At 45.2% G+C, this 51,738-nt stretch overlaps 2 protein-coding genes across 3 annotated transcripts in view; one reads left to right on the plus strand and one right to left on the minus strand.

The window, feature by feature from the left end:
* LOC122447290 (phosphatidylinositol 3,4,5-trisphosphate 3-phosphatase TPTE2-like) overlaps positions 1 to 10,687 on the plus strand; it is a 60,332-nt gene extending 49,645 nt beyond the window's left edge. The window contains exons 18-19 of the mRNA XM_043477799.1: positions 8,456 to 8,526; positions 10,552 to 10,687. Of these exons, the coding sequence (XP_043333734.1) occupies positions 8,456 to 8,526; positions 10,552 to 10,654 (174 nt within the window). The 3' untranslated portion in view covers positions 10,655 to 10,687. The remainder of the gene's footprint in view (positions 1 to 8,455; positions 8,527 to 10,551) is intronic.
* A 4,411-nt stretch (positions 10,688 to 15,098) lies between these two features.
* On the minus strand, positions 15,099 to 44,274 carry SLC25A15 (solute carrier family 25 member 15). 2 transcript variants are annotated; one of them, XM_043477842.1, is made up of 7 exons: positions 44,139 to 44,274; positions 41,244 to 41,368; positions 33,586 to 33,844; positions 21,232 to 21,369; positions 18,428 to 18,597; positions 17,089 to 17,247; positions 15,099 to 15,747 (listed from the first exon to the last, which is right to left on the minus strand). In XM_043477842.1, exons 2-7 carry the CDS (start codon positions 41,296 to 41,298, stop codon positions 15,623 to 15,625), a joined length of 906 nt encoding a protein of 301 aa, XP_043333777.1. In that variant the 5' UTR covers positions 41,299 to 41,368; positions 44,139 to 44,274; the 3' UTR covers positions 15,099 to 15,622. The 2 variants fall into 2 exon arrangements, with proteins under 2 accessions (XP_043333777.1, XP_043333778.1); XM_043477843.1 differs by having other exon boundaries at positions 44,125 to 44,240.
* Positions 44,275 to 51,738: the final 7,464 nt, after the last annotated feature.

Below are 51,738 nucleotides of genomic sequence, written 5' to 3' on the forward strand. Positions count from 1 at the left end.
ACAGAGTCAGACACGACTGAAGCGACTTAGCAGCAGCAGCAGCAGGTCTGAAAGCCAGTGGGGCTGAGGGGAGGCTGTGAAACACCGAGACCCCCGTTCTTAAAGAGCAAAGTGGTGGCTAATATGCCATCCCAACCGAGGCAGCAGCCTGAAAACTGTGACCGGGGGAGAAGGCAACCTTGGCCGGTACTCTGTTGCTGCCCACATTTAGGAGGAGCAAAGCTACTCCAGGACAGTGACTGACATTGCTGGTGAGAGAGAAGCCAGCCCAGAAGTGAGGCACCAACCTCTCTAGCCCAACCCAGCCTTTCACCAGGGAAAAAAGGTAAAACCAGCATGGAATTGTGGCCCCAAGCCCTTGGGGCACTAGTGGTAAAGAACTAGCAGTAAGGAACTCCTCCAGTGTAGGAGGCATAAGAGACGTGGCTTCGATCCCTGGGTTGGGAAGATCCCCTGGAGAAGGGAAGCAACTCACTCCAGTATTCTGGCCTGGAGAATCCCATGGACAGAGGAGCCTGGCCGATTACAGTCCATGGAGTCACAAGGAGTCAGACACGACTGAAGCGACTTAGTATGAATGCACACAAGCCCTTGAGCCCCTGATGTGTCCCGAACCAAGGCGAAGACTGCCATCTCACTCATTCACACACATACAGGGTCACGCCTGGCTCTGGCTGTAGCCCCTCCATCTCCAGCCCCACCTCCCACCAAGGTGGTGACAGCCAGAGCAACTCAGGGGGAGATGGGACCCACGCTCGCTTCAGGTCCAGCTGTCCCACCAAAGCCACTGGGCACACCTAGACTGGGTAGGGATGCTTCCACACAAGGACACGCCTTCAAGACCAGGATAGGTAACTGATTCACCTGATTTCATAGAGACAGAGCAAGTTAAACACAATGAGGAGGTAGAGGAGTATCAAATGAAAGAACAAGGGGAAAAAAATCCTGTAAAAACTCTAAAGAATAATCTTCCTTTGAGATTATGATCAAAACAGAGAGAGAGTGGGGAGACTGTCAGGAAAAAGTGACAGATGGTATCTTCTCCAGGTTTGTATCTTCTCCAGGGCTTTTAAGCTATTTTACAACTCTAAGTACATAATGAGAAATGCTGGGCTGGAGGAAGCACAAGCTGGAATCAATATTGCCAGAAGAAATATCAATAACCTCAGATATGCAGATGGCACACCACCCTTGTGGCAGAAAGTGAAGAAGAACTAAAGAGCCTCTTGATGAAAGTGAAAGAGAAGAGTGGAAAAGTTGGCTTAAATCTCAACATTCAGAAAACTAAGATCATGGCATCTGGTCCCATCACTTCATGGCAAATAGATGGGGAAACAGTGGCTGACTTTATTTTTCTGGCCTCCAAAATCACTGCAGATGGTGACTGAAGCCATGAAATTAAAAGACGCTTACTCCTTGGAAGGAAAGTTATGACCAACCTAGACAGCATATTGAAAAGCAGAGACATTACTTTGTCAACAAAGGTCCGTCTAGTCAAGGCTATGGTTTTTCCAGTGGTCATGTATGGATATGAGAGTTGGACTATAAAGAAAGCTGAGCGCCAAAGAATTGATGCTTTTGAACTGTGGAGTTGGAAAAGACTCTTGAGAGTCCCTTGGACTGCAAGGAGATCCAACCAGTCCATCGTAAAGGAGATCAGTCCTGGGTGTTCATTGGAAGGACTGATGTTGAAGCTGAAACTCCAATACTTTGGCCACCTGATGCGAAGAGCTGACTCATTGGAAAAGACCCTGATGCTGGGAAAGGTTGAGGGCAGGAGGAGAAGGGGGACGGCAGAGGATGAGATGGTTGGATGGCATCACCGACTCAATGGACATGGGTTTGGGTGGACTCCGGGAGTTGGTGATGGACAGGGAGGCCTGGCGTGCTGTGGTTCACGGGGTCGCAGAGTCGGACATGACTGAGCAACTGAACTGAACTGAAGTCATAGAAAACTGATGATAATGCAAATTATTTGGGGCATAGAAATGCAAATTAGATGTGTCTAGTAGAATGCAATTGCTTGTTGACCTGTTTTGTATCTATTTGTAAATTAATTTCATCATTCCTTATCTGCCCATGAATGCAGTACTTTGAACCAGCTACAACATTTGACTTTTTTTTTTTTAATAAGTTAAATAAGATTTTTGACGTGTTAAAAAAGTGCAAGTACAGGACAGTGCTATGGTATGCAACAATTTCTGTACAACTATATATATATATATTTATGTTTGTATGTATGATGCTTAGTTGCTCAGTCATGTCCAACTCATTGTGATACTCTGGACTGTAGCCCACCAGGCTCCTCTAAGGGATTTTTCAGGCAAGAATCCTTGAGTGGGTTGTCCTTTTCCTCCTCTCGGGGATCTTCCCAACACAGGGATCAAATCCACATCTCCTGCATCTCCTGCATTGGATTCTTTAACGCGTTGAGCCATCAGGGAAGCCCTGTTTGTATGTATATACACATATAAAACATATAAAACTTGGAGAAAATATATTTGATTATACATACATAAAAATAGAAACTAAAAAAAAAAGAAACTAAATAATAGGGGTTATCTATTGGGGCTGGCAAAATAAACAGGTGGGGGATAGGTGAAATGGAGACTTTTCATCTTCTTTATATTTTATTTTTAAATCATGTGATATACTTACAGTATTTTAAAACTTTTTAATGTGTGGGAATTCAAGCTCATAAAACAATGCCCTTGTCGCTTGATAAATATCTTAACGTTTAGCTCTGCATTTCCTGAATTCTAATTAATATTAGTCGAAACAAGTTCTGCAACTGGATATGACAGAGAGAATTGAGGCAAAGCCATGACTCCTAATGACAAATGAATAATTCAGTGTTAGTGAGAACAAAATTAAATGAACATAAAACAATATGTAATCAAAAATGATAAATGACTTTGTTAGAATATTTGTTTTAGTTCTATACCTTTGGTTATGTGCATATTTAAGTGAAATATGCAGGGTTGAAACAAAAGCAAGAAAAATTAATTGGAGGCTTGAGAAACAAACTCTGAGGAAATACTAAAATAAGTGGGTCAATTAAATTGGAAAAAAAATAGTGGGGCAAAAAACCATTTGTCTGTAAATATATACTGAACACAGCAGGAATGTTTGGATATAGCTATCCTGTGTTTTGCATAAACTGGAGTTAAATTAAGGCAAGAGGAATTTTAGTTTATTATTAAGAAACATGATGATTGGAAGTCTGAAGAAAGCTATACATCAATAAGAAAGGTTTCAAGTCCCCTTCCCTAATTTTTTTTTTTTTTTTGCTAGATAGGTGAGCAGTAAGATTCTAAGTCTTAGAAGCTGAACTGTGTCCTTTTTGTTTTTTGGGTTTTTTTCCCTTTAGCCTTTTAAGCTCTGCCTTAGGGGACAGAATTGCATTGAAGCTTTGTCTTTCAGAGACAAAATCCAGGCAAGATCCAAATGATTCAATATTAATGCATTGTTAGCTGGATTCATTTTTTTCTCTTTCTAATCCATATTGTTGATTTTTAGACATTCTGATCTTTGCTCTAACCGGTCTAAATTTTTAATTTCATTCAGGTGTTGGAAAAGGCAATGGACATGATCTAAAAGTACAAATAATAATGCAACGAAAGACTGTCTTTTTCTGTTCTACTTCCAAAAACTGTAGGGTAAGAGAAAGCACGTGAACTGAAAAGTCTGGTGTTTGTTTTAAATCTCAAATCAGCACATTGACCTCCCCAAACCATTTATCACCACAGGGAAAGGCCATGTTGCTTTCTGGCTACCATTCTACTTGCTGTCCTTGGGTTTGGATGTGAGTCAAGAGTTAAACTGATTGTTCAAAATTGTTTTCAGGGTGTTTTCCAGAATATACTTTTGGTTCAGAGTGGTGCTTTGCCCTTCACTTTTCCAGATGCTAAGCATGTTCTCAGAAACCTATCAGAGTTTTAAATTCATGCCTCTTGTCACTTTTAGCCATGTCCTGTTCTTCTTGGTAGTTGTATTATATGGCACTGATTCTGAAATTTCAACGCCCATGAAAATCACCTGCTTCCATGTCTTGGCAATTGTCAATAAGGCTGCTATGAACATTGGGGTGCATGTATCTTTTTTAATTAATGGTTTTTCTCCAGGTATATACCAAGAAGTGGATTGCTGCATCATAGTTTTATATTTTTGGTTTTTTGAGAACCTTCCATACTGTTTGCACAGTGGCTGCATCAATTTACTTTTCCACCAACAGTGTTTGAAGTTTCACTTTTCTCCACGTCCTCACCAACATTTGTTATTTGTCTTCTTTTTTTTAAAATTTTTTTTGTTATTTGTCTTCTTGATGATAGACATTCTGATGGGTTTGAGATGATAGCTCATTGTGGTTTTAGTTTGCATTTATCTGGTGGTTAACAATGTTGAGCATCTTTTCATGTGCCTGTTGGCCATCTAGATGTCTGCTGGAAAAATGTCTATTCAGGTCTTCTGCTCACTTTTTAATTAGGTTGCTTATTTTGTTTTTGTTTAATGTTGCAGGAACTGTTTATATATTTTGGATATTAACCCTTTATCAGTCAAATCCTTTGCAAATATTTTCTCCGTTTTGGCTGTCTCCATATTGTCGATAGTGTGCTTTGCTGTGCAAGAGCATGTATGTTTAATTAGGTCCCATTCATTTCTTTTTGCTTGTTTCCTTTCATTTAAGAGGCAGATCCAAGGAATCCAAAGAATTATTGCCACAATTTACATCAAAGAGTGTTCAGCCTGTGTTTTCCTCTAGGAGTTTTATAGTATCAGGTCTTACATTTAGATTTTAATCCATTTTGAGTTTATTTTTGTACAGGGTGTTAGAAAATGTTCTTTTACATATAGCTGCTCTACTGTCTTTGTTTTAAAGTCTATTTTGTCTGATGTAAGTATTGCTACTTTCAGTGATTATATTTAGCTCTGATCGGCTCTTTTTGATATCTCTCTGTTGAAGTTCTTCCTGTGTTCATTCTTCTTCCAAGTCTGAGTTTCTTTATGGGCATGGCTTTGATACTTTATCAGGTTGATTGCTCATGTCCATTTTGTTGGTTCTTTTTCTGAGGTCTTGTCTTTTTCTCTCATTTGGGACATATTCCCATCTCCTCATTTTCCCTGACTCTGGGTTTGTTTCTCTGTATTAGTTGGATCACCGACATCTGGTTTTGAAGAAGTGGCCTTAGGTAGAAGGTTTCCTAGGGGACCCAGAAGAGCAATCCCGGCTCGTCACCGGAGCGAGGGATGTTTTTCGTGTGGGCTGCATGTGCCCACCTGTCGCGTGGCACCACTGTTGCTGCAGACTCACGAGCGGATGGCGCTGGTCCCCACGCCAGCTGCCTCTGAGGCCTGCCCACGCCTGCTGCAGGCTCACTGGTGGGCAGGGCGGGCTTCAGTGCGGCTGGCTTGGCGCCCTGCCACAACAGTTGCAGATGTAGTTGTGATGAGCTTGGTCCCCTAGGGTGGGAGATGCTTTGGAGGACTGCCAGCTGGGGTGAGCACATGGGGCGGGGCAGGTCTGCAAGAGAACACCGGGGCAGGGCGCATGCTGCCAGCCAGGTAGATGGCAGACGTTTGAAATGGCACCCACCATGCTGGGCCAGCTAGGCGGAGGGGGAATATTTTACACGATGCCTGGCAGCACTTTGTTCTCCAGAGGAAGCTTCTGCGCCTGTGGCACTCACCCTGAAGTTCATACATGTACTCACATACGGCCAGGGCACCTTTTGAGGAACAGCCTCTGCAATGGGGCTCTTAGTGAGGGAGTTTGTGCACGGGCCGTTTAACACATTACCGACTGGGGGATTTCTGCAGATAACTAATGCCTGTGGCAGGTGACCTGTCATGTAAGTGAATACTGAAACGTCTCTGATCAATAACATCTAGGTAGCAGAAGATGTATTAATACGTCTCTGGTCAGAAGAGCAGGAGTTTCATTTCCCACCGCCCTCCTGCTCTCCTGGATATAAGCCCTGCTGGTTTTTGGAACCTGATGTTCTGGGGGCTCGTCTTCCCCAGAGCTGGGGTGCCTGATGAAAGGGGCTCGAACCCCTCCTCTCCAGTGGGAGAACTTCCGCGTTGGTGAGCCCCCTCCCGCGTGTGGGTAGTAGTCACGCTGGGCGTACGGGTCTGCTAAGACCACCCATCTCTGCCCTCCTGTCTCAGTGTGGTTTTCTCTTCATATCTGGAGTCGTAGCAGAGCTGTCCTGCTATCTTCAGGTCATTCACAGAGTCGTCCCATAGATAGTTGTAGTTTTGCTGTGTCCGTGGGGGCCGGTGAGCTGGGCACCCTCCTACTCCACCATCATGATCCTGCCTCTGTGCCCCTCTTCACTAACACACATCCTTCCGTGCCCAGCTCGGCGTCTGCCTCCTCAGGGAAGCGCTCTCATCCTTCACCTCCATTAACCTCCCTGCAGCCCACAGCGGCACCCTCAGTCTTTATCATCCAGCTTGACACGTGATTACCTGCCATTCTGCTATTGTCCCTTGCATGCTTAACTCCCTGAAGCATCATCAGAGTCTGCACCTCCTCTTGTACTTTTTTTCACAGGACCGAGCACAGACCTTTCCCACTGTGGGTTCCATCCTCACCCAAGGGTGTATCAGGAACAAAGAAATAGTATCGCATCAAAGTCGTTCATTCCAGAAACTTGGCCTATCCTTGGTTGTTCCATCCAGCTGTCTGCTACAGACAAGGCCAATAATCCCATCAGCAAATACATTTTTTATAAAATGTGATCCATTAGGCATTGCTCTTTGAATGTGCCCACTAGCTTTAAAATTGAACTTCTAATGTCTTCTCAACATACGAAAATCAGATGATAGACATTCAACAGTAATGTTAACTTGGTTGAAGTCTAATGGAAAACTTTTCAACAGTGCTGCACCATAACCTTCAACCACACTGGCCTATTAAAAATGTAAACAGTAGTATTGCAACTTTAAAGATTCATATTTATACATGTAGTCACTGAACTATGAGACCAAGAGAACTTGATTAAATATTAGAAGCTGCAATAAGTGAACATGAACTTCACTGTTGTCTCATTATCAGGTTGATAATTCTGAATTCTATGTGTTCATCCAGATATTTCATGATGCTGAAACAGACAGAGTAATAATCTTGCTCTCTAACTGCCCACCTCTGTGTGATGAGGTAAAAGTGAAATTTTTCTCTTCTTCGGTGAGTAATCAAGAAACAACCTATGCTATTCATCTCATCTAGTCTTGTGAATGATTCTGACTTGGGATTTCCTTGACTATAGTTCCTAATAAGCGAGATGACAGGCGATGTCAACCCCAAGTCAGGGAGGGGAAGAAAACAAGTCAGATTACTATAAAGAATTTTTTAAAATAAGAAAACATGTAAGGAAACCTTTTTTGCTTGCTTGTTTTCTAAATTCTATACAATTTGCATGTGTTCATTTTTGAGCAAGAGAGAAATACAAAAACAAGGATGTTAAAAACAAAACAATGTATGTCTTACTACATAGCAGTGATCATATTTTTGCTTTATATCTTTAAAACACATTTCTCCCCATAACTTACAAAATACTTTGAGGAAGGTTTTGCTTTCCTCATAATTGATGTATAATCCATTTAAAATAGTATATTTAATCCAATATTTATGAAATATAATGTCTGCCACTGTCATTACATTATCATGAGGGCATAATTATGTTGACCAGTTAGCAAATGTCTGATTATTCTGTATATAGTAAACTTCTAGGCCTCAATTGCTAGTTCACTTTCCTATAACATCATCAACCAGAACTGCCGACAGACAACTGTGTTGCTCAATTTAAAGCTTATTTCCTTCATGCCCCGCTTGCTCCCTGTTGGGGGAGAACTTACTAAGTTTGAAGTGGTAAATGTGTTGAAGCAAGTGACCTGGAAAGTTCCCCTCGAGTAATGGAGCCAGTCTGAGTTCTCTTAATCAGTGGTCTCTAAGCAGAAGCGCTAGTGTGGGAATGTTGGTTTTGTCTGGCCTTTGTGATTTTCAGGCCCATGAATTGAAAGTCCTTTTGGAAATTTTAGCTATTTCTATCACCATTATTGACAGTGGTTAACTATCTAATGTAGCTGGTTCTTTGTAAAAATGGGTGATACACGGGGGCAGAAATCAGCATAATCCTTAGTAGATTCTGTTTAGCACTATCCAAACCAGATTAAAGTACCAGTGTCTAAATTTATAAATATCTATCATAGAATACATTTCCTTGAAAATTTTGCCAGAAACAGCAAGAGAAAGGAATGGTAATCTCTTAAAGTCTTCTCCTTGGTGTCTTGAGTATAATGTTGACTAGAAGTGCTGCATTTTAATAACTACAACTATTTGATGAACACACAAATGAGTAAAGGAAGGAATTTTAATCCCTTTGGAATGACTGTTTTTCACAGTTACATGGATACCAAGAACTAATAGTTGTTTTAAACCATGTCTTTTTAGGCTCTTCCTAAATACTACGACAACTGTGCATTCTTCTTCTGGTTCCATATGTCTTTTATACAAAATAACAGGTATGGCCATGGTATAATCCAGTAGAAACAGCTTAGTCTCCAATGACTACATAAGGGGTAACGACAAGCCTTTATTTTAAAGTTACTTTGCTTGGCTGTGTTGGGTCTTAATTGTGGCACACAAGCTTAGTTGCCACCTATGGGACTGCTCCGTAGCATGTGGGATCTTTGTTCCCCGACCAGAGATCGAACCTGCATTTTAAGGCAGATTCTTAACCACCAGGCCACCAGGGAAGTCCCTGACGAGTCTTTTGCTAATTACTCAAACCCAATTTATAGATACCAAAAGTTCTTTTGAGTCCCTGTTTTTACTGCCTTATTTACTGTGATCTGGTTCTTTAAAAAATATGGCTATTCTTGAGATCCACTGTTGCATTATCCTCAAGATCCATGCCGTAGGACTGTGTTATAAAATATCCTATAACCAGATCTTGACTGGTAACAAGTCCTTCCCATGAAAGTTCAATATGAATCTGTTTAGCACCTCAAATATGGCAGGTCCTCAGTACATGCTGATTTACTGATGACCAGCCAGCATCATATTCTACACCACAGTAAGGCATCACCCAGGGAGGCTTCGGCTAGTTTGAAAGCTGGCTGACATACTTCTATTTTACATTTCTATATTTAGGGCTGAAGTTATAAGCCACAGTAAGTACTGATGAAGACAGCTTAAAAAAATTACGAATAGTCTCCCATAAAAAATGTTCTAATAACTAAATTGGATAATCTATTGATTTGAAGATTATGGCAAAGAACCTCTATCATATCTGAACCTCATTCCTACATCTAGAAGTTCCCCACTTCTCATGTCCTATGGTGCTGAAAGTTTGAGATTGGCCTCACCATCCCATCCCATCCAAGGAAAAACAATATTCAAAAAATTGTACAGGAGTTTTGAAGAAGTGGTTGTGATTATATAGGCCTGAGTTGACAGTTCTCCTGACATACAACTCTAGCCTTTACTTCAAATGTGGATGCCCTCCCATCCCACCTCAAGTTCCAGGAAGGCAACAATACACCTACAATTCACACACACACTTAGTGGATTTCGATAGAATGAACTTTAGATGTGACGGAACTTTACCAGATTTTTTTCCCCTTGGATGTGCTTGTGATCAGTTGTGTCCAACTTTTTGCAACCCCATGGACTGTATAACCCCATCAGGCTCCTCTCTCCATGGAATTCTCTAGGTATGAATACTGGAGTGGGTTGCCATTCCCTTCTCCAGGGAATCTTCCCAACCCAGGGATCGAAGTGTCTTTTAAATTATGAAGTGGGCATTTTGGATGAATTAAGTCTCGTAAGACAAACAGCTTCACCCAGTAGTATGAAATTTAAATGTTAAATTTTCTGGCTGGCCAAGTCTCCTGCACTGGCCGGCAGATTCTTTACTACTGAGCCACCAGGGAAGCACTCCCCCGCCACCCCCCGCCCCAATGTTTACAGATGGAAAACTCTGACTCATGAGCAAAATCCCTCAAAATTGACATCTGGGTGGAACTTCATTTGGTGCTACTTCTCCAAAGCAGTTCTTGCTGAAGGACACTTTTTTCCTTTAAAACACCATGGTTGTATTAGAGAGGCAACAAGTTCCATCACTTTTCTCCTCGCTTTTATAGAGTTCCTCAGGATTTAACACTTAGATTTCCATACTACTGGGTGAAGCTGTTTGTATTACGAGACTTAATTCATCCAAAATGCCCACTTCATAATTTAAAAGACACTTGTTTATACTGGGTTTTAATACACATCCAGTCTGATTTGTCACAGAGCAATTCATTAAATACAGATGTTAATTCCAAAGGCTATATTAAAAGAATGAGTGACACATTGTTACTCGATGTTATTATATTTTTGTCTCTTAATAGAGAGTTGAGCTTAGAAAGCCAACTAGATGCAAAGGAGCTGAGACTGATGGTGGCCAGCAAGCGGGGCTTTAAATCAAGGGTGCCCTACAGCATGGCTTTTCTGTTAGCCCGAAAATAAAATGTAAAAAAAAAAATTTTTGTTTTCTATTCTAGGCTTTATCTATCAAGAAGTGAATTGGATAATCCCCATAAAATAAAAGCATGGAAAACTTACAGTCCAGAGTTTGCAGTCGAGGTATATTTTGATGACATTTAAGTTGTTCCTGGTATCTGATTAAGTATAGTTCCCCTTCTAGGCTAGAATCATGTTCTTCCCAATCCTTGCTACATATTTATAGCTTTTAAACCTATGTTCTTGCTGATATGCTTATATTTATATACATGTACATATGTTCTTGAGAAATCTATTAAATATATACAAAGGAGAATGTCAATGGCAGTTATTTTTTTTTGGAAGGACTATACATCACACAGAGTTTTCATCTGAATTAAGTTTGAAACAGGACATGGAACATTAGTTATCACTTTTAAGAACTTACAAATAAAACTTTCCCACCAAAATAAGATTTAGAGACTACAGTTTCCCCTAATACTGTGGGTTTGTTTCATTTACTTATATATTTCTGGACAAGAATTTATTCCCTGCTTTGTTTTACATCTGTAACTTCAGATGTTAGAAGGTAATTTCTTTGACTTACAAACTATTAACAACGATCAGAATGGCAGCAAAACTATTTTAAAACCCAGAGAAATGTTCACACCAGCAGCCTCCCACCCCCAACATGGGTGTTTTTTTTTTTTTAAACTCCAAGCACTGCACAGAACTTGGCAAGCTTCCTTTAATTATACACAGGGCATCGAGGGAGGGTAAAAGAATCTTCGGTAACCTCTGCTTTTGTCCGTCATTACTGAAGTCAAAGGGAACATTTGCCTAGAGCAATCTAGATTTTAAAATCCACCACTCGTGCCCCCAACCAGCTTCACCCAAGTTTGGAGAACTTTGAAGTAAGGTCAAGTTTTCATTATAGACACTGGTTAGCCCTGTGTCCACAGGGAATCACTATTTTCTCTTTGGTTCAGTTCAGTTCAGATGCTCAGTTGTGTCTGACTCTTTGCGACCCCATGGACTGCAGCATGCCAGGCCTCCCTGTCCATCACCAACTCCCAGAGTTTACTCAAATTCATGTCCATTGAGTCAGTGATGCCATCCAACCATCTCATCCTCTGCCATCCCCTTCTCCTCCTGCCCTCAATCTTTCCCAGCATCAGGGTCTTTTTAAATGAGTCAGCTCTTCGCATCAGGTGGCAAAAGTATTAGAGTTTCAGCTTCAACATCAGTCCCTCCAATGTACCAGGTGCTATTTTATTCTAAGTACCTTCACTGCCATAATTGTTCTTGAAAACAGTTCAATGCTGGCTTTATTATCTGAGCAATTTTCCTTTTATTGGCAAGGCTCTCAACAATCTAGCCCTGGTTGAATTTATCAGGAGATGAAAGGTAGCACTCGAGCACCTGCGCCTCTGCTAAAACAAAGAATACCCATTCCTTAAAAACCTGACACTGCTAAAAGTGTGAAGTGTTTGTTAGTCATGTCCGACTTTTTGTGACCTCATGTATGCAAAAAGTCAACCCCTTTTTGCGACCCCTGCCAGGTTCCTCTGTCCATGGGGATTCTTAGGCAGGAACACTGGAGTGGGTTGCCATGCTTTCCTCCAGGGGATCCTCCCGACCCAGGGTTGGAACCCAGGTCTCCCACGTTGCAGGCAGATTCTTTACCATCTCAGCCACAAATAAGGTTTCGGGGGCTGGGGCAGTCCACTCCGATGAAGCAGTGTTGGAACAGCACTCTGACCACTCAGGCTGGCAGCCCCAGTCAGTATTTGAGGGAGACCAGACCATCAGTTTACAGAGGAGGGCTGGTGGGTGCCAACCGAGCAGAGATGGGAGGAGACCTCTGAGCTGCCACGTGGTGGCGTGGAAGGCCCTGTAGGTGCTTCTTTTCCCCTCAAAACAGCCCACAGAGGGTCCCAGCTGCCAGTGTAGCTGCCCAGCTGGAAAAACGATCATGCTCCCCTCTCCCTGCCCCCCCAACACCCCGCCTCCTTGGAGGAACTGATCTTGGACAAAAAGGCTTTCAAATTCCTCCCACATTATGTCTCCATTATTCCCTGTAGTTTGGGTTACAGAAACGTGTAAGGACAGGTTATTTCCTTTGAAATTCCTGCAGCCATCATCTGCGGAGGAAGATCAGCTGGCAGGCTTAGGTGGATGAGGAAAAAAGTGAGGAGAGTAAGATCCTAGCTTTAATACTGGCAAAAGTTGGGGAACCCCAATTTTTCAGAATTTTTATTTTTGAAATAGAAGAGATTTCAGTTGGGGGTTTTTCTTCCCTAACTCTCCAAAGTGCATCAAAATTTCTGGCAACTATGAGCGGTCACCTGATACTGCTTTTTCTCATGAAGAGAACTTGCTCAGGGCCACCTGCAGGCCTGCTTTCCTAGAACCCAGTGCGAATAGTTTGTTAAACAACTTGAGAAACTTACAGAATATCAGAACGATATTGATTTTCTTGAATAGAATTTACTGACCTGGAGGGACTTCCCTGGCAGTCCAGTGGTTTAGACTCTGTGCTTCCAATGCAAGGGATGCAAGTTCAATCCCTGGTCAGGGAACTAAAAGCCCATGAGCTGTGCGGTGTGGCCGAGAAGAATTTACTGACCTGGAATAGAACTATTCAAACTTGTATCAAGAAATTTATTTTAAAAAATAGCATGGCATCCTGGCAAATCAATCACATCACATCCACAGCCTGGTGGAGGGAAAGTAATTTTTGTGGGCCAAGTTTCATCATCACTGCAGTGTATAGATAACATGGATTTTTATCAGTAGTTTTTCATCAAGAATTTTGTTGACAAAGAACAATGCTAATTGCAATAAAACCACCACCTTGAAATATCACCATACATGACTCAAGCATTCCCGACAGTTGGTTCTTTGCATGTATGTACATAAATCATATAGTCACCTATTAGGCAAATAATTTAATGACAGAACACAAGAATTTCTTTAAACATAGTATTTCAAGCTACTATATTTTTGTCTGGAGTACACACCTGAAATGGTACAAATTGTACCTAAATACTGAACCATGAGTTAAGCGAATAGGATGAAACAAAACAAAAACACAATTCTGACTTAAGTTCCCATTCCTTACTCCCATTCACTCTTAACTTGCCTCAGATGGTTTCTGTTGAAGAAATTAAGTTACATCTTTGCAGGACAACACAGGAGGAGTAGTGCCAGTGGGCTCTGGAGGAAGCCTCTTCCTGGGGGAGCCAGTCCCGTTTGTTATTTTGGCTTCAGTCCAGGCCTGTCTAGATGAAGCACTACTCAGTAGCTACTGACCATTTAAATATGGAGAAAAGGTAGGTAGAAAAATGCTTTTCAAGAAAAGACAAATGGAAGACCAGGCATAACACAAACCCATCGTGCACAACGCTGAGCATCCCGCCTTCCTGACCTCCTAGTTTCTGGCAGGTGGCTAGAGTCACTATCAAGGCTTCAGGGAGAACAAAAAGCTTGCAGAAACTAGAGGTTTCCCACAGGGACAGACATATGGCTGAGGAGCTGAGGACTGTTACTAACAACACATCAGTTGCTCAGGCCGATTAAGACCTCTTTATCAGAGCCAGGGACGGGGGAGCCTGGTGGGCTGCCGTCTATGGGGTCGCACAGAGTTGGACACGACTGACGCGACTTAGCAGCAGCAGCAGCAGCATCAGAGCCCTGGGTGGTCCTGGGACCGGGACGGGGCAGCTCCCTCACACCAGACGACAGAGAACAGCTGCCCCTCCCAAGCCTGTAGAAACCCAATGAACTAGGGTTTGTGAGTAGTGCAGACAAACGGCATAGTTTAATAAAATGACTTGTTCCATTGATCAAGTCACACCCCAGAGACCACGTCGCTGAAATTCATGACGGCCAGAGGCCCACGTCAAAAGGCTCTCATGCTGGAAAAGCCCGACCAGAAATGAGGGATCGTGAGACAAAAATTCAGCCCAGCTCACCTGACACCCCTCACGGAGAGGGCAAGTCCTAAGGACGTCTGAAAGGAGAGCGCTTCGCCCAGGAGCATCCTATCGCCCAGGAGCATCCTATCGTTAGATGCAGAGCCAGGGTCTCTCTCGGCTTCCGCAGTCTGCTGCCTGGAAGGGCTTCTGATTGGCGGAGGCAAAGGAGGGCGTGGCCCAAAGCGGGGAGAGAGTCCAATAGACTCCCTGGAACCCCACCCAGGCCAGGATCCAGGGGCAGAAAGCAGCTCTGGGACGCTGTCAGGCACCAGCTTCCCCTCAGCCCCTTCCTCTAGCTCAAGCCCAGCAGAGGGGAGTCTCTTGGGCGAGGAGGGAGGAGAAGCCGGCCCAGGGCTGCTTCCCAAAGGCTCCGGGCCACACCCAGGCCTATGGGGGCGCGGAATGTGGTCCTACCTGGAAGATGATTGGCACTGTTCCCACAGAGGAGCATCCTAGGAGAATCCAGCATGCTTCCTCTGAAACGTCAGTTGAGAACGTGAAAGTATGTGGGTATATTCTCCTTTTTAAAATCTAGAAGGACATCTTAAGTTTTCAAGCACCACAGGAAAACGTTTTAAAACCTGTACCCACTTAGTATAGTGTATGTGCTAAGCATATATATATATATATTTTTAAAAAGAGACATCTTTTTAAAGACATCTACATCTAGATGTAGACATCTACATCTAGAATGGATTACTCATTTATAACCATCCTCATGAAACATGGTTACCTCAGGATTTTTTTTGTCCTAATGCACTCTGAGATGAAACATGGAACTACACTGCTTCACTCACAACACATAACCATCTAAACTTCATGGACACATACAGGTTTATGCAAAAGCCCTTGATATAGCTCTACTCAGCCCTCCAGATTAGGTAAACCTCAGACCAGCAGCCCACCTACCCTGCATGTCCCACCATGGACAAGAGCAGCAACTTTTCTATTTCAATACAATTATGGGCAGAAATTATATGCTATAAAATAGAGGCTCTTCTATAAAGTTTAAGGTAGAAGAATGGAAGACAAAAAATAAAAATAATTTGCATGAAATCAAAATAACTCCACGTTGGTCTTGTACTCTTTGAAACCCTGAGATGAACTGCAGTCCTCAAATGCCTGCACTTGGATCGAGGTTTGCTGCAACGCTTCAGTATGCTTCGAACTGGTTCATCATCAACTTCCTGCTGTATTCATAGGCCAAGAAGAGGGCCCCGTTGGCAGGGAATGCGCGAATCAAGGTAGGTTTCAGTCCAGAATATAAGGCCAGTACTCCTAGAACACAAAGGGGTGATCAAAGACAGATTTCCCTCCCCCCTTCTTGCAGATATCCCATGAACGCGCACAGCATGGATACGTTTACACTTACAAGTCCAGACAATAGAGCTAAAACCCAACAGTTACGGAGCAGGTTTCCCTGAGCTAATGGAACTAAACAGTCTAGTGGAAACAAGGGCAAGGGCAGGACTCTCACTAAAGTTGACGAACATTCACCAATCCCGTGCCTGTTAACTCCTGGTAGATGGATGTGGCAGAGCGGGGCCACATGGGCTGACAGAAGGCAACCAGAGTCACAGATGGCAGCGGCTTTGCAGCTTCACGTGGGGGCGAAGACCATGAGGCAGTGGGCCAGGAGAAAGAACGTGGATGAGGTCAGAAATCTGACTAGTATCAGGTTTCTAGTATCAGTACTGCCCAAGGCGGTTCTGAAGATCCAGTCAGATAAGGGAGGTTTAAGTACTTTGTAAAACTATGAAAGTGAAATTGCAAATTGAAAAGGGGTTACTGGGGACTTCCCTGGTGGTCTAGTGGCTAAGACTCCTTGCTCCCATTGCAGGGGGCCCAGGTCTGATCCCTGGTCAGAGAACTAGATCCCACATGCATGTCACATGAAGAATCCCACATGCTGCAACTGAGACCCGGTGAAGCCAAATAAAAAAACAAAAGGGGTTACTATTAGTAATAGACGTTTTATGCTCTATTTGGGGTTAAATCAGTTTCTGCATATTTACTGTGCTCGCTCTCAAGAGACGTGTATGTGCCAAGTTTTAAGATGCATAGTGAATGCTAGAAGGACAGGTCTTTACTCACTAGTAGCATAAAATCAACTTTACACAACCACTACTTGAAAAAGTCATATATATATCTCCTGTATAACCAAAACCTGATAGCAAATAACCTTCAGAAACTGCTTAGTGCCTTTCTCATTCCAGAAGTCTTAGCATTAAGGATGTACACTGTTTGAAATGTCTAAGCGATTCCATTAGAGCTCAGCTCCTGATAATATTGCTTAAAACAAGTGGTGCTAACTTCGAAACATCCGTCTTCCTAGACAAAAGTATATACTTTAAAAATTCTCTCCAGGCTATTTAGAAAAAAAAAAGTCCTGGCCCAGAGGTTAGGAGTCAGGAGCTTTAAACATTCTTGAGAATAATGAAAGAACCTAAAGAAAGGGGTTTGAAAACAAATCCACAAATGTGGGTTATATACACAGTTAGAAAAGGTTATGAGGTGGGGGAAATAAAGCCATTATCCATGTGATCAACCTCAACAAGACTAGCGGCGAAATGACTGCTCTCTACACACCACCTCTGGTTCGGCCAATGGCAGACTCACCTTCATTTTTCACGATGCTTATGAAGGTTCCGATAAATCCCGCCTGTTTGCCAGACATGGAAAGAACTTGAATCCTGGATTTGATACAATCCACTGGGTAAACAGCAAGCCACAGGCAGATTCCACCAAATCCACCACTTAACATCAAAGGGACAGGGCCTGGAGGAGAAAATGAGCAAATGGTATTTTGTCTTGAGCACAGGTGATGTGACATTTCCAGAGGTCAGTGCGGCAGTGGCCACAGGTGGGTGCAATTACCGACAGGGAAGCTGAGGAGCGCAGTTCTCCGGGGCAACAATCCAAGAGCACAGGTTCCTTGTGATAGCCTAGGGGCATCCCTCATGATGCCAGGGCCAGGGGCAGCTCCAGTGAGTGTCAGATTTAGGCTGGTGACTGTGGCCCTCCTGCCGTGTCCTCCAGAGGCCTGCTCCCCACCCCCCACCAGAACCAGCAGGCCCCAGCAGCATGGCAACAGCCTGCCACGAGGAGTAAGAACAGAGGCCACGGAAACACAGGCTGCATCTTTTTTCAACTTTCTCTTAAGTATTTTAATATATTAATACCCTACAGCCCCGACTCTTCCTTTACAGGGAAAAACTAAAGTTATCTTATTAAACATGACAGTTAAGCCTGGGAGCACGATGATCCTCAGAACAGGTCCAAACACTGAAAGGAGGTGTTTAAGAAAAAAAAGTAATCCCCCACAAGCCAAGCATTGGGTCAAGCCACTAATGAGGATAAATGAGAAGGAAGGACCCTTCCCATTGCTCTCAAAATACTGTCTATCAAGGGGACTTCCCTGGTGGTCCGGTGGTTAAGACTTCACCTTCCATTGCAGAGGGGCGTGGCTTTGATTCCTGGTCAGAGAGATAAGATCCCACATGCTGCATAGCCAAAAAACCCAAAATACAAAACAAGCAATGTTGTAACAAATTCAATAAAGACTTTAAAAATAAATGGTCCACATCCAAAAAAACCTTTGGGAAAAAAAACACACAATCAAGATTTATTACTAAGTTTAAACTTATTCAGAGATGCTTTATAGGTGATTTCCTCCAGGAAAAATGATGTCTGCAATCGTCCTTAAAATGGACCCGGAGAGAATGCACAAAGGGTATTCCAGTAAAATAAGTTTGGAAAGTCTTGCTCCAGCCCCTACCCTGAGGAAATTACCTAGGTGGGAGGAAGGTGCTAGCTACCACTTGCCACTACGGTTACTCCCTGGCATCCAGAGGCGCCTAGGGCCAGGCAAACCCGCCGTGCACAGATTCCATAGCAACCACCACCACCCAGAAGCCAACACTTCAAACCCACCTGTGGTCCTAGCCAACAGGCTTACCTAATTCGTCTTTCGATCTCCCCGAGGCAAAAAATGACCGGCTCAGTTCATAGCCACCGAAAAAGAAGAAGTAGCCTGGTACTTCTCGAAGCAAAGTACTTGAGAGTCCGTGGTAGAAGCCCAAGGGGCCGTCCTTCCTAAAGACAGTCTTCACAACAGACCAGACTGTGCTGGGTGGAGACAGGGTGACAGACAGTTAGGACAACGTTCACACCCATCCTGTAGACCTGACGGAGCTCTGACCACCAAGCAGCTCATTTTATAAACAGAGCAACCAGAATTCCAGCCCTAAAAGGCTTCTGTGGGAAGGAAATCTCCCAAACAGATACAATTATTTTATAATAAGTTTATTTTATCACTTGAGCTAGTCCATGTAAAGATATTTTATTAAAATGAATGCATACATTTCTAGAAATCATTATCAAAGATCTAAAAGAGCCAATTACACCCATTTTTTTCAATAGTAAGTGAAACTACAATGAGAATTGTCCAAACTCAGAGAGAATAAAATGGCATTGTTCATGCCCAGTCCCCTTACCGCCCTCAATTTCTATCTCCTCAGCCTTTTTTTGAGCTGGTACATTTTGAGCGAACTGGTTGTTCAGGTGTTTAGGGTTTTGTTTTGCTTCCATCCAGGGAAGTGAGCAAGGAGCCGTACATGTTACTTAAAGGCAAGAACAAAAAAATTCCAAGAGCCGAACTATGTCAGGCTAGACTCACCCAGTATTTAGTTCTTACAGGGGCAGGTGTGTAAGAATTTTTTACTTGAAGCAGATCAGAGCCTGAGGCAGCCGGAACACAGCACTCTGTGCAGGCTCTTCTTCCTGATGGTGTCAGGGGTGGGGAGTGGGAGGCCCGTTCCTGATAGCACCAGAAACCAAGCCTGTTTGGCAGGCCCCTTGCTCCTCACTGTGTTTTCAATAGGTGACCTGGCTTGGACCAGAGAGGGGTCAGGCCCCAGGTAACAAAGGCCACCTGCTTTTATTGATGATCTGCCTTCCCAGGCATCATCCACTAGACAGTCCGTGCCTGCAGTGCCCTCTCCTTCTATATTGAAGAAGTAAAGTAATCCAGGGTTTCCCTGATGGCCCAGCAGGGAAAGAACCCGCCTGCCAATGCAGAAAACTCAGGAGACGCGGATTCGATACCTGGGTAGGGAAGATCCCCTGGAGAAGGGCATGGCAGCCCATTCCCATGTTCTTGTCTGGAGAATCCCATGGACAGAGGAGCCTGGCAGGCTATAGTCCATAGGGTCGCAAATGGTTGGACACAATTGAGCGACTGATGCATGCACGCACAAAGTAATTCAACTCAACACAGTTAGCCTGGTTCCAATCCGGGTCTCAACCCTCAGCTACCATATTCCCAGCTTGGGCACTGCTGTACCTAAAACATGTTTCCTTTTGTACAGGGTGTCCATCTACCAGAGTCCTTTGGATCTAACAATTACTTTCTTTAAAAATACTTTAAACCACTTTCAAGAGACAACTTTCTGGGTGCTGTTAATGCACTGTTCATCTGGGCACCAGCTGACGAAAAGGTTCATTTGTGACTATTTGTGGAACCATACACTTAAGATTTCCTATGATTTCTGGGTGTGTTTCTGTTACCGTGTGTACGCTGTATTTCAATGAAAAAAAACACTAAAGACTTTTGAACTTCTAGGATTTGAATAATAGATTCAAATAGGTTGTAATGAATCTCTTGGCTGCAGGAAATAGGGTGCTATTATGAACCCCATTTTCATTGGAAAGAAACTGACGACTCGGAAAATGGTCAGTTTATCCACCAGTTCTTCCCAGCAGTTTATTTATTGGCTTTTGAGTTAACCTGAGCAATACCCATGACCAAACCTTTACTTAGTTAAGATAAATAAGCAAATTTGGGATGAATAAGGATAATAAATTGCTTTTTAATTCAAATAATAAATAATGTATATGATTCATACTTTCACGGGATAACTCAATCACTGAAGACTTGCTAAGCTTACAAGGGTTTGATGAATGTTTTCAGAATTTGGGCCCTTTGTAGGTATACTTAAAGGACTTCTTGTTGTTTAGTCACTAGGTCATGTCTGACTCTGTGACCCCATGGATTGTAGCCTGCCAGGCTCCTCTGTCCGTGGGATTCTCAAGGCAAGAATACCGGAGTGGGAAGACATTCCCTTCTCCAGGGGCACTTGAAGGATTAGGGAAGGGGGAAAAGAAGTCACCAGGATCTGGTGTGCTTAGCATGAGCACTGATGTGAAACTGGGTAGTGAGCAAATATTCACCCCAGAATCCAAAGTGGCACCTAGGAAAGCGCAGCATCAGCCCCAAAGCCGCTGCTGTGTGTTTCCAGGTATATATGGAAGTCACACCTTAGGCTCTCCACAGGCCAAATGAGGTAGAAGCCCTGCTTCCCCACTTTTAGGATATGAAATATTTGCCTACAGGGACTTCCCTGATAGTTCAGTGGTTAAGACTCCACACTTCCAATGCAGGGGGTGCAGGTTCAATCCCTGATCGCAGCACCAAGATCCCACATACCTCATGGCACAGTCTTCCCCCCACAAAAATTTTTTTTTAAAAATTAGGAAAAATAATAAATCATTGTTAAAATCTTTTGCCTACATTCTGGGGTGGGTGGTGGGTCCAACCATCCCAGACTGTCCATTCAGAAAATTATTCTCTGATTGGTGGGCGTGGGGGGGAAGTGTTTGGAGTAGATAAACTGTTTTGCTTCTTAATTATAGCATGATATAAAATTTAAAAATATTCATTACACCAAGGCAACCTGACGTTTGTACCCAGGCAGCGCTTACTTCTGGCTTCTGGCTATCTTGCCCGACGTCTCCATCTCGTACATGGTCTGCAGCCGGCACTTCACCAGCTCCGTGGGGCAGAGGACCAGGGCAGCAAAGGCAGAGGCGAAGGAGCCGGCAGCTGCGTTCTGCAGATCACTGGGAGGATGCAAGCACAGGCGGCCTGTTACTCACTCACTCGGCACTGGGCAGGCTCCAACACGGATGGTAAAGCAGAGTGAGCTCAGGCAGAAAGGAACGCTCCTTCAGCGCCCACCAGGCTTCCTCTGAGGAGCCCACCACCCCATGGGGGCGACAGCAGCATCCTGACTTCCGGGGAAAATGATGCTTAAGAGGTGATACCCATGTGCTCAGTCACACAGGTGCTAAGTGGCAATGCTAGGCTTCAAACCCAGGTCTCTCTGATGGCAAACCCATGCTTCTTCTATTAGTCAGAGAGCTATGGCCTGGACCCCACCCCCAGATTCCAGTGCTGAAGCATTCACCCTCCATGTGACACTATCTGAAGGAAAGTCTTTGGGGGGTAATTAGTTTGAGATGGGGTCTTGATGTGATTAGTGGAAGAGACTGGAGAGCTGGCTTCTGTTCTCTCCACCATGTGAGAGGACAGGCAGGCGTCCCTCTGCAAACCAGGAGATGGCCCTCGCTGGACACCAAATCAGCCAGCACCTACCTCATTCCTAGACTTCCCAGCCTCCAGAACCGTGAGAAACAAATGTTTGTTTTTAAACCACCCAGTCCAGGGTATTTTGTTCTAGCAGTCAGAACTAAGACAAAAAGTGACACAGAGAAACCAAATTTGGAAGAAAAAATTCCCTAAGGTCCCACCACCCCAAACATATACTCCATTAATACTTCAGTGTGTTTGCTGCTGAGCTTTAAATAAAACTAGTTTTCGAGGCCATCCCTATGTGCCCTGCATCCAGCCCAGAGCAACCACAAGTGTAATGTAACTACTACAGATGAAACTAAGATCATGGCATCCGGTCCCATCACTTCATGGCAAATAGATGGGGAAACAGTGGAAACAATGGCTGAGTTTATTTTTGGGGGCTCCAAAATCACTGCAGATGGTGACTGCAGCCATGAAATTAAAAGATGCTTACTCCTTGGAAGGAAAGTTATGACCAACCTAGACAGCTTATTAAAAAGCAGAGACGTTACTTTGCCAACAAAGGTCTGTCTAGTCAAGGCTATGGTTTCTCCAGTGGTCATGTATGGATGTGAGAGTTGGACTATAAAGAAAGCTGAGCACCGAAGAATTCATGCTTTTGAAGTGTGGTGTTGGAGAAGACTCTTGAGAGTCCCTTGAAGGGACTAGATCTGATAGACAGAGTGCCTGATGAACTATGGACGGAGGTTCATGACATTGTACAGGAGACAGGGATCAAGACCATCCCCAAGAAAAAGAAATGCAAAGAAGCAAAATGGCTGTCTGAGGAGGCCTTACAAACAGCTGTCGAAAGGAGAGAAGCGAAAAGCAAAGGAGAAAAGGAAAGATATACCCATTTGAATGCAGAGTTCCAAAGAATAGCAAAGAGAGATAAGAAAGCTTTCCTCAGTGATCAATGCAAAATAGAGGAAAACAATAGAATGGGAAAGACTGGAGATCTCTTCAAGAAAATTAGAGACACCAAGGGAACACTTCATACAAAGATGGGCTCAATAAAGGACAGAAATGGTAGGGACCTAACAGAAGCAGAAGATATTAAGAAGAGACGGCAAGAATACACAGAAGAACTGTACAAAAAAGATCTTCATGACCCAGATAATCAAGATGGTGTGATCACATACCTGGAGCCAGACATCCTGGAATGTGAAGTCAAGTGGGCCTTAGAAATCACTACGAACAAAGCTGGTGGAGGTGATGGAATTCCAGTTGAGCTATTTCATTTTTTTTTTCCATTTATTTTTATTAGTTGGAGGCTAATTAGTTTACAATATTGTAGTGGTTTTTGCCATACATTGACATGAATCAGCCATTGATTTACATGTGTTCTAGTTCAGCTATTTCAAATCCTAAAAGATGATGCTGGGAAACTGCTGCACTCAATATGTCAGCAAATTTGGAAAACTCAGCAGTGGCCACAGGACTGGAAAAGGCATGTTTTCACTCCAATCTCTAAGAAAGGCAATCCTAAACAATGCTCAAACTACCACACAATTGAACTCATCTCACATGCTAGTGAAGTAATGCTCAAAATTCTCCAAGCCAGGCTTCAGCAATACGTGAACCATGAACTTCCAGATGTTCAAGCTGGTTTTAGAAAAGGCAGAGGAACCAGAGATCAAATTGCCAACATCTGCTGGATCATCGAAAAAGCAAGAGAATTCCAGAAAAACATCTATTTCTGCTTTATTGACTATGCCAAAGCCTTTGACTGTGTGGATCACAATAAACTGTGGAAAATTCTGAAAGAGATGGGAATACCAGACCACCTGACCTGCCTCTTGAGAGACCTGTATGCAGGTCAGGAAGCAACACTTAGAACTGGACATGGAACAACAGACTGGTTCCAAATAGGAAAAGGGGTATGTCAAGGCTGTATATTGTCACCCTGCTTATTTAACTTAAATGCAGAGTACATCAAGAGAAACGCTGGGCTAGATGAAGCACAAGCTGGAATCAAGACTGCCAGGAGAAATATCAATAACCTCAGATATGCAGATGACACCACCCTTATGGCAGAAAGTGAAGAAGAACTAAAGAGCCTCTTGATGAAAGTGAAAGAGGAGAGTGGAAAAGTTGGCTTAAATCTCAACATTCAGAAAACTAAGATCATGGCATCTGGTCCCATCACTTCATGGGAAATAGATGGGGAAACAGTGGAAACAGTGGTTGACTCTTTTTTTGGGCTCCAAAATCACTGCAGATGGTGATTGCAGCAATGAAATTAAAAGACGCTTACTCCTTGGAAGGAAAGTTATGACCAACCTAGACAGCACATTAAAAGGCAGAGACATTGCTTTGTCAACAAAGGTCTGTCTAGTCAAGGCTATGGTTTTTTCAGTAGTCATGTATGGATGTGAGAGTTGGACTATAAAGAAAGCTGAGTGCAGAAGAATTGATGCTTTTGAACTGTGGTGTTGGAGAAGACTCTTGAGAGTCCCTTGGACTGCAAGGAGATCCAACCAGTTTATCCTAAAGGAAATCAGTCTTGAATTTTCATTGAAAGGACTGATGCTGAAGCTGAAACTCCAATACTTTGGCCATCTGATGTGAAGAAAGAAAAAAAGGGAAGTCACTCAGCTGTGTCCAACTCTTTGTGACCCCATGGACTGTAGCCTACCAGGTTCCTCCATCCATGGGGTTTTCCAGACAAGAATACTGGAGTGGGTTGTCATTTCCTTCTCCAGGAGATCTTCCTGACCCAGGAATTGAACCCAGGTCTCCAACATTGTAGGCAGACACTTTACCGTCTGAGCCACCAGGGCATGCGAAGAGCTGACTCATTTGAAAAGACTCTGATGCTGGGAAAGATTGAAGGCGGGAGGAGAAGGGGATGACAGAGGATGAGATGGTTGGATGGCATCACCGACTCAATGGACATGAGTTTGAGCAAGCTCCAGAAGTTGGTGATGGGCAGGGAGGCCTGGCATGCTGCAGTCCATGGGCTCGCAGAGTCAGACATGACTAAGCAACTGAACTGAACTGAACAGATGAAAACCCAGGATAAATTCTGAACCAAAAAGTTGCTTATCGCAAAAAAACTTTCCAGCTCAGCTGATGACCTCCTGGAGCTCAGCCACAGAGGGGCACGGGTGTGGTATAGTGGTGCCACAGGAGGGGGCCAGCCAGTGTGAGTCAGCAAGCTTGATGCTTGTAGTGCAGATGGCAAAGCTGGAAATCTAGATGGAGGAATGAATGCACACAAATACAGAAAGGGAAGACTTCACTTCATCCCACATGGGCTTAGCACCACCAGCCTGAGGCACCAGCAGGGCTATGAAGCTGGAACTTACTAAGAGTTCAAGAATATGGGGAAAAGTACGCAAAACAAATTGCCAGGAAGACTCCTGAGAGTTCATGGATGTCAGCAAAGGAGATGGTCTCCAAGCCGTGGTGCAGTGTTCCATCATGAGCGTACCAGTGGTACGTGTGGGGACAACCTTTAGTTGGGCTAAAGAACTGAGCTGCTCACAGCAACACCTGGCCATGACACTGACCTGTTAAATCCCAGCAAAAGGCTGTCACTGACAACTAAAACAACTCACAGACCTCCAGAAGACCCCAAAGGCAACTCCCAGGGCAGCCTGCCAGGTAGAAAGGTCCCCTCATGATTTATCTCCCATCTGGAAGTAAATGCCTAACAGACCTACCACATTCAATTGTCCTAAAGTTACAGTAAACCAACCCACTTACATCAATGGACAGTCATCAGGACAGGAAATCAGTAAGGAAACACAGGTCTTAAATGACACATAAGATCAAATAGACTTAACTCATATTTATAGAACATTCCCTCAGAGAGCAGTATACCTTCTTCTCAAGAACACATGGAACATTCTCCAGAATAGGTCACATGCTGGGCCAAAAATCAACCCTTGGTAAATTTAATAAAATCGAAGTCATATCAAACATCTTTTCCAGCCACAATGCTATGAGATTAGAAATTAATCGCAAGAAAACTGTAAAAACAAAAAACAAACCAAATACATGGAGACTAAACAATATATTACTAAGCAACCAACAGACCACTGAAGAAATCAAGGAGGCAATAAAAAATTACCTACATGAAAAGCAACTATACTTCAATTTTGAAAGTTAAAAACAAAATTTCCTAGAGACAAATGACAATGAAAACAAAACAATCCAAAACCTATGGGACTCAGCAAAAGCAGTTCTATGAGGAAATTTTATAGCAATACAATCTTACATCAGGAAACAAGAAAAATCTAAAAAAAAACACACCTTAATCTTACATCTAAAGCAACTAGAAAAAGAACAGATAAAACTCAACATTAGTAAAAGGAAAAAAATCAAAGACCAGAGCAGAAATAAATAAGAGATGAAGAAAATAGAAAAGATCAAGGAAACTAAAAGCTTAGCCAGACTCATCAAGAAAAAATGGGAGAGGGTTCAAATCAATAAAGTTAGAAATAAAAAAGGAGAGGTTACAACCAACACCACAGAAATACAAAGGATCGTAAGAGACTACTGTGCTTAGTCACTCAGTCATGTCCGACTCTTTGTGACCCCATGATCTGTAACCCACCAGGCTCCTCTGTCCATGGGGAATCTCCAGGCAAGAATACTGGAGTGGGTTGCCATGTCCTCCTCCAGGGGATCTTCCCATCTCAGGGATCGAACCCAGGTCTCCCACATTGCAGGTGGATTCTTTTTACCGTCGGAGCCACCAGGGAAGCCCATGAGAGAGAGATACTACTACAAGCAACCATATGCCAACAAAATGGACAACCTAGAAGAAACGGACAAATTCTTAGAAAGGTACAACCTTCCCAGACTGAACCAGAAGAAATAGAAAATAAGAACAGACCAGTCACAAGTACTGAAATTAAAAATGATTAAACGACTTTTAACATGGGACTTCCCTGGTGGTCCAGGGGTTAAGAACCCTCCTTGCAATGCAGGGGACATGAGTTTGATCCCCGGTCAGGGAACCAAGATCCCACATGCTGCAGGGCAACTGAGCCCTGGAGCAGCAACTACAGGGTCCTGTGCTTTGGAGCCTGCGTGTCACAACTAGAGTCTGTGAGTGGCGATGAAGATCCCACATGCTGCAACTAAGTGAAAGTGAGAAAGTGAAAGTGAAGTCACTCAGTCGTGTCTGACTCTTAGTGACCCCACGGACTGCAGCCTACCAGGCTCCTCCGTCCATGGGATTTTCCAGGTGAGAGTACTGGAATGGTTTGCCATTGCCTTCTCTGACTACAAAGCTACACTCGTCAACAATACGGTACTGGCAAAAAAAAACAACACACACACAAATGTGAATCAACGTAACAGGACAGAAAGTCCAGAGATAAACCTACACACCTGTGGTTATTAATCTATGACGAAGGAGACAAAAACATACAATAGAGAAAAGACAGTCTCTTCAATAAGTGGTGCTGGGAAAAATAGACAGCTATAGGTAAAAGAATGAAATGAGAACATTCTCTAACATCATACACAAAAATAAACTCAAAATGGGTTAAAAATCTAAATGCAAGACCAGACACTATAAAACTCAGAGGAAAACATAGGTAGAACACTGACAAACTGCAGCAATATCTTTTTGAATCTGCCTTCCAGAGTGATGAAAATAAAAACAAACAAACGGGACCTAATTAAACTTAAAAGCATTTGCACAGCACAGGAGACCATAAGAAAACAAAAAGACAACTCACAGAATGGGAGAAAATACTTGCAAACAAAGGAACCAACAAGAGATTTATCTCCAAAAATATACAAACAGCTTGTGCAACTCTAACCAAAAAAAGAACCCAATCAAAAAATGGGCAGAAGATCCAGACATTTCTCCAAGGAAGATACACAGATGGTCAAAAAGCACATGAAAGATGTTTCACATCACTGATTATTAGAGAAATGCAAATCAAAACTACAATGAGGTATCACCTCACACTGGTCAGAAGAGCCATCATCAAAAAGCCTACAGACAAATGCTGGAGAGGGTATGGAGGAAAGGAAACCCTCTTATACTGTTGGTGGGAATGTAAATTTGTACAAGCACTGTGGAGAACAGTGTGAAGGTTCCTAAAAAACTAAAATTAGAAATAAAAATAGAAAATGATCCAGCAATCCCACTTCTAGGCATATATCCAGACAAAACCATACTTTGAAAAGATATATGTACCCCAATGTTCACTGAGGCACTGTTTACAACAGTCAAGACATGGAAGCAACCTAATTGTCCATTGACAGAGGAATGGATAATGAAGATGTGGTACATATATACAATGGAATATTATTCAGCCATAAAAAAGCAATGAAATAATGCCTTTTGCAGCAACATCAATGGACCAGGAGATTGTCATACTAAGTGAATAAATCAGACAAAGACAAATGTCATACGATATCATTTATATGTGGAATCTTAAAAAAAATTAAACAAATGAACTTATTTACGAAAACAAACTCACAGACTTCAAAAACAAACTTAAGGTTACCAAAGGGGAAACATGGGAATAAGTTAGGAGTTTGGGATTAACATATACACACTACTATATATAAAATAATCAAGTCAGTTCAGTCGCTCAGTCATGTCCGACTCTTTGCGACCCCATGGACTGCAGCACGCCAGGCTTCCCTGTCCATCACCAACTTCTGGAGCTTGCTCAAACTCATGTCCATCGAGTCAGTGATGCCATCCAATCATCTCATCCTCTGTCATCCCCGTCTCCTCCTGCCTTCAATCTTTCCCAGCATCAGAGTCTTTTCCAGTGAGTCAGTTCTTTACATCAGGTGGCCAAAGTACTGGAGTTTCAACTTCAGGATCAGTCCTTCCAATGAATATTCAGGACTGATTTCCTTTAGGATGGACCAGTTTGATCTCCTAGCAGTCAATCAAGAAGGGCCTGCTATATAGCACAGGGAACGCTACTCAATATTCTATGTTAATCTACATGGGAAAACAATCTTAAAAAGAATGGAGATAGTTAGCGATATATATGTATCTATATATCTAATTATCACTTAACTGTACACCTGAAACTAATAATATTGTAAATCAAATATACACCAATATAAAATAAAAATTAAATTTTAAAAATAGTGTTTTGGAAACCATTAAAAAAGTTACAGTAAACTAATGGTTACAGAAACTGGAGTCAAACCTTACTACAGCCAAAGCTTACTTTACTGTGCTTCACTTTACTGCACTTTGAAGATACTGCATTTTTTAAAATCGAAGGTTTGTGGCAACCCCGAGTTGTCACATGATGGCTAGTGTTTTTTAGCAATGAAGTATTTTTAAATTGGGCTTCCTAGGTTCCACCTGCATTCAGGAGACCTAGGTTCGAGCCCTGGGTTGGGAAGAATCCCTGGAGAAGGAAATGGCAATCCACTCCAGTATTCTTTCTTGGGAAATCCTATGGACAGAGGAGCCCGGCGGGCTACAGTCTGTCTATAGGGTCACAAGACTCAGACATGACTTAGTGACTAAACCACCATTTTAAAATTAAGGTAGGTACATTGGTTTTTGAGGCAAATACTATTGTACACTTAATAGATTGCCTTTCCCTCCTCCAGGGGATCTTCCCAGTCCAGGAATCAAACCCAGGTCTTCCGCATTGCAGGTCGATTCTTTACCAGCTGAGCCACAAGGGAAGCCCACAATACGGTGTAAACATAGCTTTATATGCACTGGGAAACCAAAAAATCTGCAAGATGATCTGGAACCAAATCCAGAATAGTTGACCTGTGCCTGCATAAAGCCAAGGTCCGTCTGCCCTCTTCAATTTGATTTCCTACCTCTGGTGGCCTGGCATTGGTGCCTTAGGTGAATGTGAAGTGGGTGCCCAGGGCCAAGCCAGCCTGTTGCACACCCAGGCCTCAGAAGAGCTGGCTTGGAGCAGGCTTTCTTTCAGAAGGAAGACACTGCCTGCAGTGTGGCCTTCCTTTTAGAGAATGACATGTCAGAGCATTACCAGAAGAGCCAGCTCCACAACTGCACTGGCACACAGCTTTCTAGGAGTGGGGACTGCCAGACACTGTCCCCTCCAGCCTTCCCACTTCCCTCCTGCTTGGCTTGTTTGTCAAAACCAAAGCTTAAATGGTTTGTCTCTTGGCTAGCCTGCAAATCTGCACTTGGCCTCCCTCTGGGGCTCTCTGTCAACCTGCTGACAGGCCGTAGTCAATTAGGGTCATTGACCAAGCTTGCTGGAACAAAGGTGGCACTGATAAATGCAGACGGCTATTCAATCTAAGAGGCAGTAACGCCTGAACGAACCCCAAGCATGCTGATACAGGGCAGCACAAAGCCAAGTCTGATCTGCGCTGGACTTTGGCTTTCTAATAAATACTTTTTGCATGAGGTGAGGGACACGGGCCTCAGGCTATGCCTGTAGTATAAACGTTTAGACCTGGAGCTCGAGCGGCAGTCAGGGTGGATAGGATTTGTAAGAATCAACTGTTTTTGTCACCCACTCGACAAATATGTACCTGTATATTCCTGTTGTGTCAGACTCCTTCCAGCCAAGGATGGAAAGAGAACACCGCCCAGGGGCATGTTCAAACCGAGAACAGACAAATATTTACAGCAGCCCTGCAGAAATTCACCAGGTGCCCACAAGCAGGTATTTGCTTTTGCTGCACCTGCAGAATTATTAATCTTGTCTCTGGACCTGATCTCCTACAAAGTACTCTAGAGCCTGTCAGTGGTCTGATGGGAAGAGTGCTGGTTGCAGGGCGCAGAAGACACGGCTGGGGTCCCGGCTGCATCACGTGTCAGCCCGTGTCAATGTCCGTGCCAGTGTCCCTGCCTATGAAACGGAGACCACTGCCTGCCTGGATGCTCTCACAGGACCACGGGTGAGGGCTAGGGAAGCATGGCGTGCATGTCAGAGCTTCGCAAGCTCTCAGGCAGCATGTGCTCAATGGTAATGAGCAACACTGCTCTGCAGGATGAAAAAGGCAGCAGGTCCCTGTCCCCCAAGTTCCAAAACAAAAAAAAAAAAGGCAAGGAGGGCTTCCCTGGCTGGTTCGTTGGCGGAGAATTTGCCTGCCAAGGTAGGAGATGTGGGTTTGATCCCTGGTCTGGGAGGATCCCACCTGCCAAAGAGTAACTAAGCACAACTAGGGAGCCGGAGCTCTAGAGCCCTGGAGCTGCAACTACTGACGTCCACGTGCCCTGGAGCCTGTGCTCCGCAACAAGGGAAGCCGCCGCACAGAGTAGCCCCTGCTCCCAACTAGAGAAAAGCCGGTACAGCAAAGACAACCCAGCGTAGACAGAAATAAATAAAATTATTTCTTTTTCCTGTTTTAAAAAAAGGCAAAGGTGCTGGTTAAGCCAAGCGAAACAGGAAGATTTCTTCACTGCAGGACCTGCTCCGAATCTCCTGCGGTTACTCAGTCCTTCTCCAAGAATGCTACGCTATGTCGTTTCAGTCGTGTCTGACTCTTTGCAACCCCGTGAACTTGTAGCCCTCCAGGCTACTCTATCTATGGGATTCTCCAGGCAAGAATACTGGAGTGGGTTGCGATGCCCTCCTGCAGGGGGTCTTCCCGACCCAGGGATCGAACCCACATCTCATTTTGTCTCCTGAATTGGCAGGCAGGTTCTTTACCACTAGCAGTACCAAGGATGCTAAAGGAGACTAAAGTTACAGGTTTTTTCAGCTAAAAAGTCTCTCCCTCGAGTGGGAAGAGCTCCAGTCACAGCTGTGTCCTTCCTGTCTGTCTCTACATGGGACACCACATTCTCCTTTTTTGGCTTCTGCTTATTTTTTTACTTCGTCTTTTTTCCTGACCCCTCCTTGCTGGATGATCCTAGGATCCATGCTCAGTGCTACTAACATGTCTCCCTGGGTGATTTCATCCAGTCCCGAGCCTTAAAAAAAAAAAAACAAGTTCCATCCATCAAGATAAAATGGCTGCCTATAAACAGGCACCTCTCCAGGGAACTGCAGAGAAGACTTTTGTACAAAGGGAACCTACTGTAGCCACATGGGACCTTTGGTTTCAACAGGATCTCAAATTCCCACCAAAAAACCCAGCCAAGACTGTCCTCTGCAACCATGAAGCTAAGAATGCTTTTAAATGATACAAAATAAATCAGGGCTTCCCTGGTGGTCCAGTGGTTAAGAGTCTGCCTTGCAATGCAAGGGACACCAGTTAGATTACTGGTGTGGGAAGATCCCACATGCCACAGGGCAAGTCCATGCTCCACAATGACCAAGCCTGCGCTCTTTAGCCTGGGAGCTGCAATTACTGAAGCCCCCGTGCCGGACAGCCTGTGCTCTGCAAGAAGAGCAGCCTCCTCAATGAGAAGCCCGTGCATTTCAACAAAGAGTAGCCCTTACTTGCCCCAACTAGAGAAAGCCTGTGAGCAGCAACAAGGACCCAACGCAGCCAAAAAGAAATATTTAGAAAACAATAATAAAATAAATCAATGTTCAAAACAGCAAACAGTTAATGTCCCAGTGCTTTCCAAATTCCTTTAATCTCTGTATAATAAATACCCAAGAGACGACCAAGCACACGCCAGTCTGATGTTTGGGGCACACGTGGCCAAGGAAACAGACCCTTACCTGCATCTTCTCAGACGCTCTGACCCTTCTTAAGATTCCAACTTCCTCCTCAAACCTCTTTGACTGCATTTTGCTGATGACGTGGAACCCAAAACTCAGATCACAAGTCGGATCTCTGGTTTAAGTTCTACACTTCTGTCTCGAGAAGTGGCACCCACAAGCAGCATTTGAAAAGCGTGTTCCCCAAATAGCACATGATGCCACTTACAGGTGGAATCTAATTTTTAAAAACGGCACAAGTGAACTTATTTACAAAGCAGAAACAGACTCACAGATTGTAGAATCAAACTTCTAATTACTAACGGGGAAATGGAGGCAGGAGGGATAAATTAGGAGATTGGGATGAACATACACACACTACTGTGTATAAAATAGATAACCAACAAGGTCCTACTGTATAGCACAGGGAACTCTACTCAATATTTTGTAATAACCTATGTAGGAAAACAGTCTGAAAAAGAATGGATATATGTATAACTGATTCACTTTGCTATGCACCTGAAGCTAACAACATTGTCAATGAACTATGCTCCAATTGAAAGGAAAAAACTGGACTTCCCTGGTGATACAGTGGATAGGAATATGCCTGCCAAGGCAGGGGACACGGGTTCAATCCCTGGTCCAGGAAGATTTCACATGCCATGGAGCAACCAAGCCCATGTGCTGCAACCACTGAGTCCACGTAATTACTGATGCCCGTGTGCCGAGAGCCTGTGTTCCACAATAAGAGAAGCCACTGCAATGAGAAGCCTGCGTACCCCAATGAAGAGTAGCCCCCTCACTCTCTGCAACAAGAGAAAGCCCCAGCATAGCAATGAAGACCTAGCTGAACCAAAAAAAAACAAACTAATAAGAAAAGAAAAGAAAAATAATCCTTAAAAAAGAAAAGCATCTTCCTGAAGAATGGGAGGAAGGTGAGGGTGGCTGGTTCTCCGTGGTGGATTGTGGGCAACTCTTTTACATAACACATATGTATGTGCTTGCCCAGTTTCCTATGACAGTGATGGATCACTTCAGAATCAAGAAAGTGGTTACTGGTAAAACAAAAAAAAATGGAAATGTTCTTCCCAATAAGGTCTCTTAAAGCTCTTGGCCAAATAAGTGCTGGTTTTCAAACAAAGAGGGTCAGCGCCCTCAACTCACCTCAGCTTCGCCTGCCGGTCCAGCCCAGCCACTTTCCGCACCACCTGCTGGCAGAAGCCGTAGCACATGAAGAGGACGGAGTTCTCGGCGATGTTGGCGATGAGCGCGGGGCTGGTGCCCTTGTAGAAGCCCCAGAAGCCCGTTTGGGAGTAGGTCTTGAGGCAGCAGTCGGCGAGGCCCCGGTATAGGTCGGGGAACGTCTGCATCTTCACCTTCATGGTGTCGAAGGGCTGCCCAGTCAGGACACATGCTGTGCCCCCTGTAACCAGGACAGAGTCCTTGTCCGGCCCGAGTCCATGTCCGTGCGGCAGGGTACAGCCCCGGGGACGCTCGGAGATGAGGGACAGGCAGACCACCCCCAGGCTAACCTCTGCGTCATCTTATTTGACCTCTTCTCCCCCTAAGACCTTCTAGCCCAGTTCAGTAAAACTTCTAGGGGGTTCCCTGTGTGCTGGGTCCCCTGCCCAGCCCTGAAGGAGCTCACACTCAGAAGGGGAGAAGGACGTGTTCAACAATCAGAGCCACTGATTGATATGAAGGTGGGACGTGTGTTCAGGAGCATCGCTCAGAGGCACCTGGGGTTGAAGCCTGACTCTGCTGTGAGATCCAGGACAAGCGATGTGACTTCTGAGCCTCAGTTCCCTACCGGCATAGCATGAGGATTAGGATAAGGGTCTAACACTGTGGTTGCTACACCAGCGGTTAATTTATAGGGGTTAACTGTGTGTGCGTCCACATAGAAGGAAGGGGAGAGGAATGGCCTGGAAAGAGTTCATGACTCCTCTGTCTGTTGCCCCGTGGTCCTGATGACTATCAGAAAAATAACAGGAGACTAGGCCACAGAGAGAGAAAACAAAGAGCCTAATTAGTCCCCAGAGAGCTAAATGTTCGACCCTATGGGAAAACCTCTTATCTGGACTCTGCCAATTAATGATTTGTATTCAGACAGGAACTGGATTGAAACTTACTTTGCTTAGCATACATATTTATATGCTTTTATTGCAGAAGGAGCATGCATGCATGCACGGGAGAAGGAAATGGCAACCCACTCCAGTATTCTTGCCTGGAGAATCCCAAGGACAGAGGAGCCTGATGGGCTGCTGTCTATGGGGTCGCACAGAGTTGGACACAACTGAAGCGACTTAGCAGCAGCAGCATACGGTTAAGAGTATTAAATACAGCAAAATCTAAATTGCATTCAATTATAACTCTGACGTGAGGAAGAGAATGATCTATAAACCCTGTAACTCTTTGGAAAAGACCCTGATGCTGGGAAAAGCGTGAGGGCAAGAGGAGAATGGGGTGACAAAGGATGAAATGGTTGGATGGCACCACTGACTCAACAGACATGAGCTTGAGAAAATTCCAGGAGATAGTGAAGGATAGGGAAGCCTGGCGTGCTGCAGTCCATGGGGTCACAAATAGTCAGACACAGCTTAGCAACCGAACAACAACATAAACCCTGTGCTATCCCCAGACCCTGGACTGGGTGAGCATTTGGGGAACTGTCCCTGGTGAACGCTTCTACCTCCCCTTGGGCCAGGAGGTCCCCTACTTGTGCCAGGACACACAACCATTGGATGAGGTTATTAAAGCCTCTGCAAAGTTAAAGAGAAGGCAAGCAACCTAAATGTCCACAGACAGATGAATGGATAAAGAAGATGTGATACATATATACAATGGAATATTACTCAGCCATAAAAAGGAATGAAACTGAGTCATTTGCAGTGACGTGGATGAACCTAGAGAATGAAGCCAGAAAAACAAATAATGTGTATTAATGTATATATATATGGACTCTAGAAAAATGGTACTGATGAACCTATTTGTAGGGCAGGAATAGAGACACAGATATAGAGAACAGACTTGTGGACACAGGGAAGGTGAGGCAAATTGAGAGTGTAGCACTGATGTACATACACAACCATGTGTAAAAGAGACAGCTAGTGGGAAGCTGCTGATAGCTGGGAGCTCAGCTCGGTGCTCTGAGGTGACCTAGAGGGGTGGGACGGAGACTCAAGAGGGAGGGGATGTGTGTATACATGTGGCTGACTCATGTCGTTGTACAGCAGAAACTAACGACACTGTGAAGCAGTTATCCTCCAATTTAAAGACAAAACCAACCGGAGACGGCTGACATAAAGCATTTCGGAAACGTAATTTCACAGCTTTGACATAATAAGTTACATAATAAGTTCCAACTATGCTGTGGAAAATAGAGATGGAGGGAGGGCTATTAGGAATAACTCCCAATTATTGGTAGATGAACATTTCCCAAGAGTCTGAAAACTGAACTGTTAAGCAAGCACAGGTAGGGTCTCCATGATCCTATCACCATTGCTCCTCCCTTCTAGGAGAGCAATGACACGTTTCTGCTTTTGTCCTGCCGCACCATCATCTCACACCATCACCAGTCCTGAATTAGTGGAATATAATTTAATAAGATGTTACCATAATTAGAGTCATTCTCTCCCAGGTACTGATGGGCTAGAATGAAATAAGATCCTGCTGCTGCTAAGTCGCTTCAGTCATGTCTGACTCTGTGCGACCCCATAGACGGCAGCCCACCAGGCTCCTCCGTCCCTGGGATTCTCCAGGCAAGAACACTGGACTGGGTTGCCATTTCCTCCTCCAATGCATGAAAGTGAAAAGTGAAAGTAAAGTCGCTCAGTCGTGTCCGACTCTTAGTGACCCCATGGACTGCAGCATACCAGGCTCCTCCATCCATGGGATTTTCCAGGCAAGAGTACTGGAGTGGGGTGCCACTGCTTCTCTATGTCAAAAATAATCATTTCAAAAGAAGAGGTGAATGTCAGAATTTTTAAAGCAGGTTCATAATCCTGACAGCCTAGATGGGGCTACATGGAATAAAGCATTTAATTCAGAGCATTAAAATTCTATCCTAACCAGGAGTTTCCTATATTTTCACCCAACCATCCTGAACTGCGCAGACATCTGGGTTGCCACAGTACCCATTTGCTGCTTATCCATAAGTTTCCAACAGGGACAAAGTAGGAGGCTAATGTACTTCCAATGCTACCTACAGTTCTCTCCCTTCTTCCATGGATGCAAGCTAACTTCCTATGTAACTTGTGGCTGTTTAGTCTCTCAGTCATGTCCACTTCTTTTGCGACCTGGTGGACTGTAGCCTGCCAGGCTCCTCTATCTGTGGGATTTTCCCAGCAAGAATACTGGAGTGGGTTGCCATTTCCTTCTCCAGGGGATCTTCCTGACCCAGGGATCAAACTCTCATCTCTGCCTCTTCTGCACTGCAGGCGGATTCTGTACCACTGAGCCTCCAGGGAAGCTCAGACAAATGACACAGTCATGGCACTCATCACGCCCTGCTCAAGGAGGTGATAACTATTCCGAACACCAGCACTAACCCAAGATCAAGACGGTCCTCATACCCATCGAGTCTACAAAGCTATGAATAATTTACAGGAATTCTCTCTTTCCCTACTTGCCTAGAGCTCAGACCTCTGATCATCTTGCTCTCCATAAGAAACAGGAGGGGGTTCCTCCAATAAAAAAAAAATAATTTTTAAAAGTTCATTAAAAAAAAATAAAAAAGAAACAAAACGGGGACTTCCCTGGCGGTCCAGTGGTTGACATTCCAAGGCACAATTTGATCCCTAGTCGGGCAACTAAGCCCACAGGTCACAACTAGAGAAGCCCGTGTGCTTCAATGAAGACTCAGCATAGTCCCCAAAAAAGAAAACAGAGGGGCCCATTCTCTGCACTTTTGTGTCGGTGTCACTGCGGCACTTTCCTCTGCAGGAGATGTGTTGCCACCTACATCTTCTCAAGGTTGCGGCTGTGGATTTCAGTCCTCCACACAGTGGAGCCAGCAGGTGACAGACTGGAGGAAATCCACCAGGGCTGGGACGGTGATGGCGGTGATGGACAGCACTCATGGAGGGCCACGGTGGACATGGAGAACAGACCCTCACCCGGAAGGACCTGGCCACCTGCCCACCCACCAGAAAGGACAGCCTCCAACCCACTGGAGGTGATCAGTCAGTGTGCCCCTGAGTGGTGCAGACGGGCGTGTCATTTTCAAAATATTCCAACCAAAAAGCGCTTTTGGTTTGTGGTTAATTTTGGCATTTGAAAGGATAAACCTCAGTGACCTAAAAATGCCACATGTTGGGGACTTCCCTGGCAGTCCAGTTGTTAGGACTTCCTAACTCAAGACAGTGAAGAATCTGCCTGCAATGCAGGAGGGGTTCAATCGCTAGGTCAGGAAGATCCCCTGGAGGAGGGAATGGCTACCCACTCCAGTATTCTTGCCTGGAGAATCCCATGGACAGAGGACCCTGGCGGGCTACAGCCCATGGGGTCGCAAAGAGTCGGGCACTCAAGACTGTATGACTAACACCATTTACAACAGGTGGTGTGGCTTCCATCCCTGGTTGGGGAACTAGGATCCCACATGCCAAAAAATAAAAATAAAATGCCACTTTCCCGACTACTTAAGCAAGGCACATTGCAACAGAGCAGTCTGGGGAAAGAATGCATCATTTTATGTTGATAGTTGTGAAGCTACTAAACCTTCATGTGCCACTAAGGTTTCCCTTTAAGGGGATTTAACTTTTGAGATCCAATTACCTAACCAACTGCCTTCAAATCCTCCCCAACCAGCTGCCCGGGCCTCTCGATCCTTTCCTGGCATCGCTCCTACAGCAGCTTCAGACACGGAAGCTGCGCTTTAGGGTAGACGAGCTGGCCTGAAACCCTGCTTGATGGAGGAGGTTTGTCTAGAAGACACACACGCCAGAGAACACCGGGACGCTACACCCACATCACCTCCAACCACGGCTGCCTCTGCTCTGCCACACGTCACTTCCATGGTGGTCCATATCTACAGAGCACTAGGGGTCCTCTGCTCCTGGCAACGGCCACAGAGAAATCCCAAAGCCCACCAGTTTCCCCAGAGAGCTGGGGCGGTGAAGCCTCCAAAGGAATCCCCACCTCTGGGGGACGCTATTGGCCATCATGTAGCAGCGGAACAAAGATGACAGAACGGGACAAGGAACCAGGCAGCCAAGGTCCTTGCCCTGTCTTTATTTACACCATCTATTAACAGCTATGCAGCCTTGAACAAATCCACTATCCCTCCCTGGGCCCCTTTTCTACACATACAAGAGCATTAGAGTCAAGGGTCTCTAAAGGCCCTTCTAGCTCCATCACTCAAAGGCTGAAACCTCTCAAAAATGGGACGGCTGCTTCCCATTCACACAGGGGGAGTTCTCAGGTCACCACGAGGGACCTCCTCTGCCTGGTGTCTCACAGCCTTAGCACCCAGGAAGCCTGCTGACCTCAGATGTCAAGACAACCAGGGTGGTATTACATCAGTGAGGGGCGACCCTGGGTTTGCAGTGCAGGAAGGAACACCTACCCACAGTTAGCAGAAAAAATAAATGCTAGTATGTATAAGGGCCTGATACATGTTAACACCACTGTAAAAAAGTATGTGTACTGGCAAATGCCTTACTCAGCCAGGTTCCTGACAATATTGTTGCAATTTACATCTTTAAATATTACTATACGGGCCTGATACATGTTAAAAAAAAAAAAAAAAGCAGGTGTACTGGCAAATGCCTTACACAGCCAGACTCTGGACAATACTGTTGCAATGTACATCTTTACAGATTACTATTATGGATGCAGATACAGTTATGAATGCAGTACTCAAATGCCTGTCCTGTCCTTTCCAGGAAAAGCAAAAATGCTTTAATTCTATTACAACAGATCTTTCATCTTTGACAGACTGACTGAAAAAGACACAGAATCCCAAAAACTGAGCTTCCCCCACGGGGTGAAACGCACTCCTACTGCAGAGACACGAACTGAGCACAGAGACTCACAGGAGGGCATGAGGCGGGCAGAGGCAGGCAGCTGGGCCCACGGTTGCCAAAGTCAGCATCCTCTGCCAGTGAATGACACGGGGCAGGGGTTAAAGGGACAGAGAGGGGACAGTGCGCAGGGCCGGGGGGCTCAATCCCACGGCACTCAGCATGCGAGAGGGCACGGGATGGAACCCAGACAGCCGTTAGTCCCCCATCCCCCTCCAGCACCGCACCCCGCTCCTCCTTGTGGTCTCTGACCTGGGAGCGCCCCTGCCCGCACCTCTTATCAGCCTGCAGTGTACCGTCTCCAGACTTCCTCGTGAGCCTACTTTGGCCCATCTCTGGTTCATGGAAAAATACTGTGAGCTTCCCTGGACCCCTGATTTCTTTTTCACGACTAAGGCAACAGGATGAGAGCAGGCGGCCTTCTGACTGCCCTTCATCTGCTGACCCGGGAGGCCCCCCCAGACAAGAGGACGAGGGGTAACCCACTCCCCTGGCCTCTCTGCCCCAGGAAGCAGTGACAAGATTCAGTGAGGGAGGCGAGGAGCAGTCAGGGTTTCCACTGGGAAAGTAAGTGGTGGGCATTCCAGCGCTTCTCCGGCCATAAAATCATCCAGGAATCCAAAGAACCAAGTCATCACTCAGGCACTTGGAATTCTGTCATCTGCCTCTCACTGAGTAAAGACGGCCTTTCTGAAGAGTGGCCTGCGTGGCAGGCGCGGCCCAGAGCTTGCTGGTGCCTGGGAAGGGAGTTGTTGGGGCGCGGGGGCCAGAGTCTACCCTGGCACTCACCACATCCACCACTCCCCGGCCAGGCCTCTCCTTCCCTTTCAGGCCTTTAAGACACAGTCAAAAGCCAGTCTTATTCACCAAAGACATTTCTAAGGGTTTCCTTGCCCTCCTGAGCAGCAGTAAAGACAGTCTCCGGGGTTTCCCTGGAGAAATGGTGCAGCGTTACTTCTGCATACAAGGGCTCTGGAGACTGCCAGGCCAGGAGTAGAATCCTGTGGATCCCAGCCACGCGGCAATGGACATGTGGCTTCAGCTCTGAGCTGTGATCTCACAGGCTTCCAGCTGTGAACCAGGGACATTCCCACCCTTTACCCTGACTCCTAGTTGGTTTACCTTTTGTCTTTTTATTTTTATCAATTAAAAAACTTTTTTAATTGGAGGATAAATGCTTCACAGTATTCTGTTGGTTTCTGCTATACATCAATATGAATCAGCCATAGGCATACATGTCCCCGCCCTCTTGAAACTCTCTCCACCCCATCCCACTCCTCCAAGTTGTCACAGAGGACCGGGTTGAGCTCCCTGCATCATACAGCCAATTCCCACCGGCTATTTTACATATGATGATGGATATGTTTCCAGGCTGTTCTCTCAAAGTGTCCCACCGTCTCCTTCCCCCATTGTGTCCACAAGCCTGTTCTCTGTCTGCTTCTCCACGGCTGCCCTGCAAAAAGTTGTTCATCAGTACCGTCTTTCTAGATTCCATATATATATATATATATATGCGTTAATATATGATATTTTTCTCTTTCTGAATTACTTCACTCTATATAATAGGCTCTAGTTCATCTACCTTGTTAGGACTCACTCAAATGTGTTCTTTTTTACAGCTGAGTATCATTCCATGGTATATATGTAACGCCTACCTTCTGTTGTACCTGCCACACACTATTACACTCCCATTAAGCAGTTTCATTACAAGGTCCTGGAGTGACAGAGGCAATGTGCTCACTGGATCTCATTCGCAGAAGGTACCTGAGGATCAGAGAATGGGGTTTTCTCTGGCCTTACCTGCGGCCCCAGCCGTGAGGTCGATGGCAGCTTGGATGGCAGGGTTGGATTTCATATTCTCCCGCTCCTCTGCTGGGCTCTGTGGAGGGTGACTCTCTGGAGCTTATGACAGGCACCTCATATCCCTGGGAGGAAGCCAGAGCTCACCATCAGTTGGGCCTCTGCAGCCGCCCTTTCTCTAGGCCTGCTGCCCAGCTACTGCACTTGAACCTCACGGAACTGGGAAACTGGCTCTGCGTGGCTCCAGAGGAGGGGGCTAAGGGGGTCAGAGCAGCTCAATCATCAGCCTCCCCTTCTCCCCACCCACCACCTCCCCATAAAAAGCACAGAGATTGAAAACCTTGCCTGAGTATCAGTGCTCCAACAACAGATGAGGGCACTTCAACCAACTTTTCTGAAACTCTCAGAAACAAAGGCCAAACAAGCAAGCCAAGCAGACATCACAAGCCCCATCAAACCAGTTTTTCAGAGGCCTGGGTTGCTCTCTCAATCCACTAGGTTCTGTTCCAAATTCAGATAGCAGCCTGAGAACCTGAGAGAATGCCACAAAACAGGAGGTCTGAAAAGTAATGAGTTAGGAGCTCTGCCAAGTGACACCTGCCTGGGTCTGAATGCCTGCTCTGCCACCAGTAGGGGGGCCCCTTGGACCCCTAAAGCTGGAGGCCCCTGTCTATACAAGGTCTCGGTCTATATTATCATAATCTGAGAGCAATCAGAAATAGCCACATCGGACAAATACAATGATAAACTGAATACGCACCAGGAGTTCTTAGAACTACAAAACATTAGCACCAAATATTCTTGTCATCAGACTTCCCTCCAGAGCTTCTCAACATAAATGTGCACACAGATCACCTGGGGACTTGATTAAAAGGCTCATTCTGATGTGATTGGTTTCAAGTGGGACCAGAAATACTGCCTGCCTGGACTGCTCCTAGGTGAAGTTTATAATGCCTGGTATTACCCATATTAATAGCAACACCTGGTCCATTGCCCCCCAAATTTGCTAGATAAGAATCACCTGGGACACTTGTTAAATATTCAAATAACCAGGCCAATCTCCTGGTGATCTTGATTCAGTAGGTTTGAGCTGGAGTCTAGAAGCTTGGGGAAAACCAGATCTACTTTTCTACCTTTAGACAAAAAAAAAAAAAAAAAATCAACCACTGCCATGGCAAGGACTTAAATAAATATTGACTAGAAAAGAGGAGGTGGTTCTTTAACAGAATATTCTTACGTGTGAATAACAAGGAACACTTTTTAACCATCACACCTAAGACATCACACCCGGTCAGGCCACCTCTCAGAGGGGGTGGGTGGGCTGGATGCTCCGTGAATACCAACATCACCCTAATCACCAGCAGAAAATAATTTTAGCCTCCAAGAAGTTTTTCAGCCACTTAAAGTATGTTGTCAATGACCAGACACCAAGAATCTCGCTTTAAAAAAAGTTTTAAAACTAGCAACAAAAGTACAGCACTTTATAAAGCAATTAACTCACATGTAAAAACCACCAACTTTATGTTACCTATAGGCCTGGAAGGGCAGTGCCAATTACTAATGCTGATAAGACGGGGACCATCCAGTATCGAGAGAAGGCTATCAGGGTCCTAATCCAATCTCCTCCTTTTCCAAACGGAAAAACTGAGGCCAGAGGACGGCAACAGCTCATCCAAGGCCACACAAGTCTGCGCAAACAGCATTCAACACAAGTCTTGCCTTTTGGGTCTGTGCTTATCGACCAACACTTAATTCCAGACGATTCCCACCTGGTCAAAAGGAGAAACCGAAGCACTCAACCCTGCATTTTAGAGGGAAAAGGAGCCACAGATGGGGCGCATCCAAAGGGGTTCATTTGCCGGGGGGGGGGGGGCAGGAGGGTACATTTCTCCCTTAGAAAGGGGCATAGCAGATGGTACTATGTCATCAACGCGAATTTAACCCTTTTAGGCAAGTCAGACTTAAACACATCAACTTCTGCACATAAGTACTTATAGAATTATTAGGACTGTTAACAGTGATGGGAACTGAGATTAACTCAGAAGATGTGAGCAACTGTTTCAAACTATGCGTGACTTTGGCTTGAGGAAGACATATGGTTTGAGGGCGGCAGGACTGATCAACCTGAGAGACTAATTCATGAGCCTTCGGTACCAACAGAAACAGAAAAACTGAACCTTGCGCCGTCCCTTTATCCTTCTTTCAAACTACACCGGAGTCCCATGTATATTTCCCATTCCTCGGGGAAATTTGTTTCTCGTGCGAGAGAATCCGAGGACCCCCGCCTTCCCCCACCAGATCACAGCTTAGGGAAGATTCCAGCTTCAGGCCGAAGCTGGGGTGACGGGAGGCCGCCCGCCATCAGAGCGCCCAGAGAGGGGCGCCCCACGGGCGCAAGGATGCAAACCAGTCTCGCCGCTTAGCAGCCGAGAGACCGGAGCTCCGGCTTCAGGGGCTCGGGATCCCAGTCCGCCCAAAGGGGTAGCTTAGGGAGACGACTTCCAACTTCTTCCCGACTCTAAACGCCCGCTGACTCTGCCCAGCAACCAGCCCGAGCCTCCCATTCATACGCGCCTCCGCCCTGCCCGGCGCCGCGCGGAGCCAGGAGGCTGGGTGACACGGCTAGGGGGCAAAGGAGGACAAGCTTTCCCGGGCGGTGACCGCGGCGCGCAGGAGGCCGCGGGGCCCGAGGGTCTACGGGGAAGTCCAGGGCCGAGCGCGGGAAAGGGGCGCCCGCGGGATCCCCGGGCACGTGGGCGGCGCGTGTGGGCCCGGGGACTCCGGATCCCCGCCGCCCGGGAAGGTCACGCCGCCCGGGCGCCGAGGCCCGCCCGCTCCCCACTCCCTCCCGGCCGGTTCCCCGCAGCCGCGAGCGCCTGACCGGACTGCGCTCACCACCGCGTCCTGCTCGCGCTCCGCCGCCCGCTCTCGGCTCTGGATCGGCGGCGGGGGTGGCCGCTTAACACCCACGTCGGCCGCAGCCCAGCCCTCCAGCCCCGCCTCCCGCGCCCGACTGCCGCCGGCGGGCGGCCCCCAGGGCTCCGGAGCGCCCCTGCGGCCGGGGCGGGCGGCGCGGGCCCGGGGCTGCAGCGCCTCCCGCCCGCCGGCCAGGGAAGCGGAAGTCGGCGCGGCGCGGCCGCGCGCTCGGGCTCCGGGACCGCCGGGGGCCGCGAGCGGGCGGAGCCGGCCGGGCGGCGGGGCGGGAGGGCCGGTCGGGAGCCAGGGCCTCCACGTCGCTTTGCTGCCGGCTCGGTTCCCGGAGGCCCGCGGTGAGCTCGTATCTAGCTCGATCTCAGGGCGGGGCCTGGGGGTACCTGGAGTTAGACCAGTGACTGAAGTCTGAAGGATGTTGACTTGGCTGGGACTCGGGGCTCAGACCTTCATTTTGTTATAATTGAGCCCCAAAGTGCTGAAATGGTAGTGATGAAAAATACATTCGCTTATTGCCGGTAAAAACAAAACCCCAAACATTTCCCATTCCGCCTTCCACGAGGAAACCTACACCGATGACATTTGGGGAAAGCACACCCACCAATGAAAACTGTTAACTCTTGTCTTTTTAAAGAATAGTTTCCAATGGGTATCTCAGACAGTAAAGAATCCGCCTGCAATGAAGGGGACCTGGGTTCCATCCTTAGGTTGGGAAGATCCCCTGGAGGAGGGCCTGGAGAATTCCATGGACAGAGGAACCTGGCCGGGTACAGTCCATGGGGTCGAAAAGAGTCGGACACGACTGAGCGACTAAGCGCATGACTAAGCACAATGAATTATAGACTATTTCTGCACTTCTCTGGCATTTTATTAAAAAGCACAGTTCAAGGTTTCTGTTGTGCAAGGGGAGTAAAGGAATTTTCTCTAGTGTCCCAGGCAAAGACTCACTCATTTGGGAGGGTGTTGATTTGTGACTCACAGCTGTTCCATTAACAGTCATTGTCTTGGTGCTTTGGTTCAGACGTCATTAATTCATTTTCCTTTTCTACACCTTGTTTTCTTCTTTAAACTGTGCTATCATTTTTCTTTTACATTTCTGCCCTGTTTGAATGTGGTGTTGGACTACTGACAATGTAACTTAAGTGATTTTTGGTGACTGAGTCCTAAATGTTAAGTCGCTTCAGTCGTGTCTCTTTGTGACCCCATGGACTGTAGCCCGCCAGGCTCCTCTGTCCATGGGATTCTCTAGGCAAGAATACTGGAGTGGGTTGCCATTTCCTTCTCCAGGGGATCTTCCCAACCCAGGGATCCAACCCATGTCTCTTATGGGTTCTCTTATGTCTCTTATGCTGCATTGGCAGGCAGGTTCTTTACCACTAGCGCCACCTGGGAAGCCTGATTTTTTTTTTTTTTTTTTTTTGGCGAGGGCCAGTGACAAATATTTGAGGTGACTTGTGTTAGGGCTTCCCAGGTGACTCAGTGGGTAAAGAATCCACTTGCAACTCAGGAGATGGGTTCGATCCCTGGCTCCAGAAGATCCCCTGCAGGAGGAAATGGCAACCCACTCCAGTGTTCTTGCCTGGAGAATCCCACAGACAGAGGAGACTGGTGAGCTACAGTCCATGGGTTCACAAAGAGTTGGATACAACTGAGTGACTGAATACCTGTTAATGCATAAACATGAATGCCCAGCTGAATAGACCTGAGCGGGGGATGGTGAGGAAGTGCTGTGAGGGTGTCAGACCTCCTGATACATGCATGGGAGCCCTTCTCAATGCAGCACAAAACCGTCATCTCCTCACAGAATCAGCACTTTAGAACTCAAGCTTCCAGAGCATAATTTAATTACAGAAACAAGCCAGGGCATTTGATCGACTTGGCCAGTGACATGCAGCATAACCAGTGAGAAGAACCTTCAGTATAATGTCCTAAAGGACTGGCACTTTCTGTGGCACCTGGCCTGGTGGCTTTTGCAAACCAGAAACATGAGGCCCAAAGGAGCTAACTAGAGGCAGGCTTAGACCTCCTGTTACAGATTAGAAAGAGCCCCGGACTTGGAGCAAGGACACTTGTGTTAAAATCTCCATGACCTTTAGTGAGTCATTTAACCTTTCTAAACCTCAGCTATCACATGACAGCATCGTGGCCTCCTTTGAATCCCGCTGCTGTGGGAGCCTGCAGTAGCAGTCCAGCATGGGGGGTGGGGGGTGGGGGGTGGGCAGTGGTGCTTCTACTCCAGATCAGGGTCTCCTGACATTTTGTCCTGTCTTGCTTTAGCACCTTAACTCTCATCATTCTCCCCAAGGCTTTTACATTTCTTCTCTCTCTCACTTCTCCTTTACAACCCTCAGCCTCAATTCTATAAACTTAAGAAGCAATCAGGAAACTTCGGTGCAAGTTTTTAACCTCTTATCTACAAAGTTGCATTTTTGCACAAACTCTCACCTGTTTTCTTCTCCACTTGCTGTCTTGCTTACTACCGCATGGCCAGGAAAATGATGCAGGTGAAGAAACTGAGGCCTAGAGGGGTCAAGTGACTTAACTGATGTTGTGCAGTTACTAAGAGGAGAGCTGGGGCTCAGAGTTCATATTGTTAACTGCTACACTCTACAGTAATATCTCCCAGAAGGCCTCCTCTGAAAAGCAAGAGGGTTGCAGAAACCCTTTCTCCTGGAAAGAGCTCCATAATATCTCCCTTCATAAAATTTTATTAAAAATCACCTCTTATAGTGGTGGCCCTATATGCTATCTTTGCTTTAGGAATAGAGACATATGTAGATGTAAAAAGGTTTAACGTCTCACAGGAGCTCAGAGAACAGATTGAAAAATCACCTGACTGCCATTAAATCATAAAAGTGTTCCTCCTAAGGGTTATTCCCCAGGGACCTGTTGGCCTCTTGAGAAGAGAGTTTTGGAGTCATGCATCACTGCTCTCTGTAGAGGTTAGTCAACCCCATGGTATTTCAAATCCAGGTTCAAAACAGCAAAGAAGTCAATGCACTGACCTCTTTGCTCCAGGAATCTGTGTGCAGCACTTGGAATTGCATAATCCAGGATATCAGTGCAGCTGGCTCTGGGGTGAGAGGGCAGGTATGACGCAGGTCAGAGGTGAGGCGACAGACAGAGTGGCTACATGGAAAAGGGAGCTTCTGCTGTTTCAACAGAATTTCACAATGTGCTGGTTAATGATACTAAAAGAAGAAATAATTTCACCACTTGAAGTCTTTGGGCCCTGACACCATGTGCGTGTGTTTTAACAAAGTGTTAATTGAAGCTGCAAATAATTCAGAACTATAAATTATCTCTCATTCAAGGGTACCTTTTGTTAATGAGAAAGAAGAAAATGCTTTGATTACACAATTTTAACTCCCATTGAATATTTTTGGCTGCTGATGTAACTTTTATTGAAAACCGTCAAATTTTTTTTGAATCAAATAGAATTTGTATTTGAAATAAATATGTTTGGATTTCTATAAGTGTGGTAAAAGAGGGTAATTTGTGTCCTGTGAAAGCATTGTTAGGGCAATGTTTTAAAGGGGGACAATTTTTTAATTTATCTTTTCCTTGGCAGTTTTTTAATGGTAAAAGCAAAAATAAGAAAATCAGCTAAGATATATGTTTTAAGAGCCTTAGGTTTGAATTGGTAAAATATATGTTAAAAGTGAAAGATAATTTATTATAGCAAAGAATGAGGAGAAATGCCCCTAAATGGTTAAACTTTAATGGGTTATCAATAAGAGGAAATACTATGCCATAATTTAAAAAATCATATTCTCATATATGTTTTAGTACATATTTGGCTACAAGTAATAGAATGTCCAGCTGTCAGTACATTTACTTTGAATATAAAAATATTTCTAGAGATAGGAAGTTCTAGGGTTGGTTAATTTAACAGCTCGAAAGCATCTGGGTCCACTTCTATATTTGTCTTTTCTTTTCCTCATGATCGCAAAATGGCTGCCACAGCCCTGCCTATCACATTTTCACACACAACATCCAAAGGCAGGAAGCATTCTCCCATACCAACTTTTTATCAGAGAAAAAAATTTTTTTCCTGGAAGCCCTCTGTCAAACTTCTCCTTATATTTCATTGGTCTGGAACTGGGTCTTATGCTACCCCAAACATAAACATTGGGAAGAGAATGAAGTTACCATGACTGATATAAAACAGGTTTCAGTAAACTTCTTCTGAAAAGGACCAGCTAATAAATATTGGGTCAGTCAAGAGAGTTTGTTTGGGTTTTCCAAATATTTAAAAAAGAAAGAAAGAGACAATGGCAAGCTTCAAAGAGCCCTCAGTCCAAGCAGAAGAAAAACCAAATAATTATAATTCAGGGAAGATGTGAGGCAAAGGGGTGTGAGTGGTGTGGCATCTTAGAGAAGGGCATGAATAGAAGATGAAAAAGAGAATCTCAGGGGAGGCCTCTAGGAGACCCCCCTATAGGGCTATGTTTTGAAAGGCAAAGTGGTCTTTTTTAAGAAGATGAAAGTCTGTTGATGTAGCACTCAGGGCTCTTACAGTCAGCAGAAGCTAACTGTAGCTGACAGAGCAAAATAGCAGCCAGTTAAAAAGATTCTGGGTGACTCTCCTGACCGCTGAATGGGGAGATGATACTCCCTGAGGCCTTGAAACAAGTCCTCAAACCCACTGCAGAGCCGGTCAGCCGTGGAAACCATGCTGCAGTTCCTAAGAGCTCTAGATGTTATAGTTGGTTCCACTGTCCCATCTGATGGTATAGTTTGTCCCCGTGATCCATCTACGTCAAGGCCTCAGCCTTCTTTTTACTGCTTTTCCAAAGCGAGCATCTTCTTTCCCAGCTTTGCCTGATAAGCCACTGCCACACCCTGTCCGCGGCCTCCCCTTTCTCATTTCCAAGTGGGTTTCTCCTTTGGGTGCAGCTGATGATTGGAGCCTGGGTCACGTGTCTGGACCCCGATCTGTAAAAGGGGGCTGGGAACGTGGGGGTTTTCTGGCTTCTGTCTTAGAGAGGAAAGACCCACTTATTAGAAAATGCTTTGAATGTAGGCAGGGTTTTCAAACGATTTCAAGTAGCCAGAAAACATGACACATGCCGGATCTAGATGGGCTGAGCATTCTGGGGGTGAGTTGGGGGGGCATGGTATGGAGGAAGGCCATGTCTGAAGGTACAGAGCTTTGAAGCAGAACAACACGTCTGGGGAACCGGAGCAGTTTGGCTCTGCCAGAGTATAAAGCACGGAATGCTGGGAGGTGGGGCCGGGATGTGGCAAGAGCCACCTGCTAAATTCTCAGGTTTCTACTCAGTGATCTGCAACTGAAGCCCGGAAGTTGTGACTTGGGCCTTGCCTGGCCCAGGGCCTGGCCCATGGTGGGTTTTAGTCACTGCTTGTTGAATCTTTGTAATAAATCTGTTGGATTGCATCATTGTTGCAGAATTTGCCAGTAAGAGATTTGTTGGTGTACAGTTTTCTCTCTCTCTCTCTGGGGTGTGCGTGTGTGTGTGCGTGCGTGTGTGTGTGTGTGTGTGCGCGCACGCTCACGTTTGTGTACACATGTGTCTTTTCCCACAACTGGGCCTATCTCCAATGGATACTTTTCTAACGATTACTTTGCCATTTTTTTTTAAAGATATTCTGATGCAGGCCATTTTTTAAAGTCTTTATTGAATTTGTTCCAATATTGCTTCTGTTTTATATTTTGGTTTTTTGACCATGAGGCATTCCCCTGACTAGGGATCAAACCTGAACTCCCTGCTTTGGAAAGTGAAGTCTTAACCACTGGACCACTAGGGTAGTCCTGGCTAATTTGCTTTAAATGCCAGAAGTATTCAATTATTAACTCATAGGGCCACATGCATACTCTTTGATGATGCTTTCAGTTAGATCTAAGATCAAAACCATTTTTTAAAATGGTCATAAAATATGGCTTGAGAGAATGAACAATAATTTGTCTCATAGTAAATGGAAAACATTACCAAACTTGCAAATCTTTTACACTTAGCAAATTAATTATCCAAAGTAAGCATTGCAAACATTTTATATATTTTTTAAATAAAATAACTGTAAAGGTGATTTCTTTTTACGTTTATTTTTTCTATTTCAATCATTAAGAGCTGTAAAATATACTTATCATTGGTTCTATTACCTTTAAAATACAAACCTATCAGCAGTATCAGATGAACACATTTTCTCCTGCAGGTTCCTCCTGTCATTTTTCATCTTCACATCTACAGTCATCAGGTACATACTTTCAATTTTTCAGTCAACAAACATTAAATACAACTTGAACTGCCAAAGAAGTGCTGCCATCAGCTCAGGGACTTAATATATATGTTCATTATCAGATCTGGAAGAACAGTTCCTAGTTTAGTCGCCATGAACCAGAACAGGCTAAGTGACAGAAACGATGACAGATGGTTGCCTTAGCAACCGTCATGCTAGATTGTCTCCAGCCCACAGCTCTTAAATCTTTCTTTTTCTCTCATGTATTTTGGTCACTGTGGTCAATGGGAGATTTGAAGTTTGTCTCTATTCTCCTGTTGAGAATCCCCTTCTAGGAACCAAACAAGACAACCAAAGAAAGAAGGCTTTATATTGTATACCTGGGAGGTTGTGTATATAAAGCATTTAATATGGGGTTAAAATTACATGTGTGATTTAACACCAAAAAGTATAATAGGGCACTTAGTAGGATTTATCTTGTCCAATGGGATGCTAAGATTTAGTACTTTGGGGCAGGGCATTCTAGAGAGAGTTACCAAAGTGGTTAATAACACCTCCTTGTAGGGTTAACCAAGAGGTTGCAGAATCTGCTGCTTCCTCATCCATCACTTGGCTTCACCATCCCAGCCTCCTTTTCCACCACTGACAGAGGAATTGATTAAGTGAGTGATGCATGCTTAGTCGCTAGGTCAGGTCCGATTCTTTGCAACCCCATGGACTGTAGCCTGCCAGGTTTCTCTGTCCATGATATCTTCCAGGCAAGAATACTGGAGTGGGTTGCCATTTCCTAGTCCTGGGGATCTTCCCAACCCCAGGGATTGAACCCACGTCTCCTGTGTCTCCTGCATTGCAGGTGGATTCTTTACCCGCTGAGCCATCAGGGAAGCCCCTAAGTAGGTGAAGGGAGAAGTATTTCACGGCCATGAAATATTTCAGAGGCCAACTGGGGGAGAGGAGGAAGGGAGAGGGCAGGGCTTGTGTCCAGAGGCCTAGTCCTCCTCTTCACAAAATCATTTTGGTCACCAAGACATTGAAGGGAATCCACTTAGCTCTCCCCTCAGTTGGCTACTGGTTGAGCTGCCAAGCTTGCACCCTCTGCGGGGCACTTACTATCCCAGCAGAGCTGAGCACAATCTGCTCAGCGATGATCTTAGAAGAGCTTGGGGGTGTGTCTTGGGACAGCTGGAGTTCAAGGGTCTCATGAACATGAGGACTGGTGCCTATTTCTCAGAGATTCTGAACGTGGGGAGACTTGGCCTGCTGGTTTGAAGGGACAGTGGCCTGGTGAAGGGCAACAGGTTTCCCAGTGGTTCTCATGACTCCACATGAAGGAGAATGTGTGACAGAAAGGAGAGGAGCCCTG

Source organism: Cervus canadensis, chromosome 9 (assembly GCF_019320065.1).
Source record: "Cervus canadensis isolate Bull #8, Minnesota chromosome 9, ASM1932006v1, whole genome shotgun sequence".
Taxonomy (NCBI): Eukaryota; Metazoa; Chordata; class Mammalia; order Artiodactyla; family Cervidae; genus Cervus; species Cervus canadensis.

Coding starts and splice junctions, on each gene's coding strand:
- SLC25A15 (XM_043477842.1), bottom strand. CDS start 41,298: ATGAAATCCAACCCTGCCATCCAAGCTGCCATCGACCTCACGGCTGGG. Junction 18,598..21,231: donor AAGATAGCCAGAAGCCAGAA/GTAAGCGCTGCC, acceptor GTCTCCACCCAG/CACAGTCTGGTCTGTTGTGA. Junction 15,748..17,088: donor AAGCATCGTGAAAAATGAAG/GTGAGTCTGCCA, acceptor TTTGTGTTCTAG/GAGTACTGGCCTTATATTCT.